Below are 60,948 nucleotides of genomic sequence, written 5' to 3'. Positions count from 1 at the left end.
CCGCGACATTCTTGGATGTCAAAATGCCCCTCGCTTTCTTCTGTTATACCAGAATGCAGGTACATTCTCATAGGAGTCTTTCTCTATCGTAAGATGCATGTAGTTGTACGAAACTCTATGGGAAGATGCTCTCATTAGTAAATAGCCGTGAAAGTACGCTCTAAAAAAAAAAAAAAACGCGGGACATCATTGTTTAGTTTCAAAACTGGCGCCATTCTTAAAAAGTTCACACCGGACGCGGAAGTGACGTTCGGTGGTTGCACAGGCGAGCGGCGGCAGATCGCGCGTGACGAAAGAAGACGACGTCACAGCGCAGGGATGCTCGGGCCGCCGGCGTTCGATTTGGGTTGACTTAGCGAACACGGCCGACGTATGTGTAATTTTCCAGCGATTATTACTTTGTACTTTTATCGCTCTCCCCTGTGCTTGCGCGGATCTGTCGCTGTCTGAATGAAGCTGCGGCACTGACAAGTACGTCGTGATCCCTTGCGCCCGGTTGCGAGTGCTCGTTTTAGTGACCGTGCCGTGCCTGCTTTCGGGAAAGTGAGACGCCACAGGAGACGGCCCGTTCTCCGAGTACGAGCGTGTACCCGCTCTGATTACAGCGCGTGATCTTGCGCATTCGCTTGTTTCCTCTTCGCTATGTGCGTCGGCTGACGCAAATGCCGGCTCACGAAAGTCTCGGTCGTTAGAGAGCGATCGTCTGCTCAACGTCACTCGTCGCTGTGTGCTGTGTTTCGGTTTGGGAATCCCTCCCGTTCGCGCATCGGCTCCACTGGCCAACTGCAGATATAATCACAGTGTCAGAAGAGAAAACCTTACGTTGGTGCAACAGCGGCTAGGAAGAAAAGATGGTTGATTCTTCGGCGGGTATTCGAAAGTGTGCGTGTCTCTTAGCAACAAGCGCCATATGTGCCGCTGCCGATTGTCGTCTGCGTGACTAATGTGGAGGGATTTTGTGTGCTTGCGTGTTTGTTGCCCCTCTGAGGTTGGTCTTGCTGTCGTGTTTGCCTTGCAGACATCAGTCCGGCACCAGGCATGGCCTTCCTGCGGGGATTTCTCGAAAACTTGAGGTCCAATCGCATGGAGCCAGAGCCCCACAAGGTACGAGAGTCTGAGCTATAGCGGCAATCTTATTGCTTGTCGTTCAACAAGGTCCACCTGTATCACTGACCTGTCTCCTTTTGGGCGAAAGCATGCCCCATGGGTGGAAGTCCTGAAAACTGTGGGGTTCGTACTTTCGTAAAAACGCACGTTCTAAGCACGTTACATCTTGGTCACACTGGTTGCAAACTGTACCCGATTTGATTAGCGAACTCCTACGCAAAAACAAGATGTATTTTCGCGATACTTTTGGTGTTGGTGAGCGTTGTGGCGTGTAAGTAAAAAAAAAAAAAGAAAAGAAAAACGTGTTTTGGGCTGCGTCAGTGCGTCCCAGTGTAGTTGATCTAAAAATTTTAACCTCTGTTCCCATTTTCTTTCCTACTACTTATTCTTTTCACACTCGAAGACGGCCATTGCTGCTAAGTGCTAATTCAATGTGCTCCACACAGCTTCTTGCTGTGGAATTTTGTTCTCAAATAATGGTGAATTTGGGGCCTGTTGTAAAAAGATGCATAGACATCATGAAATGTAGTGTATGTGCTAAATCTACGAGTATTGACAAATGCGCATTTTTACAGTGTCGAGTGCCAAGTTTCACTTTTTCACCTTATCTGGAATTCTGTGTTGAAGGGTTGAGAGTACAATGTGGTTTCTACTGAACCAGCCCTTAGCAATAACCACATGCAGCGATTTTTGCAAGCAACGCGACGAGCGATGCGACTGGGATCCGCAATCGCTCGCCGAGGCAGCCACATGAAAGCGATCGCGTGAGCGACGCGACGAGCGATCCCAATTTTGCCGCACATCGCCCAATACGATTATCGAAGTACTCATGGCCACAAGGTTTTTTTTACGTGTGCATTTGTCACAAAAACTGGAAATAAACGTATTTCAGTGAGCAGAGGATCGTTCTTTTCTAAGATACATTGTGCTGCCACTCACCCCTTCCCCTCATTCTTTCCTGAAGCCGGAAGTTGCGCCCCTTACCGCTCTCCTATTGGCTAGTCACTGAGGCCACTTCCAGGAGGTGAGCGACTTGTTCTGGCGACCCAGAACCGAGCGATTCGATTAGTGATTTGTTCCACGGCGAAAAGTAGTTCGTCGTGTCGCTCCCCAAATCGCTTGCAAAATCGCTCCATGTGGTTAGCGCTTTGGTAATGCTCAGCCATTGGAGTTACACAGCAGAGTTTAAAGTGAGTCCTGTATTTTTGGGTGTGGCTGTTGCAATCAGTGGGCATACGACGCAGACCTCACGAAACTTGGGCAACATTACCTGAGCCACTTTAATGCTCCTTTTCTTGAGCAGGCCGATCGCTTGTTTGTTCAAAAACTTATCACAAAGTGTGTGAATTCTGTGGTCTGATTTGTTTAAAATCAGCACTGGCAGCCGCACTCACCTGGATATCTTTCAAAAACACCTTGGAACAAAAGGTACTAAAGTGTTCCGCTGTTCTCCCGTCAATTTGGAATCGCGCATTTCATTGTGTTGTAAACAGATGGCGCAGCTGTTGCAGCGTGTGCGTTTGCTGGTCGCTGCAGTCGAGCCTGACATAGATGGTAATTGTTTTTGCGTAATTTTAAATTCACCTGGTAAGTTTGTCTGGCAATGTCGATGACGTACCCTGGCTACAGGAGCGTTTGAAATGGGATAAGATTTCCAGTGACATTTGAAATTTCGAACGCCATTTCACTCAAAGGTTGTTCAGATGTCATTTCAAACACCCATGCACCCGGGGTATCAAGCAGATCATAAAATTCAGCCTTCATGCGCAATATTGGCACAAACCGCTGAGCTTTTTGGATCAAATAGATTTGGAGTGGATTAAATAGATTTAAATCAAACAGCACTGCGACGCCCGGCTTGTTACTGGAGTCACGTCGAAAGCCGGCAAAGTGACAGCGTAAAGCAACGGCTGCCCCGTCTTGCCCTATTGTTCTGTTCAGGTGCTGGAAGTGAAACCGGACGAGTATGCCCTCTGCAACATCCTGGCCCGAGAGGACTCCCTGGTCCTGTACCAGTACCCGGCCTGCAAACCCATCACCGAAGATGCGCCCTCCTACGACGTGGTGCTGCACAAGGACGTCACCCGATCGCCCCACGCGGCCTTCAGGTGATGACTGCGTGGCCTGTCCGTGTGGCTCGGTTCACCGATCTTTTTTTTAATGCCGGCACTTGAATTCACCTATGAATGCATGCTCAGTGGGGTAATCACCCTTCTGCACTGGTTACGTTCGAAATCCTTCCATTCAGATGACCAATTCCGCTATCACGATGGAACGTACGCTGTAAAAAGACGTGGAGAAAAAAAAGTAGCAGAAACCCCCTAGTAACCAGAGCTTGGAATGGGGCTAGTCTATTTTTGAATCGAAACATTGCTGGCGCTAAGCAGCACGAAGGATGAAGGATTACACTTCACACGTTTGTGTAATCCTTCATCCTTAGTGCTGCTTAGCGCCAGCAATGTTTCGACCCCCTAGTAAGAGTTGTCAAATAGATCCGGGCCCCTTAAAGCTGGCTTCACTACTATACAAGAATGCATTGCTGGAAACACCTTTCTTAGCGGCGATATAAGCAGCCTGATATGAGAGTACGAAGGCCCTGGGGTCTATTATTAAATTCCTCCATAATACCCCATGTATCCCTAGGGAGGGCTATACCCCAAGGCTCGTTAAAGTCAGCTTCAGCATTATACTTATATGCTTTGCTGGGAAGACTTTCGCTAGATAAGGTTGTTGATGGTGAAGCGATATATTTACGAAGAGAAGGAATCTACTTACAATTCGGCCATGACAGCTCGAGCTGAGTCCGTGCCACCCACTGCTTCATCATCGTCGATGTGGGTTCCCTCCCTAGAGAAAATGGTAGCTGGTCCCAGCTGGTTTATGGTTAAATTCCCAGCTGGAACCAGCTGGTCCCAGCTGGGAATATAACCAAAAACCAGCTGGGTCCAGCTACATTTTGTCCAGTTCTGCTTCTCGTAACAGTATAAGTACCTAGTAAGGCTTGAAGATTTGAAGGCCCGAGGGCCTTTTGTTAATAAAATTTTTATGTGGGGTGAAAGTACGATACAGCAAGCATTACAGATGGACAGACAGGTTTCTTTGTAGTTCTTAGAGTCCACATAGAAAAGCTTACACAATTTTTTTATTATTTTGGAGTCTGTGTACAGTGGACTGTTTGGCTCCCCAGTGAAGTTACACAGATGTTATTTGTCCTGGTGTGTTTCACCTATGGGTTATTAATGTGGTCCTGTAGAGTTCTTTCAGTTCCTGATAGGGCAATATGACGTGTAGAGGTTAGCTGGGCCTTGTAAGTATTTGACAGCAGCGTTCCAGAAACTTAATTTTGTTCCCGATCTCAATGTAGTATGTTTTATCAGGTAATTTGACAAGAGAACTTAAAATAAGTTAGTATTTCTTGTGTTAAGTGCACAAGCATGTTATAGTCGAGTATGGATTAAGTAGCATTAATGCCTGTTTGAACGCTTTGGGGATGACATGGTGCCAAACAAATGTGCCGATTTGTGGCTTCCGCCATGGAGAAGAAGTGGCTGGAACCCGCCGCGGTGGCTCAGTGGCTAAGGCGTTGTGCTGCTGAGCACGAGGTCGCGGGTGCGATTCCCGGCCGCGGCGGCCACTTTTCTGATGGAGGCGAAAAGCAAAAACGCCCGCATGTACAAGCCTTCGGCGCACGTTAAAGATATCCAGGTGGTCAAAATTAATCCGGAGCCCTCCGCTACGGCGCACCTCATCGCCTGTGTTGCATCGGCGCGTTAAACCCTGCAATCAATCAAAAAAGTGGCTGGAGTGCTTGCGGTGCGCTCTGCAGAGGGCTCCGGCTTACTGGTGACTGCTGCAGCACTGGGTTAGGCCAGTGATTACCCACAACCCGCTTTCCACTAATCTGCCTGAAATTTGGCTAACTCCTTAGCTACGATGAAGGCATTGCCGTGGAGCCACATGACATGTGGCCACATGGCTGCGGGGGGGTGGGGGTGGGTGGGTGAATGGGGGGGGGGTTGGAGCAGTCAGTGAGAATTAGGTCGGTGGGAATTCAGTGCTATTTTTCTGCTACAGACAATGTCAATGGTGGCTTTTCCACTGAATGGGTCCTTTAATGCTTTCCTTCTGCCACAGCCTCCTGCGGACCAAGGACCAGGTGGCGGGTGAGCTGTGCTTCATGCTGCTCAAGGACAAGCTTCCTCTGCTGCTGGAGTGTGTGCCGGACCTGCTCACCAAGGAGCTGGTGCAGGAGGTGGTGCTGCTGCTCCGCTCCAACCCCACCTGGACTCTGGCACACCTGGCCGCACATCTTGGCCTCGTCGACTGCTTCAAAAACGCCCGAGTGGCCGCGTGAGTAGCTGTGCCGCTCGCTGCCCACTTCCCTCTCTTGAGTGCGTTTCGTGGTTCCGCGAGGTTTTGTGTGGTTGTCCATCCCTTTTCAGCACTTGAGACCCTATAGTTTAGGACACCTTAGCAGCTTCCAGCAATTTCCTCTAAGGCCTTTTTTTTTTTTTAATGGATGACTGCACCCCAACCCACGTCACTAAGTGATGCCTGAAAGTAGGAAGTGTCAAGAGATAAAAAGAACAAAGAACGGCATGGGGAACAGTTCAGCACCTTGTGGCACACCTGGTAAAAGAACGCCATGGGGCACAGTTCAGCACCTTGCGGCACACCTCATAAAAAGAACGCCATGGGGAACAGTTCAGCACCTTGCGGCACACCTCATAAAAAGAACGCCATGCGGAACAGTTCAGCACCTTGCGGCACACCTCTTCCCCCTGCAGGCAAATTCCTGAGCCTGCCCAAGACACCCTGGCCACCCCCCTGCACATTGCGGTGCGTGCGCAGAAACTCAACTCGGTCCAGGCCCTGATGGCCATGGACGCGCCGCTGCACTTGACGGACCACAATGGCGACACCATTTACCACGCGGCTGCCGTCACCACGAAGGAGCTTATCAAGGTACCGTACCACCTTGGCACACAAGACTGCCTCCTCTTGGTTACGTAAGGAGGAACACATTACAGCTAAGTGTGCCTGGGCCAGAAGGGAAACTAAAGTCCCTATTCCCCACATCATTGGATAAAAGCAAGTGGTAAGGTGCCATGGGATGTGTGTTGCTTCACAATGATTTTGTTGCACAGATTCATGTTGTGCTTTGGTGGAACATGGCCATCATCTTCACTTGCACATTGCAGCTGTGGATGTGTGTTTCTTTCTGTTCACTGAAAAGCTTCAAGCTTTCATGCACATCCTTTCAGCCCTGACAGCACTGTCTGCTCCACTGCCCTTCCACCTGCGCGCAAATAATGGTGGTGCGTGGGCATTCCCACCTGCAGTTGTTTTAGTTGCGTGCATTTGTTAAACAGGCTTTCTTGTCTGCGTTCCAGTAACGTGAAACTACTACAGGTGGTCCTGAAAACTCACGACTTGCAGAGTGCAGCCATATTCTTTGCACCTCTGTCTCTCCACTCGACAAACTGGCGTGAATGTGCCAAGATATTGATTGCTACTGTGTGCTCACAGATCTTGTGACAGACGACACAGGACATGCTCTTTTTATTCTTCCCTTTTCTCTTCCCCTTAACGGACAGGCCCTGGGGTCCCGGCCGGCCCCCGTTGCGGTCATCAACCAGGTCAACAATGACGGCTACACGCCCCTGCAGCTGGCCTGCCTGACAGACAAGCCTGAGTGCGTGCGCGAGCTACTCAAGGAGGGCGCCGACGTCAACTCCGCCTCTGTTAACCTGGCCGACCGAAACAACAGCACCTGGTAAGCTTTGAGGACCGAAAATTTGCCAAGAAATCAATTTTCTGTATTAATTTTATTTGAAGTCTACAAGTCCCAAAGAATGTACCTGCAAAGTATCATAGCTGTATCATGAGTATTCACGAAGCTATCGCCCTTTGAAGTCGCCTAAATGGCCATTTTTGCCTATGTTTGTAAACTTCGTGCCCTGTTTTCTCGGAACCAATTTTTTTCCCCCATGGTCAGCTGTCGGGTTCAATATCTTGGGATGTACTGGTTCGATTTGCATCATTTTTGGTGCATTTGAAAGCTCATGAACTGAACAGTGCAATAAAACCGTATAAGTATAGGATTTCTTTTTGCTGGCACAAGATTTTGTGCAGTTAGCTTTACAAAATCATTGGTAATTGATGACCTGACATTAATGAAGCTTACTGCGTTTGCAGAACCAATGATAAAATTACTACTGTGGTATAGTTGCGCTCCCGGGTCCTTCTAGAGCACAGAGGGATAAACGCTATTGGAGCATTTCATAGGTAGATAATGAAAAAATTGCCTGAAATAGAGTGGAATAATTTGTTGCACACTTTAAGCCTACACCCCATAGACGAAAACTGACTGCATATTGTGCTCAGGATGTTGAAATACACTCAATGTGCAAATCTCAAGCACATAGGTTGAAAAATGACAAAAATGTCGTCAAGACCAGTGTTCCCTTTTAAACAGTGCCTTCCTCCTCTTTTCACGTCCATTAGAGTGTGCCGTATTTATACTGTTCTAAAACAGGGCAAAGTTCAGTTTAAAAAATTAAAAAAATAATATGATGCCGATTCTACTGCGCAGATGTGAAAGACGTGACACCATGTACCTGGCAGGAGGCATTTTATATTTGACGAGCGCAGCTGTGGCAGCAAAAATCCTTTCAGCTATAATTCATAAACTAGCTTATCCAGCTCCTGCTGGCATTACAACTGCTGTGGGGGACATTGAAAGTGTTTGCTATTACAAGTTCTTTGACTTTCGTAACTTCTGGCGTGACGGACAGTTGGTTCATTTGTTGCTCATCTATGAATTTCGCCTGGGAGTCTTGGAGTTCTTGAATATGTCTGTGCTTGTGGCTGGTGAAGGCTTGGATGAAAATATGGCTCCGCTTTGTTTACACCAATCGCACACTCATGTCTCTAGGATATCTAGTGGGCAAAATGCCACTTGCGTTTCACTTGCTCCCGGCAAGTAAAATTGCCTTGAGCTTGAAAGATGCTTCACCTCTTTAAAGCCATACTGTCTGAAATTAAATGCTAATTGCAGCAACAGGAATATGTGCAGCAACTGGCTAATGCCAATTTGTTGGGCATACATTAGTTAGCTTAGCTGTTGCTTGATGGTGTATTTACTCATTTGATGTTGATGGATTGTTTTGGATTGGATTGAGTTCAAGCTTAAGAGGAGTTAGTATCCGTGACGATGGTGGTAGCCGCTTCGAAGCTGATTTCGCTCTTGAGCCCAGTTGCAATGCACACACAGATTTGAAGGTAGTTTTGGTAAAAAAAAAGGTGCACCTTAAAATCGTGCAAATACGTTGAATTGCTAAAAGCTAATCGATGCCGGAGTATGCCGAGAAATACCCACAGTTGGGAGAGTGTGCGTTACGTCTGGCAGTTAATTCCTCCTTTTAGATTTTTTTTTTTCTCTCCTAAAACGTTTTGCCGCACTGGTCGATTTGTGGACTGCCCAAGAATCGGCACCATAACCGATATCGGGCTTCAGCCAGCCACGTTTTAATTTTTAAGCGGTATGCTGGTGCATTGAGTCTTATGAGAGGAAAACCAGTGGTCACAAAAAAACCCATTATGTCCGATCTGGCACTGTAAGCGGTTATGGTATAAATGGTTTACACCGTATTTCATTATACTTAGGGAACGCCCTGTTTTTCCTGGGCGCATGGATGTTTAAAATTTCCGGTACACATTGAGTACAGTCTAACCCACGATATTGAAGTGCCTATGAATTTGATAACCAGGTTAGGCAAGAAAAAGGCAGTCTTCGAACTGTTTAATTAATGGTCCTTACGAAGCATTTAGCAAGTTGAAGCGTAAATGTAGGGCCACGAAAACCAGGCAGTGCATGCGCTGAGCAATGCATTGCTGTTCCCACAGCCTTGGCCGCGACCACGTGGAGCAGAACGTGCACAACTTCCAGATCGAGGACATGAAGCACGGTGGCACCCCCCTCCACTGGGCCAAGACCACACAAGTAGGCCGACATTTTACCTCTCGCGAAAGCACGACCCCCTCACGCGGGCACACTCGTCGTTACGTGAGAACTTGAGCTGTGCGCAGTTTGGCGTACGGGGAAGAACAAAAGAAAAATTAAAGCCGCTCCACTCAATGTGAAAGCTGTCGGAAGTTCAGAGCAGGGGTTCACCATAATGGGCTGTAGCGCCATTATCCACTCACTGCTACAGTCAATCCCGGATATATCGAAGTCTAAGGGGATCGCAAAATAGTTCGATATATCGATAATTCGATATATTTTTTTTTTTTTTTGCATAGGATTTCCAAGGGGATGTTTGGACTGTTCGATATATGCAATAGTTCGATATATCTGAGTTCGATATATGCGGGATCGACTGTATATCACCCAATGCAATTCAAATTTTCGCCTTTGCAGTGCTCACGCCAAGGAGGTTAAAGAAAATTGCTCACGCGCCCCCTGCCTGAAACTGCGTCAGCGGGAGTTCTGTTCTTTTTTTACTTGCTTTTCCTCCCGCATGTGCCGACATTGCTCTGCCACTTTTTTTTTTTCGCTTACTATCGCAAAAACCAACCCAACGAGCGTTCCTAACTAAATGAACGTGGGCGCTGCCGGTTAATTGCGTATATTTTGCTTCAAATGTACCTGTAGTTTTCTTTGCGCTAAACAACGAGGAGATGTATGCCAAGCGCTACATAAACCGCTTGGCTTTTGAAGCCTCTGGGTTACGCCCTACGATGGGTACGCCAGGCTCTACTTGGGTCTGTTATCTCTCTGCGCCGCCTGATTCCGGCAGTCGGTTGACATTGAGCGTTACAGCGAGCTGCGACGACAAGGCGAGCCCCTAAAGTGGTCTGCATTTAAAAAACTCAGCCCCTGTGTTCAGAGCTGTCCACCGGGCTCATGCACCATAGCCCAGCTGTAACATCGAGTGTCATATCAGACTTCGAATCCGAACTTAGCGAGTATTGCTGCATTGAAGTTTCATAGTGCAAAATGAGTTCCTCATTTGATTCGTAGTCCACTGGTTGTTTTCCCACCATTTGATTTAAATTTGGCTTGAAATTTAGTGTCCACATCTTTGCACTGCTGCCATTTTTTGTTCTTCTGGTAAGTATCTCTTTCAGAGTTGCATCATGATGTTTTATGGTCAAAATTTGATGCCTTTGATTCTACTTGCTGTGTAAACTGTACGAAAGCAGCAAAGATGATAAGAGAGGCTATTTTATATCAGAACAATGCAAAAAATGACAGAGGGCAGAAAAAGGTCATATTGTATGAAAACGTTCCGAAGGATGGGAAAAATTAATGTAAAAGTTAGGGTTGATTGGTACTCCATTGAACAAAAAGCTTATCAGCATGGAAAAAAAAACAGCGGACGAAGGGAGGCGAGACATGGACAGGCACTACTTCCAACTGAGGTGTATTGGGGAAAAAACACATTTAATTAGTTACAAAAGAGTGGGCCTGCGCGAACGAGCCTGGAAACGGCAGGCTCTGCACTTACTGGAAAGCCACCTACCGACTGGCGAAAACAAACTGCACAATGAAAGCGATCGGGTAATCTAGCAAGACACGGCCGCGGAGAACAAGTAATCTCTTATTTCTTTTGTGACAGGCTGAGGGACGACATGCTGATGCACGTTTCGCCAAGGCATGCCATTTTTGGGGCCTCAACACTTTCTCTGGTCAGTTGATTACGGCTCCTAAAAATGAGTGTGCATGTATTGTAAATGAAAGCATGATGCTCAAGCATCTAGTGTTGCTGATCAGTCTCTCTCTTTGTGCATTGTTTCATCTTCCATGCTATTACTGTATAAACCGGAATATAGGTCGACCCCCTACCTTCAGAAGGGAAAAGTTGACAAAAAAAATAATTCGGCGCGGAAGCGCACACACGTCTATATTTTCGACGTCCGTCCGTCACTGCCACTCACTATGCCTGCCGAAGTCACTCGTCTGAGCTGTCAGAGTCGTCCAAGGATGACTGCTTCTCACTGTCATCTTCAGTGCCGTCGAGTGCGTTGCTGATGGAGCACTTCCTAAACGCTCGTGCAACCATGTTGTCGGGCAGCGACTGCCCAGAGAAGGACGCCCAGCTTGACACGGTTGCGAGGGATGGTCTCCACAGCCGGCCCGTAGGTGCCTTTTCGTTGTCCCTGACTATCCACTCATTGTACAGTTCGCGGAGTTGGGCCGCGGATGGCCTCCGCTGTAACCGTCAGCGATCGTGAGCGAAGTTCCCTGACGAAGTCCGCCACTTTGTTCTCCAACTCGGGGTGCACCGCTTGACGTCCACGGGACGATCTGTTCGGGGGGGTTGCTAGCACACAGCTTAGCTTTCTGGCTCAGCCAGTACTGCACACTTTTCTCCGAAACGCCAAACTGGCGTTGCACCGTCATACAGTCGAATCCCGCTACAACGAAATTGACGGGACGGGCGAAAAATTTCGTTGAAGTGAAAATTCGTTGAGGCGAAATGCGCCACAACACACCACGGAAAGGCCCGAAAATCAGCCCCGTATGTTTCCGCATCATTGGCAGCAAAACAAAAAAAATGTTTAGAAAAAGGAGTGACGCGCAGTAACGTCATGTTTATTCGGATAACAAACATACCAATGGTTATCTGTGTTCACTGCACGCAAAGAACGCGTTATGGAGGGGGGTGAAGAAATGCAGGTGCAAAACGTATTGCTGCACAACAAAGTGTGCCCACCGAGCTGATTACTTGCAGATAGCTGCTAGGGCGTCGGAAGGCCCCCTCTCGCTTGTGGCAGGAGCAGTGCCGTTATCTTATCCTCTGACAGGGCACGGCAGCTACTGACCTTGGCAGGCAAGACGCGCGCGCTTGCATTAAACATGACCGCGCGCTCGCGACTGATAGGATGACTTGGCTTCAAGACCAAACACGCAAACATGATTTGTGCTCTTGGCTATGAAGAATGGTAGAAGGAAAACGGCAAGGACAGCTGCTCACGAGTCACAACGCATACATGACGCCGCCGCGCCAGCAGTGGAGCACATTCGTGCAATTTCAATTGGATACAGATTGGCTGTAGCTCCGGCTTGGCGAACCGGGCCTGTGCCTCATTTAAAGACGGCCAGCCACATCGTTATCACCATCAAACAATGGCGTCCGCCTATGAGTTTTTTTTTTTTTTTTGGTGACGGTGTGGGCGCACCGCGCATGTTTTCGGTGAAACTAAGCGTCCTGAATGTTTAAAAAGTTACAGATAGCTGGCGCTATGCTTATTTTATTGTAAAATAATTGTTCAAACCCAGCCCAATTCATCGAAAATTTCGTTGAAGCGAAAGCAAGCCAGACAAATGGTTCGTTGTGGCGAGGACTTTGTTGCATTGACTTCTATGGCTAGCTGACGGGGAATTGGAAATATTTCGTTGAAACGGAAATTTCGTTGAAGCGGACTTCGTTGTAGCGGGATTAGACTGTATTCCCATTCTGATCGGTCACTCAATCGCCTTCAGCTTAAACGCAGCGGTGAACTGGCGTCGACTTCTGCCACTCATCTCGGAGCAGACACGTACAGAAATGCACGCACGCACACACACAAGACGAGTAAAAGACGAAAAACTGGAGAAAAGTGAAAAACAAATAAAGGCCTGATAGTGCGAGAGAGCAGTCCGACACAAAGGGCGATGGTGACGGACTACGCTTGCACATATTGTTGCCAGACAACAATTTACATTCTGCCAATGACCGCTATATAAGACGAAGGGTGACTTTTGTGCGGATTTTTTTGGAAGAAAACTCGACCTATATACCGGTTTTACGGTAGCTTTTTGTTTGATAGGAACAAGCTGCGATGCACCAAAGCAGTGCAAAACAGACAGAGGATCAGCTCCCTCTTGTTCTTGGTCCTTGTTGTGGTGCTTTCTTCCGTACAACGCATTTGCGAGCCAACTGGCTTCCTCGTGGTGGTGCCACCGCAGTGCCTGGACACGATGATCGAGCTGGGCTGTGACCTGGACGCCAAGAACTTCCAGGGCAACACGGCGCTGCACATCATGGTGGCCCGCTGCCGTCTGGCCTGCGTCATCAGCCTGCTCAGCCACGGGGCCAACGTCAACGCCGTGGGCAGCGACGGGGACACCCCGCTGCACGTTGCAGTTCGGGTGCGTGTCCCCACACCCCTCTCTCCCACAAGCCGCCGAAAGTCTTGAGCTGCTAGAAGTCTCTCTCTCTCTCTCTCTCTCTCTCTCTCTCTCTCTCTCTCTCTCTCTCTCTCTCTCTCTCTCTCTCTCTCTCTCTCTCTCTCTCTCGCTCACTCTCTCTGTCTCTCTCCATGTCTGTCTCCCTCTCCCCCATCTCCCCTCTCTTTCTCTCTCACTCGCTATCCCCTTCTCTCTCTCCATCTCTAACTATCTCCCATTCTCTCTCTCTCTCCCTCTCCCTTTCTCTCTCTCCCTCCCTCTCTCTGTCTCTCTCCATGTCTGTCTCCCTCTCCCCCATCTCCCCTCTCTTTCTCTCTCACTTGCTATCCCCTTCTCTCTCTCCATCTCTAACTATCTCCCGTTCTCTCTCTCTCTCTCTCTCTCTCTCTCTCTCTCTCTCCCTTTCTCTCTCTCCCTCCCTCTCTCTGTCTCTCTCCATGTCTGTCTCCCTCTCCCCCATCTCCCCTCTCTTTCTCTCTCACTCGCTATCCCCTTCTCTCTCTCCATCTCTAACTATCTCCCGTTCTCTCTGTCTCTCTCTCTCTCTTCTGTCTCTCTCTCTCTCTCTCTCTCCGTTACCTTGTTGTATGTACTGTTAAAGCTCTAAAAACGAGTTGGTAAAGCTGTATTGCTAAATTTTTCATGTAGCTGAAATGTGTTGCGAGAACTGCATTCTGTCCTTTTTTTTTTTTTTTTTTTTTCACTGCACGTGTTTATGACCTTGCCAACCCCAGGGGCAATGAATGTTGCTAAGCCGCAAGAGTCGCTGAACTGCAAGACAGCCATGTTGCTCACGGCTGCCACAAATGTCAAATGGCCTTGACTACTTGGTCTTGACTAAACGGCTACTTGACAAAACAACTGTCCTTTTAGCTGAACCCAAAAGGGCCTCGCTAGACAGTACATGAAAAAATACTAGAATCTATTTCTCTTTGTTGCTGTTTTTGTTTTTTTTTCTAAGCAACAAATGTTATCGTGGGCCATAAAGTATGCTAAATGTTAAAAAATATACTAGTTGTATGAGTAATGCTAAAATATATACTAGAAGGAAATTTGGTGCTAGTGTATCGGCAAGCCGCGCTTCAGTGAGCATGCCATCATGTACCAGGTGGGAATGTTCCTCTGCTACTTGGCATGGCTTACCAACCGGCTCTAAAGTTGTCTGTGGCTGATAAAAAGCAACGATATTATTGGAAATGATTATTTATAAAGTTGTCTTATCAATACAAAAGCAGAGCTCTGAAAAATTTATTTATCAAGAACTTTTTAGTGGCTTCATGCAAGATTAATGAGAAAAGAAATGTTACTTTTTTGTTGACTTTGGCTTCGGGACTGAAAAGAAGCCATGTGGCAAGCCAAGCCAAGTAGGAAAGGAACGCTTCCAGCTGTGGTGGCAACATCCACGATGGCACGCAATTGCAGCAACAGACGTCCCTCTAGTATATAATATACCCGTGCCACGCGTACACGAAGAACGACATTGTGTTTAAGGCCTTCAGATACTGAATGACATTATTTGGGCGGGCCGTGCTACATGCGAAAACGCAAAGGCATTAAATGTGTTAGGCGTGATAGTGATAATGACCAGAAAAAAAAAAAGCACTCATATTTTAGAAGTTTTTAACGAGAGAAAAATGTCTTACATGGGTTAAACATGTTTTTTGTGAAAGAAAACATTATCAGAAATAGTGTTTTGTAAACAATGGTGTGAGCCCTTTCTAAAAGTGGCTTCAGCAACTGCCGTCGCCTGCCAGTGGTAGCCAAATCCAAAAAATTCAGAACCACGAGTAACATAATGTTTTGCCTTTGCCGCTGTTTTAATGAACCTTGTCTTCTTCAGAACTTCGCCACTAAGAGTGCACAAAAAACCATCTTATTTCGGAGTTCAGCTAGGTTTCCACGTCAACACTCTGGTGCTGAGAGTTTCATTGGTTCCATTTCGTGCCCATTGCGTTCGAGAGTAGGCAGATTTAAGGCGTTCGTGAAGGCAAATGAGTTGTGCGGAACTCCATAAACCAAAAATGACATTAGAGCGAATAGCACTAGATTTTTGCGTGTAGCAGCGAATTAATGGCATTAAAACTTCAGGCATTAAGCACTTAATGTCATTTTTCGTGTACGTGTGGCAGGGGTATTAGTGCGAAGCTGTATGCTTTTGGGCAACTTTATAAAGTGGTATGTAGATGCGTTACACCTTAGAAACTGAGGGAAATGCAGATCGCCCTCGTCGCAGACACTCCGTGCCAACGAAGTAGGCGCGATGCAACACCTGTTCTTGTCTCTCTCGCCATAGGTCGCGGTCCCCAATCAAGAAAACTGGTCTCTATTTCTCGAGCAGGTGAGTCATTGCAAAGTGCACGGTCGCTTACTGAGATGTGGCACGGACACTTTCACTAATGCAGTGCGAAAAAAAATGTAGCACCAATGCACGAGCGCTGTCACTTATGCAACGCAACACATAGATCCAGTCACGTCTTTCATTTCTGGTGAAGTCCAAATGGGCGCGTTGGTTTTTGGTTAGGTCGTCAAAGGGAACAAGAAGAATCGACAAAAGGCCGAGCCTCCTAAGGTGAGGTTTGAGGCCTTGACGTAAGTAAATGCCCTCTCTCTTCTCTTCAACTGCTGTTTGGTCGTGCGTGGCCTTGTGGTGTAAGTGCTAACAGAGGGGTGTTTAGGCGGACGGTCGGAAGAGAACTCCCGTCAGCCCAGAAATGGCATCTTTTTTTCCCATTCTACACATTACAAAAGCCAGTGGGGGTCTAAGCCCTCTCGCACAAATTTGTGAGCTTTCTACGAAATTTTCGGTTTCTAAGTGCCTGAGGCATGCAAAGGTAAGAGTGTGAAATGGCTGGTTTAGTTTTCAGAAATTTACTCTGGCTGCGATGAAAGCCCTTATAGTGCAAATACTGTTGTGCATACCAGCTTTAATGATTTTTGTTAGTGCAGCGCAGTGCTGTATTCGGTCTGCCACTGTTACCGGGCTTGTTGCTGATGTCAGGTTTTGCACGGTGGGTTGAAAACACTCCGCATCTCAGAATGTGAGTGTGTGTGGGGCAGGTTGTCAAGCTCTGCCGACATGCTGCGTGTGCATTAAAAACAGAAATCGACCTGTGTATGCACTGCACGTGGCCTTAGCACTGCCTCCTTGTGGCCTGTTTGCGTGCACCGAACTTTGATTTGCACCGGAGCTGTTGTAGGTTGAGCCTTTTCGTCCGTCTGCTGTAGGTCATGTGTCACACAGGGGTAGGAGCAGGTTCCCAGACCTGCTGGCAGACTCTCTGGGTAGGACTGGGAACCACCTTGCTGGCGGTTCCCAGACCCACCGATAGAGGGCGCACAGGGGCGGGTTCCTCTCCTTTCCACTAGGGGAGGGAGAGGGAGTGTCCCGCCTGTGCGAGAACTGTAGAGTTTGCACGCCGACAGTGCTGCTGTTCCTGGGCAGCCGCCCGTAGACCTTCAAGATAACATTAGAGCACCACATTTCCACTTTTTCAGCAGATTTCACACGGTGGATTTGAGATTTTTCTTCTTTTTTTTTTTTTTTCTGAACACTGCTATCGTCACTTGATCTGTGTACGTGAACATACTGCACTCAAGGTCCAGCAGTCAATGTTGAAGCCGCGCCACTGCTTCGGCATGTAGAGTTGCTTTTACGCTCACGTTTGTGGCAGACTGCACGCAGGCCATCAGTATCACCTGCCTGATTGCACTGTACACACCAAGCAATTTTGTCCATCTTTCCTCTTAATCTTGCTCGGGGGTCAAAGGTCAGGGCAGACACTGCCCTCTTACCCCACATCTGTGGACAGTCTGTGCAAGCCTTATACTGTGACCAGTTCTGGGCATGCTGCTTTGCACAGTCTCACTGTGCACAGAGGTCAACGTGTTGGCAATCCAACTTTGTCTTGCCTGCAGGTCAGAGGTCAGGGTGGGCAAGGCACCTACCTTGCACCCCTTCTCTGTGAGCAGACCATTACTTTTGTGGCTGATTGTAGGCAGTCCTCTCCCGCCATTCCTGCTATGTTTTTGTATTTGCACAAGGATGCGGGTTCAATTCCTGGCTGCGGCGGCCGCTTTTCTGGTGGAGGCGTGTGTTCAAGATTTCGGCGCACATTAAAGATCCCCAGGTGGTCAAAATTAATCTGGAGCCCTTCACTACGGCGCGCCTCATCGCCTGTGCAGCATCAAAGCGTTAAACCTCATAATCAATAAATTTTGTATTTGCAGGGTGATATATCAGTGGCCCACACGTTTTTTTTGTGCTTGTTCTGGACATACCCCTTAGGTTGATGCCGTAGTGGGTTCTTGTATGGTGTGAAACTTCCCCTTTGACCTATTCCGGACGTGCTCCTTAGAAGGTGGTGTTCCCCCTCTCCCCCGTGGTGTTGTGCTTTGCAGAGCGACGTGTCGCTGATCCACGCGCTGATCATCTTTGGGGCGGACGTGAACCAGCCGAACCAGAAGGGGGAGACGGCCCGCCACCTGGCGGCCGTCTCCAAGCTGAGCAAGAAGGACCTGGTGCTGTACACGCTGCACGCGGTGGGCGCCCAGCGCTGCCCCCAGGAGCGCAACTGCGCCGACGGCTGCAGCCCCCAGGGGACCTTCGACGGGGCGCCGCCCGACAAGCCCGACTTCATTCGCGCGCCCCACCGTGAGTGTGGGGCACTGAGGGAAGAAGCAGCGGTGACTAGCACGTGGTGGAAGGGGTGGTGGGTGGGGGCAGGTGGCCCAGGGGACACTTTCATCTTCGAGTTTTATACTAATAGTATATACCAGAGGGAAATCCGTCACTAGTGTATATGCGAGCCACACATCAGCAAGCTTTACTTGGCGTGGCTCACAAACAGGCTGGAAAGTTGCCTGTGGCTGCAAAAAAAAAAAAAAAAAAACAATCTCTATTGTAAAAGGTTTTTGTAGCGTGAGCTACACTGGCCGAGGTTGAGCAGTTTCGCGTGGCTCCTGAAGAGCTGTGCTGTGCATGCGCGAGGAGCAGTGACGTCACACGACGCATAGAACGGTGCTTGCTGCCCGGCGTCTCTCACACACCCCACGCGCCCAGCGTCTTCGCCTACCTCCGTTCTAGCCTGGTCCACCTGATCATGTGAGGGGTGGCCAAGTGTGGAATTGATGGCTCGTGCGTCGCAGCAACACCGGCTTAGCTTTGGGGCGATTGGCAACGCTGCGCTGGAGCCGCTTGATAAATAACATGTGTCACATAATGTGTCTACCATGTGTGTGTCATTGCAGCAGCAGCAGTAAGCATGATAATCAGGCTAACCCTAGACAACCAGGCAAGCTAAGAATAACCAGCTGAACTGTAGCTCACGCTACGTATATCCTGGCACAGCCGAGCTGAGCCACTGCTAATTTTTTTGCAAGTGTTTTGTGAAGAGAAAAGTGAAGCTCCAAATGATGGATTTGGCATGCCATTTCAGAAGCTTCAAGCAATACGAACTAGAAAAATTGCCTTGTTTTTGTTAATTTTGGCTTCAGCAGCAAAAAGAAGCTTACGTGGCAAGCCCAGCCATGTAGACTAGGTGCTATGGCGGTGCCCACGGCAGTATGTGATTGCAGGGAGAGATTTCTCTCTAGAGTACATTACAGTATGAAACTCTGACTTGCATGCTGCCAGGGGCTCCAGAAACCCCCCTACTTTTTTAAAAAGAAGGGGCTCAGCCCCCCATGTGTTGGCACGATTGGACAAATCGTGGCTCTAAAGAAAAAAAAAAAAAAAAAAGAACTGGAGAGGCTCAAAGTGTAACGCTCAATATGACTGAGTCACTTTGTGAGAACATATGACCCAGCTGCAACATGTAATTGTTACTTGTTACTTAATTCCCAATTTTAATTGGTTTTTTCTTTCTTGTATTATTTTACTTACACGTTAATATCACTAGACATTTTCTGTCCCTGTAAAGGCCCGTTCACACTGCGATGGCAGCGATGGGAATTCTGTCACTTTGTCGCGCGGTGACAAAAATTAGTCCCACCCGTTCGCCAAAAATGATCGTCGCGCGAAAAAGCGACGGAATTCTCGTTGCTTTCGCTCGCTTTCGTCGCAAGTGTGAACAGGCCTTAAAGGGACCCAGAAAAGCTTTGTGAAGGTGGCAATCAAATGCATTCAGGAGGTAGAACACATAACGGGGGATTTTTGAGCCAAGTGTGAGCCTCATACTTTGTACGGATAATTTGTAAACAATTTTTGAAGGTCACCTTTCTCAGCCGATGAGCGCGCCGCCGCAGCGAGCCGACCGCGGCTGATGCAACGCCGACCGCGGCTGACGCAACGCCGACCGCGGCTGACGCAACGCCGATCGCGGCTGACACAACGGCGAGGCGCCCCCCTGATTTGGCCGATCGTCTTCGCTGGCAACGTCACTGCCATTGGCTTCCGGTTGCTCTTCCTCCTTCCTGCGCGATCCCGAGGCAAAGGCGGGTCTGCAGCGATTGACGCGTGCCTAGGCGCAGGAATGTAGCTAGCAGAGAACGGAAGTCGAGCGTCGCGATGTCACATGGCTATTCCCAGTGTTTCCAGCTGCTTTGAAAGAAGCAGAGAGGGAGGAGGAATCGATCGGCAAGGGGGGAGAGGTGCACTTACCGTATTTTCCGGTCTATAAGTCGCACCTTTGTATAAGTCGCACCCCCCTCAAAATGACAGTTTTTCCAAAAAAAACATGTATAAGTCACACCGTTGTATAAGATGCACCGGTATTTAAGACGCACTTGTTAATTAGGTAAACTCATAGTGAATCAGATCGTTAGAAAGTGCGGCGAAAGTACATGGTTGCGGCGGCTGCCGCCTATTAACGCATCCTCCTGTAAACAGGGCTAGACACGGGCATATAACATCCAAAGTCTGGACATAACTAACTTCTCAAAAATGGTTTATGGATACACACAGATGGCATGTACTTACGGACGGCATTTAGGCAAAACCATCAATGTCTTCTTCCTCAGACTCGCTAAGAAATAATTCAGTATCTTCAGTGGGAGTTCCACCGGTGCATCACTGTTGTCCTCCAACTCTCTAATGCCTTCTTCGCCAACATCGTTACCACTCGCGGACCGGATACTCCGGCCTTTATCAACCTGGCTACAACTATTTTTGTAGAAATGGAGTACCAAAAGTCGGAGACCCATTTGGCCACCTCTCCAAACGTCGCGCGTCTCTTGTGTGCTGTCGTAAATCAGCGCAATAAAGGTGTCATGGCGGACGGAAGTGACGCGACGGGTAGCGGCACGAAAATCAAAACTTATCTCCAAGCTGTCATTTTAAAAATTAGCAGCACGTTTACCTCCTTCAGAGTAACTGTCTGTAATAATTCATGAGCTGCATTTTGTTTTTGCAACCCAGTTTGATGTTACTTTGAATTTATTCTGAACTGTAGTTACTGCGCATGGCCTAAAGTGGCGCGTGGTTGTCGCAGGCCATTATCATTCTTTTTGACTAGAAAAAGCTGCAAATTCTTTGGTGCAATGTCCCGAAGCGACATATGGGCTATGAGAAATGCCGTACCGGTGGACTTGGGATTGATTTACACCATAGAGCTGTGTCTCAACGTGCGCTGGCCACGCGCGGCCACCGCGAACCAGATTTATTCCATACATAAGTCGCACAATTATTTATGCTTTGTGTGAATGCCCCCCTACTGTAATGCCCTCGGGCGAATGTAGGTACTTAAATAAATAAAAAAATAAATAAATAAGACGCACCAGCGAAAATTTCAGAAAAAAACCGCGACTTATACACCAGAAAATACGGTAATTGCTTCTGGCGCAGCTAATACTGAATGTAGATCAATAATTCCAACGGCATTGCATCGCTATATTGGTACTACGCGACAATAAAAACCTTTTGTATCTTTTACAAAAGGCTTTTCTGGGTCCCTTTAAGAGGAAGTGAACAATTTCCTTCCCATAACTTTATTCACCTCTCATGAGGTCAATTGTATTGCACTTGAAGGCGCTTGCAAGTGCAGTTCGAGTGCAATGCAGATGGTTCGATACCTCTTTCCTAACAAAACAAATAGCTTTGATTATTACATTGTGTAGGATGTTTAGAGTGAATAGAAAGCCCTTGCTTAATTAAGGGCGGACACTGGTCTTGAGGACCAAAAATTTGCCAAAAAATCAATTTTCTGTATTAATTTTATTTGCAGTCTATAGATCCCAAAGAATGTACATGCAAACTATTATAGCTGTACCATTAGTATTTACAAAGCTGTCGCCATTTGAAGTTGGCTAAATGGCCATTTTTCCCTGCGTTTCCAAACTTCGTGCCTTGTTGTCTCAGAACCAATTTTTTTCCCGTGTGTGGTCAACTGTTGAGTACAATATCTCGGGATGTACTGGTCAGATTTGTATAATTTTTGCTGCATTTGAAAGAGTGCAATAAAACCATAAAAATATAGAATTTATTTATGCTAGGACAATTTTTTATGCATTTCATTTTACGTAAGCATTGATAATTGATGACCTGACATTTAATAAGCCTACAGCAATTGCAGAAACGATAAAATTACTGCTGTAGTAAAGTTGCACTCCCTGGTCTTCCTAGAGCACAAAGAAACAAAAAGTATTCAATTTTTTCGTAAGTAGATAATAAAAAAAATTGCCCAAATTGGAATGACATAACATGTTGCACAACTCTGCACTTACACCACATAGACGAAAACTGACTACACATTTGTTCTCAGCATGTTAAAGTACACTTAATGTGCAAATCTCAAGCACATTGGTTCAAAAATAACAAGAATGTCTTCAAGACCAGTGTCCCCCCTTAAAATAGTGTTTGATACAAAATTTGGTTGGAAAAGCCAGGACGGACCTCTGTGGAAGAACTATTCATTTAAAACGGCAAAGCAAAAAAAAAAAAAAAAAAAAAGCACTCTTGTTTGCGAGATTCTTATCCCCTGTGGGTACAAGCTCGGCATTTCCTGTGTGCACTCAGCACCGTCTACTGCTTCGCTTGGAACACTACTTTTATTCTTTTATGCGACAGCTAAAAGAGCTCTGCTGCTCTGCTTCAGTACTTGGGTATTTTAGGACAAGTGCTCTGGGTTAAGACCGAGCAATGCCGATATTTTTCCCCCAAGACCCATGTTTATTAAAGGGGCCCTGAAAGGCATTTTGAGCACACTAAATGAACTAGCGCAATCGCTAGATTGGGTCGCCAACGTCACCTGTTCCAAGTATTACTCTTTTACGCGCAGCGGAAAGCTCACACTTTTGTTGCAAAGTTTGTCGCTTTTTTCTCACCCTTTCCTTCGTGTTTTTGGACGCCGCCATCTTCACATGTCTACATCATCGATTCCCAGATGTTCGTCATGAGCTAGACATCCTGATATTGGGCGGCTTTTTCACGCACTTCCGGCAAAGAGATGAGTCGTCTGCTCAGCGTCGGCTCGCCGGCTGATCTGCCAGCGGAGTGCCGGAGTGCTTTGACATGTTACGACAAACGAAACAAGTGTAAACAAACGCTTAACCGTTTGTATTGAATGCAACACGGCCATAACACGACGTGGATTTTATCTTACGTGAGTACGTACCATAAAGAAAGTCCCGTGGCACTTCTTTGGTGCAATCGCAGAGAACGCCCTGAGCCGAATGCCCGGGTTTGACGCGTACATTTTATTGAACTTCAAAACAATCCAGAGATGCGTTTGGAACGAACGCAACGTCACAACATGCGTTGCAAGTCTGAACCGCGATTGACAGACGATGAGTTGCCTCCTCCTGCCCGTCGTAAATACGGCACTCACCTCACACCCGGTTTGCGGGGACGAGCAGCAAGTCACAACTCTGGCGCGCAAGCGAGAAGGCTTTTAGCCAGGCACACTGCACATACCAAATGTGAGGTTGAGTGGTACGTCGTTCGAGAAAGATAATCCAGACCATGGGAAGCACTATCCACCCGCAGAAGTACAATGTCGCATTTCATCGCGAAACGAACGCGTCCACAACACACAGGAGGCGATGCACACACACACACACAGCTTCGGTCGCTGCATTGGCTTAAGCGCTAACCACATGGAGCGATTTTGTAAGCGACTTGGGGAGCGACGCGACAAGCGACGAACTACTTTTCGCCGCGGACCAAGTCGCTCATCGAATCGCTCGTTTCTGGGCCGCCAGAAACAGTCGCTCGCCTCCCGGAAGTGGCCTCGGCGACTAGCCAATAGGAGAGCCCCTACGTAAGCACGCAACCTCCGGTTTTGGAAGAGAACGGGGAGGAGATTTGGCGCGCGCGCAAAGTCCGCGCAGACGTCGGCGTTTCCGATGCAGCGGCAAAGGAAGCTTTGCATGGCAAAGCTTGTGTACATGCTGAAGCAGAAGCAAGAAGGCTCCCGCACTCACTGGATGAGATCCGTGTGGCAAAAACGACGTCAAGAAAGCGAATTCTTCACGGCGTTCATGTTGGAGCCGAGAGACGAGGCGCAGAAGGAAAAGCGCGCGCTATCGCTAACCCAAACCAGTTTTAGAGATGCATTGAAGTGCGAAAAGCAAGGTAGAAAGGCGTAATACTTTTTGGTCATGTTTTTATGACAAATGAACAAAAAAATGTTTGTAAACAATCAGCGTACCAAGCGCGTTACTATGCGCAGTGCGGTAACATTGAAATCGCCGTCCCCAGTCGCTCGAGCCGTCGCTGTCATGTGGTTGCCTCGGCGAGCGACTTGGGATCAGCGACTGCCGATCCTAGTCGCGTCGCTCGTCGCGTCGCCGAAAAATCGCTCCATGTGGTTAGCGCTTTAGCTGCAAGCTTCGTTCGGACAATCAGCGATGCTACGACGATACAGAGCTGCGTGAGGACGACGTGCTAACCACTTCACGTATTTAAAAACACAGGGGCAAAGAACTAGGTTCATCGGAAGCAAAAAATCTTTCCTCCATTATAGCGCCTGAAATATACTGGCTAGTGTGCCGAGGGCGGGCTCCAGGCGGGCGCCAGGAGCGATGTACGCGGCCGTCTGCCGCTTGGGGCGCTGCCGTGCGGGAGTGTGCGCGTTCATCCGGCCCGAGCAGATCGCGCGGTTACCTCCGAGCTGCGTAGCAGACGGCAGCGGCAGAACTTTCCATTCCCGCTTGCGACGAAAGCGAGCGAAAGCGACGGGAATTCTGTCACGCAACCAAAATTTGTCCCGACCATTCGACAAAAACGATCGTCGCGTGACAAAGCGACGGAATTCCTGCTGCTCTCACTCGCTTTCGTCGCAAGTGCGAACGGGCCTTTATGCGCAATCTCCGCCCCACATAAAACAAGCTCTTGCTTGTCGCCTGAGCATACGGTTGATATCTGACTATGTGCTTGCCAGTGTATTTAAACGATGTCACTAGGTTTGAAACGTACGCGCTCGGCGTGCAGCTTTGTAAACGCAAGCGGTTTCACATACGCACGCTATTTTGCTGCTAATAGAGTTTTAGTACAGCGTTTGTGGCCTTTGCATACGCTAAACGCTAAATTTTTGCGTCCCGCTACGTGACACCGCGATGGGAGTTTTAGTAGAGCGTCTCATCAGTTTTGCGTAGCGACACACTAATGCATACGGCGCCATCTGTCAAATGTTTTCCGAAATGTCTCGCCGGCTGATCTGCTAGCGGAGTGCCAAACAAGTGCAAACAAACGCTTTCCCGTCAGTGTTGAATGCAACACATGGGTGCAGCTTGTCAGAACACGGGTTCTCACTGATCGAGTGCAGCGTTGGTTTGCTCTTCGCCTTCACGTTCATCGCCGCTGATAAAGCGATCCGATCCGGCGCGTTTTGTGCACGGGTTCTGTGTCGGTTGAAAATGTCTTTTTTCACATGCCGCCGGTAGTAGGAATTACAACCACCGCAAAATAACACCCGGCACCAGCGGGGCCACATCTGAGACCGCGCTTTTTGGATAAACAGTGCGCGGTGCACCAAAGGGAACGAGCGCACGATTCTCCCCACGCGGCTGCGAGTTCGCCGCCGATACCAACTGCAGCCCTGCAGCTACGTACGCCGCGAAAGGGCAAGGCCAGGCCGCACACGTGCGGCCAGGTCATTCGTTCGCTTTTCCAGCCTGTGTCCATGGTGTCTACAGAGATGAAAAAGCCGAAAGAGCTGGCCCGTAGCAGACGGCAGTCTGTGGGAGCGCAATAGCGGAAGTACGTCACCGCTGAGGAGCGGAGCATCATGGGAGGGGAGGCCAACAGCAAAGAAACAGTTGAAAGGAGGAGGAAATACGGCGCGACGATAATTCGCGTTTTTTGATTTACGATTTCTCAGCTAATACTCATCGCTTTAACAAAATTCTTGCAGGAGGAGATTGCTAATACATTGCTTTATTTGGTTACATGTACATCCATGCATTGGCGGAAGGCATTTCAGGACCCCTTTAACAGCGATGCTGTTTAGCAAGTCGTAATTTTTTGTGCCCGCAGTTAAAAAAAAGAAATTGCAGAGAAGTGCGCACGTGAGCTCGGGCCTCGCGGCGACCGCCCGGCATTTAACAAAACCAGGGAAATGCCTAGCGCTCATGTGTGCGTGCCTCGCGACGACCACCCAGTGTCCGCGGCGCACATTGGTCTAGCCAAGCATACACACTTAGGAAGATTGGCCAAGATTGGCGATAAAAACTCCAGCGTTCACTGTAATTGCGGCAACAGTTGCTCGGGACGAGAAAGACTCCAGCGTTCGCCGTAATCGTGGCAACAGTTGCTCGGAACGAGAGAGACCCGTCATAGCATACGCTCCTCCAAGGTGATGTCCAATGCTCATCACTTCAAAAAAAAGACAAAGAAAGAAATGAAGGAAGCTGACACTTCAGCAACAATGATTGAGTAAAGGTCGTTGCGGCAGCGAAGAAGCAAATCAGCTGCAATCGCGGACTTAAACCTCCGTGATGGTCACGATGGTTGTGTACAGCTTTGCTACCTTCATGACTTACGTGTTAGTGTGAGCTTCCTTCATTTCTTTGTAGTGCAAAATGTACTCCTAGCTCAATTCTATTATGTTTTCATAGATAAGGGTGGTTCAAGGTCAACTTAGAAGTAAGGCGCAGCATATCAACACATTTAATTAACATCGTGTATGCGGCCCTGTACTTATCTTGGAATGGAATATTGCCTCTTGTATCTACAAACGCTAAATTGTTATCATCGTCCTTGTCGTCATCAGATGTCTTGAGCCACCCCACTGCAAAAACGCTTCCGGAGCCTCTGCATGCCACCCAGTTTTGTAATGGGTGTGTACAATCATTTATTAATGATACGCTTGTTCCCCCCCCCCCCTTCCCCTTTATCCCCCTGACACAGTGTACGATGAGCTGATGGGTGCGACGATCGTGCGCGAGGCAGTGCAGCGGCGTTTGGCGGACCGGCGGGAGGGCCGTCAGCACCCGGTGAGCCGAGTGCTGTGCCTGGACGGAGGGGGCATCCGGGGCCTGGTCATCATCCAGATGCTGGTGGCCCTGGAGGCGGTCGTCGGCCAGCCCATCCTCAACTGCTTCGACTGGGTCGCAGGCACCAGCACGGGAGGCGTCCTGGCCCTGCTGCTTGCGCGTGGTGCGTGGTCGACCGCTGACTGGGGCACCCTCCTCTTCCCTATCATTCGATTTCCTCCTCATCCTCCCATTTTCTTCATCCCTTTTCTCCTCCTCATCATCTATTTTCCCTTCTCTTCCTCAGCACCATCCCCTTCTCCTGTGTTCTACTGTGAAGCTCTTAATGCCACTTTAGGTCGCAGGCTTCCGCCGCAGTGTAGACAAAAACGAGAAGAAATCGTGTCGTGCTTACAGATGGAAGGTACCCTTCTGGCGCAAGAGTGTGTGATTGCGCATTTTGCTTTAGTTTTAAGTGCAGAGCACTTTAGGGGCTCACCTTGTCGCCGTAGCTCACTCACTGGACCCAAATAGAACCCCACGACGTACCGTTGTTGCGGCCTCCTACAGAGGCTTTGAAAAACAAGCAGTTTATAGAGCCATAAGCGTTCTAAACTTGTGAACCGCTGGCGCTTGTCATACATCTCCCCGTTGTCTAGCGCAAAGAAAACTGCAGGTACATTTGATAAAACATATACAGTTGAACCCCTTTATAAGAGACACGTACCGGGGAGCAGTTTCTGTCCCTTATATCAGATGTCTCTTATAAGCAGGGTACCATTTTTTCACTTACTAATCAGACCCTAGTTCAATGTGGGCACCGTATGACTAAAATAAGCTCAAAAGAACGCTACAGCATGTTGCAAAAGATCTATTCTAAATTATGTTCGTCCCCCAGAATTTATGAAACAGTTCTGAATGTCTGTTTGCTTCATGACTGTATTTACACTGTATTTTACAACCGATTCTGCAAGCTTTTTTTTCTTTCCTCGTTTGTGGAAGGTGAATCGTACATGTTGAGTTCACAAGCCTGATGAATAGGCAGAGCGCACAGCTTCTTCCGCTGTGGGCTCAGGCTATTCATTATGCTTGCAGGAGTCAACATCTGCGATGCTTCTTGATTGGGAGCTATGCGAGTGGGAGAACCCGCATGTGCAATCGCACTCCATCCAATAGATTGCAGTAAGCTTCAACCACTTCTGTAAGTTGCATTTCCATTGGCAGGGCTTCTCATCGTCATTTCACAGCTGACTGAACCACTGTGTGTTTGCTGAAGTTATAATAAATAGTGACTGCAGGCGTCTGTCATTCACCTGTGCTTCCAGGATGGAAGCAACTGCAATTAGTGACTGGTGGCAGTGCGTCTGAAGTTAAAATGTCTGTTACAAGCGAGATTATTGATTAAAGTTCAAGGATGACTTGTCCCTTATAACCAATCTTCTACATCCGATGTCTGTTATAAAAGAGGTCGATTTAATGGGAAAGATAGGGCAGCCAACCATGTGGGTCAATAGTGTCTCTTATACCCATTTGTCTCTTACATCAGTGTCTCTTATAACGAGGTTCAGCTGTACGTAACTAATTGGCAGCACTTGTGTTCATTTAGTTGGGAACGCTCATTGGGTTGGTTTTTACGATAGTAAGCGGAAAAAAGTGGCAGTGCAACGCTGGCACGTGCAGGAGGAAAAGCAAGCACAAAAGGAACAGAACTCCCACTGGTGCAGTTTCAGGCAGGGGGTGCGGTGCGCGAGCACTGCGAAGGCGGGAAATTTAAAATGCGTTGGAGAAACCTCTGTTGAATTCATCAGTAGAGGAACAAGACAGGGTGGCGAAGAGAGGGATGGGTGGTACGATTGAGCGGATAATGGCGCCACAGCCCATTATGGCGAATCACTGCTGCACTTCCAACAGCTTTCACATTGAGTGGAACGGCTTTATTTTTTTCCGTTTTCTTTTAGGACTGAGAAATGTGCACAAAACGCGGATGTGGGGTCAACCGGTGTCCGTCCAAACCATCTTTTGCGTGCAGGCAAGACCCCCCGTGAGTGCCTGCAGCTGTACTTCAGCCTGAAGGACAAGGTGTTCATGGGCACACGGCCGCACGACGCCGACTCGCTCGAGAAGTTCCTCCGGCGCGAGCTGGGCGAGGACACCGTCATGACCGACATCAAGCACCCCAAGTGAGCTTGGCGTCCTGAGACTTGAGCGGCCTCGCCCTTGTGCGTGTCGTTGTCGCTCAGCCTGTTGTTGCGCGCACACCATCTACAGACTGATGATCACGGGCGTGCTGGCCGACCGGCACCCGGCGGCGCTGCACCTGTTCCGCAACTACGACTCGCCCAAGAAGATCCTCGGCATCGTGGAGGAGGAGTCAGAGTTCCCCTCGTGCACTCCACCGCAGGGTGCGTAGGGCGCTGGGAAGTAGTTCCTGTCACTTGTGATGGAAAGTCAGTCCGGCAGCTGTTTTATCTTTATCTTTATCTTAAAGGAGCCATGAGGACAAAATACAAGTTTGTTTTATTCGAAAGATTTCGTGTTTTATAGTGCCTGCAGCGCTTGTCCGGCAGCAAATGATGCCGTATTCACTGAGAAATTTATCAATTTATGTTAAAATGTTGATTTTCCCGCCAAATCGTGCGTTTTAGCGACGTCAGCAATGAAGTCATAAGCACCCATATACAAACGAGCTTCCACTGCGTGATTCGGCTGCAGCGTGGCTTGCCATCAGTCTTCCCAGATGGCGCTACCATACTCATGCGTGGACCGTTGCTTGCCATCGCTTTGTTGTTGACTGTATTGGCACCTGGCTTGTTTTTGTTATTGTATGAAGCAATCATTTCGTGAAACATGGAATATCCTCGACAAACAGAGTTACGTAAGACATCGTCGCTTACGCAAATCAGCCAGTGCACGTAAGACGACTAGAAAGCGGCGGGCTGCTGTGCAGCTAAAACAAGCATAGTGCGCGCAGTACCGACAACAGTACACATCGGTACTTCTATGTTTATGTGTGCTTTCGTTACTTCCACTGTTCTTACTGCTATAAAAAGGATGTGCCCTAAATTTAAGCGCAAATAGCTCGTTCGGCAAGCTTATAAGCTCTGCCTAATTTGCGTTTGCTTTCACCGGCCTCCGCCAATCGCAGAGCTGGCTGGTATGACATCATAGGTTCTGTTGCGGGAAATTAGCTAGTGGGTCGCATGGCCATTCCCTTTTTTCCTAATTGTGTAGCTTAATTGAGCAGTTTACGTTACAGGTGGTGTCAGTATGATTCTAATGAGGCAATCTTTTGCGTGAACCAAGCTTGTGTTTTCTCTTCATGGCTTCTTTAAGCCTGATTATGTCCACTGCAGGACGAAGGCCTCTCCCAAAGATCTCCAGCCATGCCTATCAAGTGCCTGAAGGCCAATAGTGTGATTGTATAATCATTACGAGGTTTTTTAGCAAATGTACTCAACCAGGGTTGACAAATCTTTGTCTGGTGAGGAAATGCTGTTTGTGTCCCAGGGAGCCTCACCCAGCATGGTTGAACCTATCTAGTACAGCCTCTCGTGGTATCCGGCGGCGTTATATAGCGGACCAGGCAGCATTTCGAACCTGGTACTACGCTCTAGAGGCGTAGCGTGGAAGCTGCTTAGAGTGCACAAGGAGAGCAGCTTTCGCTTTCTTCTGCCCCGAGGCACTTTCGGGGCACAAGATGCGACAAGATGTGGTAGCTGTTTACAGGCATCAACTTGTAAGAGCTACGGTCTGTGTCTGTAAGCCTAAATTTAGCCTGACCTCCCCAGTCAAGTCGTCTGTGATGTAAGCAGGACGAGTTTCTTGTGTATTCCTTGGTCCTGTTTGGTCTTGTTAGACTGAGTTGGTGAACTTCAACTCATGCTCCCTTTAGCTGTTGAGTGACACACACCAAATCAAACCAAAGTGACTATTTGCCTGAGGTCGTAAGAGTTGTGGGCAGTTCTTTAGAGGGGAAGCCCTACTCTGCCATGTCTTGCAAGGTCATTCATCGTGTCGCAATGACCTTGAGCTGCCAGAGCGCAAGCGAGACTGGACTTTTATGAAATTCTGTGTGCATAGTCTTTGCAGCACCAAGTCAAACTGACCTTTCGCTTGTGATGACTAGGTTTACAAGTGTTAAGCCTCGGCCATATTTATCTGGCATGGCTGGCTTACTTGAAGCAACAAACTCTGGTGTTGTGGCAGAGAGTTTCAGTGCTGGACGGCATGTTTCCGTGCAGAGCAATTGGTGTGGCGCGCAGCTCGGGCGTCGGGGGCCGCGCCCACTTACTTCCGTCCGTTTGGGCGCTTCCTGGACGGCGGGCTCATATCCAACAACCCGACCCTGGACGCCATGACCGAGATCTGCGAGTACAACGAAGCCCTCAAGGCCACGGTGGGTTTGTTTGCTCGCTCCCTTTCTCACTCCATGTTACTTTCGTCCTCGGCTGCACAGCATTTCTTTTCCTTTTTTTTTTCTTTGTGCCACCGTATAGATGGTATTCACATAAAAGTTTACCAGGCGATTTCTTCTCTTGGAAACGCTGAAAACCACCGTGGCAGTGCCCGCTGTGTCTGCGCATGCGTCCGCATCTCGCAGAAAGCAAAAACAGGTGCCGGCGTCCATCATCTGCGCCATTACCACCTGATTCTTAGCCGTAATGTCAACAGATATAAGTAATCGCAATGACATTGTGTTGTGGTGCTCTACTTGCCTTCGAGAACTTTCAATCACCACCGGAGAATGAAGCCGCGGTTGTAAAAGAAGGCGGCACAACACATGAAATGCCTACGCTGTGGAGCAGTTGCCTGCGAACACGGATATCGACACAAGTGCGCCCGCACCTTGCGCGTGGTAGAGTTGTTCAGTACAAAAACCAGCTAGTGCTTCCGGACAAATTGTAAACGTTCACGGCCTCTCCTGTTGAGATGAAACGGTGGCATAGCAGTGAGTGTATTGTTGGCTGGGAAACTAGCGACATCAATCGGCAAGCGGTCGAAGGGAAAGGTGCTCACCGAGAGCTGAGCAATCTGTTGCTGATACCAAAACACGGCAGCTGGCAATCAGCTGATCTGTGCCGACGACTTCACTCACCTCTTGCGACAGGTAGGCTGTAGGATGCTGCGCGAAACGGTACTCGACGTTGAGGTAATGATTTGAGCTGAGTGGGACACAGTATTGCTGCCGCTTCAGCCCGCACAAATGCTTCCACACAGCAGCGCTACTGTGGTGCTCACTTGATTAACTTGGGGTTGAATTGCAGCACAAGGTTGTCACACCAATGAACAAAACAGCCACTCCCTTTGCGTGACCAATGTTAACGCAGCGCACCCTATGTCATGGAATTGAACATGCATTGTACAAGAAAAACACAGACTGCGTCGTGGGCAGCTCGGTAGACACGGAGGAGTTGCAGCCACTTGCACTGTGCGTGGCTCATGCATACGACATCCCTTTAGCAATGGCAATGATGGGAATGGTGATGTGGCTATGCCCTTTGTAGTGTTCCGCCGCTGTGTGGAAATGCTGATTGTGTCAGGCCCACGGATACAAGAGAAAGCGCGGCAGTTGGTGACGATTCTCAACGTCCCTAGCTTTGAACGGTCCTCTGGTTGGCGTCACTGTTTTCGCCAGCGAAATGCCGTCACCTGGCAGACTGTGTTGGGCAAAGAAAACCTGGTGGAAGCAGCAGCAGCAGCCACATGGCGCAAAGAGAATTTTCTGGAAATGGTGGAGTCGTACCGGGTGGATGATGTTTTCAACGCTGATGAGACGGCCTGCTTCTACTGACTTTTGCCTGACAAGACAATGCACTTCAAGGAGGAAGTGCATTGTCAAGGAAGTCAAATCATTGTCAAATGCACTTCAAGGAAGAGTGCAAAGGTGGAAAGAAGTCAAAAGTTGGTCATGGTGCCCTACTGCTACAATGCAACTGGCACTGATAAGCTTCCGTCTCTCATCATTGGCAGGTTTCAGAAGCCGCCCTGCACGCCCTACCTGTGAAGGTAGGATGTTGTAGGCTTCCATTCCCAACCTCGGTGGCCACTTTTCTGGTGGAGGCGAAAAGCAAAAACTCCTGTGTGTACAAGATTTCGGCGCACATTAGATCCCCGGGTGGTCAAAATTAATTCGGAGCCCTCCGCTACGGCGTGCCTCATCGCCTGCGTTGCGTCGGCACGTTGAACCCTCAATCAACAATCAAGGATGTTGTAGGCATTTGAATATAGTTGGTTGTCTTAAATTTTGCGATTTTCACTACAACGGCCGTTCAGAGTAACGAGCTATTTCCCACCAATTCCTGAAGTCTGCTATACCGCGATTTCACTGTACAACCTATAGCCTGTATTCAATAGCGAGGCACGCATGCAGGCAACCATGTGAATGCGCCGTTACTGGTTACGTTGGGCCCCGCAGGATGGCGGTACTTGTCCTTGCTAAGCGCATGATATGGGTTGGACATTCCAAGCTCTAGCCCGCCATACGCAAGGTAGTGCCTCGACTCCAATGTGAGTGCGATTGATAACAACTCTGTTGGCACCACCATTGAGAATCGGGTTGAAACGGAGCAGACGACGCACGCTGGTGTTATTTTTTTTCTTTGGCGTGTGGGCGCAGTGGCACATGCCGCGCCAGGTCCGCGGCGCTTCGGCCATTTCGGTGGCCATTTCAGTGTTGCCAAGCAAAGAAATTGACAGCTAAACTTTTCAAGGAATACCACCTATATGACACCCTATCAGTTGTCGTTATATTCATATTCTGTGTTATCTGTTATCTCCAGAGAATAACTAACCTTGCATTTTTTCATTGCCCCTCCATTGGAAATTGGGATTGTGGTAGGAGGACGGACTGGCCTTGCAGGTGAGGCTTTGTTGTATGTGGCGCCACCTGTTGGTAGTGGTGTGCACTACAGCCATTATGCTTTAGCGCAGAGACTAGGCTTTGGAACTGAAACCCGACACGAGGCCACAACACCCTGTGACTGAAAATGTGAAGCCATGAAGAAGCCACGTTCTGGGAGCAGTCTTCCACTAGATAATGTCAAAAGGGAAAACTGTCTGTAGTGCTCTCCTGCAATACAGATACTTCTCCGAGCATGTTGTGTCTAGCAGGGAAAAACAGAATCATGAAGCAAGAACCAGACAGGACGGGAAACACTGCCTTTACAGTGACCAGATAACATTACAAGCACTTGACCTAATCTGTTTAGAAGAAGAAATTGCGCGGCCGCCGTGATCAGCATTTCACTGCGCAGCTCCGGAATGAATCGCAGCCACCGTCATTTTGTCCATCAGGTGCTGCTACCCTCTCCCACGCCATTGTCGCAGCTATGAAGCTTTGTAGTCCGCATTGGTTTTCATTGTGACACTATCCGGTCGCTCGCCTGTGCCTGCTGCAATGGGCTGTTTAGCCTCTTGTATACAGTAGCCGACTGTTTTTTCATACTCCGAAAATTCGGACTTGCTGAGGAATTGTCAGTTATCCCATAGGAGTAATGACTCGCGGATTTCGCGAACTGCTCTTTTATTACACTATTTTTCGTTCCCCTCCATGTCCGAAAAATCGGTCACCTATTGTATATTCTTACCTATATTCTTTACCTTACCTAACCTAACCTAACCCAACCCAACCTACCCTAACCTAGCCCAACCAACCAAACCCAACCCAACCCAACCTAACCTAACCTAACCTACCCTCCCGCAACACAACCTACCCTAACCCAATCTAACCTAACATAACCTAACCTAACGTAATTTAATGTAACATATTCTTGCTCTGTGCACATAATTCACCGTGGAAACAGCCAAATTCACTTGTTGCACGTCATTTTTTCTGTTTCCAAGTCAGTAGCCACCTGATGTCTGTGCTTGTACACTTTTGACAGAACGTGCCTTTGACAGAATGTGCATGTGTGCTGACAGTCCTGTTGTTGGGCGAGTTCTCTTTTCCTCACTGTCCTGCCATCTTGCTTGCAGGGCCAGTTGGAGAAGGTGCAGCCCCTGGGGGTGGTCGTGTCCGTAGGTACGGGCAAAGTGCCGGTCGTGCCGGTCACGGTCATCGACATGCTCCACACGGGGGGCACGGGATTTCTAGGGGCCGCCAAGATGGCCTTTGGTGCCAAGGCTCTCGGCCAGCTCATCATTGACCAGGTGGGCTTTCCAGTTTCGTGCGTTCCCGTACCTGGCTATAGTACACAATCTGCATAGCTAGACAGGGTAGAAAGCTAAAAGCAGAGCTGAACACCTTCTTCTTCGTCATTGGTGCATTGGGCAGCCATTTGAATCTGCTTCGGCACATCGTACAGATGGGAATATAAACCACAGTGTTCACCATTTAGTTGCTTAGCAGTGCCCAGGTTTTGAGGAAGAAGCTTTTTTTGCTTTGTTTATTTTACAGCAAATTATGGCACTAAGCCCCAATATGGCTGTTTCAACTTTCTGAAGGGCTTTCAAGTGTTATTTGAACTTATTTCCCAGGAAAGATGCGAAGCAGTCTAAAAGTGGGTACATTTCTTAAGCTATTAAGCTAAGCTTAAAGAGGCCATGAAGACAAAATACAAGTTCATTTTATTCGAAAGATTTCGTGTTTTATAGTGCCCCCAGCACTTGTCCGGATGCAAACGATGCTTTATTCACTGAGAAATTAATCAATTTAAGTTAAAATTTTGATTTTCTCGCTAAATCGTGTGTTTTCGTGGTCTGCAATGTTATCACAGGAACTGACCGCTTTGCAGCCGATTACGCACGGCTGGGCTAGAGCGGCGGCGTTCATGCGTTTGTTTGTGTTACTGAACCTAGATGGCGCCACCATACCGTGGGAAGCTGTTATCTGCTTTTGGTTTGAGTTTGACCGTATTTAAACCTGGCTTGATTTTGTTCTGGGAAAAAATTACCATTTCGTGAAACGTAGTGCTTGCTTGACAAATATGGTCACGTAAGACACCGCTGCTTGCGTCAGCCGGCCAGTGTCGCCCCACAGTGCTGTGCAGCTAAACCAAGCATAGTGCGCGCAGTACCAACAGCAGTACGCATCAGTACTTCTATGTTTACGTGTGCTTTCATAACTTCCACTGTTTGTCCCACCATTCTTACTGCTGTAAAATGAATGTGCATTACGTTCAAGCACAAATAGCTCGTTTGGCAAGCTTATAAGCCCTGCCTAACTTGCGTTAGCTTTTGCTGGCCTGAGCCAATCGCAGAGCTGGCTGGTATGACATCATAGGTTCTGTTGCGGGAAATGAGTTAGTGGGTCGCATGGCCATTTCCTTTTTCCCTAATTATGTAGCTTATTTGAGCGAAGTGTGCGTTAATAGTAGTGTCAGTATGATTCTAACGAGGCAATCTTTTGAATAAACCAAATTTGTGTTTTGTCTGCATGGCCCCTTTAAGAACACTTTCAAGCTTTTTTTGCGGCTCGAGCAGTCTGTATTAGGCGGAACGAGTTTTGTTATTTGGTCGAAATGGTCGCAGGCACAGCTCATCCGAGGTATTCCATCTAATAACTGCGTCCTAAGCAAAGCTGTTCGTTCGCCGCCCCCACAGGCCACTCAGGCCAACGGCCGGCTCGTCGACCGCGCCCAGGCCTGGTGCCAGACCATCAATGTGCCCTATTTCCGCCTCAACGCCCCCCTCTCGGCGGACGTGTGCCTCAACGAGACCGACAACAAGCTGCTCGTGCGCGTGCTCTGGGAGACGCTCGTCTACATGCGCAACAGCCGCGCCGAGCTCGACGAGCTTGCTGAACTTCTCCGGCCCTTGGGCGACGCACCCCAGCCATCAGCCGAAGGGCATTGGCCGACGAGCGAAGCATCCCGCCCCATGAGTGAAGTGTCTCGGCCAGCGAGCGAAATGTCTTCGCCGTAAGGCGAAGCGCGCCACCCGCTCGCAGCCGAAAACATCGCCGCCGCTGCACCCTGCCGTCGTAGACCCTGCCAATCTCGCGTCTACGCACTGACCAGGGTTAGGACCTCACGAGTATCACATTTTTTCTTAAAAACCAAGCGAGTTTTTTTTTTTTTTTTTTATGGTTCCACGGGTGAAAAAATTGAGTGGCACGCGTTGCCCCTCTTTTTTGGTGCTTGTTTTTTCCCGCACAGGAACCACCTCGCCACATTTTCTCTTTTTTTTTTCTTTGAGACTCTGAGGGACACGGCGAGAAAGCGGACTCTTGTAGGCACTCGCACGCTCGACCGTTTTTTTCACCCGACAAGAATCCCCGTGGAGACACGTGTGCGCCGTCGATGTGGAGGTGCGGGACTGTATACTCGGCCGTGCTCGTAAAGCAAATTCCGGGAAAGGCAGCGGTCTTGTGCCTTGTGAATCCCGCTTTTCTTTTTTCGCTCGCCCGAAATGAGGCGGCCCGTTGCTCTTTTGATAGCCCTGCGCTGGGGGGAAATCATTGCCCCCCCCCCCCCGATTCAAATTGTCCTATGTATCATGTTCGCTTGTTAGATATTTAATTATAGAAGACATTATTCTATTGTGATTGATTCGCCCAGTGTTGTTATTATTTAATGGCTTGTTTTTGCATTGAATTCCCGGTGGGGCACAGGGTAAGAAATGTTACGTAGAGAGAATGTCCGAAGGACAGCTTTGTGCATTTAGTTCGCAAATAGTGCAGTATTGTTTATTGTGGAAATGGTTCAATGGTAGATTCTTGCAGAATCCCGCTGGGCATTGTGCTCAAATGTTTCGTGTACGAGATCTGAGTGTAATTTAACAACACTTTCACATCATAGTAAAGTAAGCAGCCAAGAATCTGATGGGTGTATACGCCGACTGTTTTTTACCGGTGAAAGCAAGTTGCGCATAGCTTGCGCTCTATAATATGCATTTTGTATTCTTCCTAATAAGAGCTGTACCAAGATTTAAGTTGAAATGTACTCTCTAACTGACCTTATGAATCAAATTTGAGATTGAAATATTCCACTATTAATACCGTGAAGGTGGCATGAGATTTTATGCTGCATTTTCTTGCCTATTTTTATGTTCATGTAGTTTGATAGATTTTGTTGCGCGTACTTAATTAAATGCATTTATTTTCCCCCCCAAAGCTTAGCCAACGAACACCTCAGCATTATGCGACCAGTCGCAGGAATTATGAGCACCTGCTTGAGAGTAAGATTATCTGCGGACCTTCTGTGATGATTGCAGGGTCAAAAATTACAAAAATTGAGGCGATATTAATGATCAGCAACTGTTTGCAATTCAAAAGCGCCACTGAAACAAAACCAGTGGCCCGAATTCAAAGAATATCAAATTTAATATTTCGAGTTTTCTAAAAATTTAAAATTAGCGTAATTTTTTCCCTGCTTCAAATTTTGTGTTAGCTGGATTTGGGTACTGCTTGTTTGAAGCTTTGTGTTTAGTTGCATTTAGCTATATATAGTAGCAAGGCTTGTTTCTTTCGACACGTCCAACTTCTGTGAAAGCAGTTATTTAATTGCTGTTGAATTTTGGGGCGACTTTTCTTGAAACCATCTATGGTAATGTGCTTTTACTGCGAACATTCGGGACAGAGTGGCTATACCAAGCAGTTGGAAGTGATGTTTTGCTGACAGTTACGCTAAACAACTACCAAAGCTGACTGGCCATGTTTCTGTCTTTTTGGAAGAGTATGTCACTTGAACATGTGTTGACATATAAGGGTCAATGCTTCACTTCCCTTCTAGGGGCATTGCTTGTATGTGCACTAGGTTTGAAAAGCAGGGTGGGGAAAGTCAGCGGCTGCAGATATCGTGAAAAGATATCAGTGTGAAGGTTTTAGGACGATTCTAGCGAGCGGCTAGTTGAAAAATTTTGACTATTTACACCTTTAAACATTGGGGCTCAACTTCCCTTTCAAGCCGGTGACATAGTTGAACATAACAGGGTGGTGTTACTTTTTTGTACGTGGGAAACTAACGAGCACTACGTATTTGCACCCGGTGAACTTCCTCTGTCAAGTTAGTGCGAGTTCCAGTGGTTACGACAAGACCGCCACGGTTTACTCGACAAGTCTTTCCCCAACGTTCATCCATCCCAGGACTTTCGCGGGACTAACGACCGTCCAAACGTGTAAGCCCGGCAGTATTTCGGGAATCGTCGCAGAGCCAGATAGTTGTGCACTATGCTAACGCGTTGCTATCCGAGGTAGAGATTCTTTTTTTGTACGAAGAGGCATTACGAGTGGTTTTACAGGGCTATTAGTCAATGGCCTTTGCAGTTTTTCGAGTGATTTCTAAGTTTCCTTGTGCGTGTGATCTGTAAAGCACTCATGTCTGCACGATATGGGTCAGCGTAGTTTATGGCGGGACCATATGTGACATATGCTGCTTGCCAAAGCAAGAAAACTGTGTTCACGAAAGACCAGGCACGCATTTCGCAAGCTCATTGCTGAACCTGCTCCACGGAGGACAAGCACAGTTTTGATCCCAACTCACAGCCCACTCACTTAAACTAGTCTTAGCTGCTGGTTTATGCTGAACCCGTATTGCTTTACATTTGTACAGATTCTGCTGTCTCGCATAGTCCACAGGCGTTTTAAAACGATGCCCAGTAATCTGTAGTGCGGGTTATGAGAGACATAACCAGTCGAGTTGCTTTTAACTAACAACCCCGCCAAGTAAGAGGTCACCTGCTTCTGCAGACTTCTACGCGTACTCTATTACTTGTACCTGTGTTACTGCAGATAGATTCCACTGCGTCTGCTTGCCTCGGAAAGATGTCTGTCAATGTAAGGAATGTCCCGCAGTGTAGAGCAGCTTGTGTTTTCTTTCGATACCTGTACGATTTGCTCTGCGTACAATCTCAGTGCCTCTACGCAAACTCTTTCACGACCACGGTGTGTGTGTGGTAGGTATGTGCAAGAACGGGTGCGTACACATCCCCGCAAGTCGTTTCTCGACTACGATGTACTCTTCAGCTCCCCTGCTATTGTGATCTTCTTGCATTCCACGATCGCGCTCGCTTGCCCGATGCCTTGTTCTTGTCAGATTGTTTCTTTTATTTGGAGTGTGTTTTACAGCATGAATGGATCTGTTGGACGAAATGAGCAGAGCATTGTGTGACACTACCTAGTTGTTTTGCGAATCGGCCACAAGCTTTGCCTATGGAAGTGCAGAGGAATGCTGCAGTTGCTAGAATGAGGACGAAAGCTTGGGCGCGTTCTAGTTTGTGTTCTTTCTCAACTGTGGCCAACTCAGCTGGGCTGCCGAGATGGACTCAAGTGTATTTTAACATCCGCGATGTTGAAATCTACATATTTTAGTCTTTCTGAATGTTTCCACATTTTTTTTTTTTTTCCACGTCAGCAGATTCGCATCCAACAATTTTTTCTGTCGGGAGACAGCTGGTGACTGCGATAACTTTTTATCCAACTTTACTTTTTTCGGTGTTCTCCATGCAGTAAAGAACCAACTAGTTCCCACGCAAATTCTGATTTTGAAAGTTCTTGCTTGTGAAATTGTGGAGCATCTCCGTTGCGTGTACTAAACTGCACAGCATACTGTGGTTCAAACGCACCACTGAAGTGTTTCAGAAGAGGGCATCAGTTACAAATGATCCACATATCTGCTCTGAGTACGCTTGGGTGCTAAAAATGCAGTTTAGGACAGCCGTTCAAATAGGTTTTTTGTTGAGTTTTTTTAGAAGCAAGCGTGATGCGAGTAACTGCAGTTACAGCGAAGGCATATTAAAACATGGCCCTCCATCGAATCTCTGCACTGTCCAATAAAATATGTTGCTGGAAAATTTACGGCTAGAGAGGTTGTGCAGGCCACAAATTGCGTCCTGTTTCAGTTTTACACAGGCATCTATGTTGGGAAAGCATAAAATAAGGGCTGGAATCGCCACATGAATTGAGGCGTACCTGTTCAATACTGCTAACCTACCCCAAATGGTCAGGTTTTCAGTTCATATTTTTAGACGACAACTAAGCCCAATTAATTAGCATCGAATTTTGCCATAATAAACAAACATCCTTGGTCGTAGTTACTTGGCACATTTTATTTACATCAAATACACATGCGTTCGCTCAAGTACTGTGTCAACAGCACTTGCTGACTCTTTAGCATGTCAGCTGTAAGCATTTCCATGCCACAAGTATTAAAAATATACTGCAGCTCGAATTTCGCTTATAGTTCAGATCTCGGCGAAACTTTACAAATGTCACACAGCCCTTTGGAAATGTGCGAACTAACATGAGCTTCAATGCATCACAAGAAGTGTGTCCAAACAAGAGCTCTGCAGCAAGTCACATCAATCAACTACACACACTTTCGGTTGCTGTCGTCTTACGTGCACTCATTTACGCATTTTACTGTGCTGTATATGTCTGAAAAAACTGCTAGTATGCACCTAAGACTACTTTGAAAGCCTTTCTGTATACTTTAGAACGCCTTAGAAGAAAAGTCTATTTTATTACAAACTGTGTCATCTGTATGCTGTTGTGTTCAGTGTTGTGCACTCTTTTTTTTTGTTTTGTTTTTACATGTTGTTTACCGGTTTTAGCTGTGATTTCTGTTATGGCTGCCATGGCCGTTTAGTTTCGCCTCGATTCTCAGGTTGTCTTCGCTTTGATGGTCTGCAGGTTCTTAGCCAATAAAAAACAAAAACTGAGTGCTTTCACTTTATACACAGGGTGTTTTGGCTGTTTTTCTCACTTCTGCAACGGTTTTTTTGTTTATTTCCCACTTCAGTCTGGAAGGATTGCTAGGTTGATCAGGTGGCGCATTGTTGGTCTTCCATGGGGGCAGTTCTGTTGATAAAAGATGAGGCAAGGTAGACACAGACACAGTTAAACAAGTTCAAAAATACATGAAATAACTGGTTTTTAGCACAAGTAACGTACCATATTTTCGTGTGTATAACCAGCCCCCGCATATAATCCGCACCCCCACTTTCAGCCCGCCAGAAAAGAAAAAAATCCTTGCGTATTGCCCGCCCATTTGATACTGGAAAGGCTGCGCCAAATCTACTGTTCAAGCAACGCATCACATAGTACGTAAACAGAAAAAGCGTACATTTAGCAAGTAGGACGCACTGACTGCAAGACAAACGTCACAATTCACTCGGTGTCACTGCTCTCGCTAGAGCTGTAACTTGAGCCGCAGTCCTCACTGTTGAACACAAGGTCATCTGGTTCTATCCATGGTTTTTTCTTCTTTGTCCTTTTATGTTTTGCACAATCGCTACCATGGAAGGCTTAGTCAGTTCGCGGCATAATGCGCATAGCCTTCACGTGAAGCTGCACTAAAGGAAAAACCCCGCGTATTATCCGCACCCCTGCTTTGCCACTGAAATTTTCGCATTTTTGATGTGGGTTATACGTGTGAAAATACGGTACATACAATACCATTCTAACAGCATCCAAAGATGCACACAAGCTTCACGCCGCCTCATTTTCAAGTACAAGTATTTTAACTTTTTCAAAATGGTATCTCTAATTAAAGCAATGGTTCCCTAAAGGTGCTCCCCTTTTAACAACGTTCAAGAAATTTTCCCCCCATCTTTTTATCGTGAAATTGTTTTAAATTGGTCTTGACAATTTCTCGGCTCACACTACATCACCTTAACTTGTATTTTCTAGCCCAGCATGTTTTGAGTGAAAGAATACAATGTATAAATTGCTTACTAAAGCAAGTAATGAGCAACAACTGTCGGTTTTTGGAGTCCTTTTTTTTTTTACAAGTAGCAAAAAAGGTTTACACGAATGAGGTGAAAGTTACTCCAATTGTCTTTTCATACATTCTGGGTGAGGGTGTTAGCTAGAACGTGAATACACTCACCCAAGGGTGATGCAGCTCGCCAAGATGGCTGACCACCTGCAAGGACAAGACAACACAACATTTTCGTTGTCAAATTGTTAAATTATTTAACTCGTTAAAACCCCATTAGGTCCGAATATTTCTATTCATTTCCAATCTAACGAAAGATTACCTTTTCTGATGTTAAAAGAAAGCCCAAATTTGGATTATAAAACCAATATTTTAAATTTTTTCAAGCCTCCATTGCACGGCAGTTATTTTAACCTGACTATAAACTCGGCATTGGTTAAGGCCTGTAGTAACACTACTAACAGTCTTCCTTGCTGTCCAATCTTGCATATTTGGTTGCTACGTTGTGTCAAGGGACTTTTGTCCATCAAAAGGGTGCCTATTCGCTAAACATTTTCATGCAGCAACAAGCCTGGCAGGTTTTAAACGCAGATCAGTTCGAGGTAGCTTGTTTTCTGCAGTCAAGCAAATAAAACAACTCGTCAGTAAAAAAATTAGAAATTGCACTGATCACTGTTCAAAAACTGCTTCGAGCAATGCTAAAAATTAGGTGCTTAACCAAAAAATAAAAAATGCGAGCATGTATCAGTGCTTTCTCAAACATCTGGCCAACAAAAATCAAGTGTTAGCATAAATAGATATATCCTTGTAATTTCACACTTTACAAACGTACGCCAGTAAGAAACTTGAAAGGCACAGGTCAGATTTTTCTTTTTTTTTTTTTGCTTTTTAGAAGCCATTACAACAGGAACCTCTTTGGATCACACCTTGTAGCAGTGATTGGCTCAAGTACAAATTTCAAAGCAGTGACCACAGTGCCAAACATACTGCCTGCACTGTGTTACCCCAAGTTGCCCACCTTTTTCATGGTGGACGGTGCCAAAGCTGTGCCCACCATCACAGACTTGCGGCAGGCACGCGAAGCAAACATCTGTCGCACCTTTGAAGGTCGGCAGATGGTGTGCTGGGACAGAGAAGGGAGGAGGAAGCACTCAGGCACACACACACCACAAGGCTGCACTCAAAAACGAGTACGTAAGAAAGGACTGCAATTGGCACATTTTAAGTCGCACTTACCGGGTTGTCACTCAACATGAAGATCAACTCATCAACATCTGTAAAGGAAGAGATGGAAATATTGGGGGGAATGTCAATCTTTGTGAGCTATAAGGCCTTGCAATGCCAGAACAACGAATTGTGAAGGCCAGGTAAGTTGCTGGAGTAACAACGTACACTTCGAAGTGGGACCAAAACAGGTATTAACAGTTGGAACTAGGTCTTAGTCTGACCGGGAATAAAGTCTTTTAACACGAAAGTGTTTATTCCCGGATACACGAAGATTTCGCTGACGCCATATCCGTCACGGAACAACGAAGCAAGCAGCCTGTAAAGGGTACACCCCTGCACACAGGGTCTTCTTGCGGGGAAGCAACCTTTAGTACTACAGAGTACGTTATACTTAAGGTTGTTCATTTTCGGGTTTTATATTTTAATAGGAAAGTGGTTTATGCCGGGATACACCAAGATTTCACTGACGTCATATCCGTCATGGAAATGACGCCAGTACACCTTTGCCGAAGCGACCCGCAAGCAGGACGTCGCTCGCCAAGCACACCCACAAGACAGCTGCTGACCCGCAAGTCATGCTCAGCTGCAGATTTCGCTGCATGTTTCACTTTCATGTTTTACTGATTCCTATGACAGAGGAATCAACCACAGTTTATTTCTTTCTCTTCTCTCTAGTTGGAACTTGTAAGAGGCCTCTGCCCTGTAGTCGGCATCCAAGGATATTTTCCGCGGCACTGACAGGAAAGGTAGGGAACCAATTTTGTGATCCAACCTATAGTTAATTAAAGTGTACACACTCTTTTTCTCTCACTGGCCCACTCTTAAGTAAGAGCACCCCATTTTTTCCCACTGGTGTAACACTGGAGCATCTTTTCTGCACTGAACTCAAGCTACGGTTTGAAACACTCTACACTTAAAGATTTCTTTATATGTAAGGTGCAGTCCCCTTTTCAAGTGGTCATTTATGACTTCCACTATGCCGTCATCTTGTACTTGCAAGATGCTGTACACTATGGACCTGTGTAGATATATTGGGTATTCTGCATCACTTTGACGGCATGGAAGGAACCGAATTTCAATCTACATAGCGAGAGCCCCAAATCTAAACTGGAAGTTCCCATTTCGTACTTAAGACTGGAGTCCACGCATACAATTCAGCATAATTTGTCTCCTAACACTTAGCTGTGGAGAACACCCAGCACTTCAAAAGTGGCACGCACTTCTTCAAGCCAACCTTTTCCGAAGGGAAAAAATAATAATAAAACAGCGAAACTTGCCTTCCTTCCCAAACTGCCAACTGCCACTGACAGGAACGCTCACTAATCGGACGCGCCGGCCCGGTGGTTGGGACTCGTCCAGTTCAAAGCCGAAGCCGTTCTTCTCAAATATGTCGCGGTTTTCAGTCAGCACCATCTCGTTGACAGCGGTGAGCTCGAGCGTCTGGGGCCTAAAATTATTCAGGGACGATTAACGCTTGCACAAGCCATTATTTCGCACTATTCCCAAGTAGCGTGAACAGCAATGAATAGCAATCATGAATAGCAATGCACTTTTCAGAACTTGCAGCTAAGGCAGCTATCCCCTCTATGATGATCTTAACATTACGTAGGCACATTGCTCAGAAGGATGCAAAGGGCCGTCGATTTTTTTTCCTGCCACGGAATTCGACACTTCTGCTTTCAAAGATAAATCGGTTCGCACGAATTTACCTCATCCTTAGCACTAATCACACTAGTCATCCCTAACCTGTAGAGAACTCACTCCTCACACTAGGAGTGAATTGTCACTCCCCAAGGACGACACATCCATGACTCATGTTCCGAGGGAGGCAGAAATTAGAGGAAGACTCACGCAAGCAGCCGCTGGGTCTCCATGACCACGTCTCGCTGGAGGGTCTCGAAGTTGTACTTTTCGTCCGCGGCGTGCTGGTCCACTATGAACAGGTCTTCGCCCAGTTGCGCCACAATGAAGCCCAGGTTGAACTGCGTGTCACAGCACAAAATTGTCCGAAAAGAAGAAGAGTAGCCTGCAAAAGACACCTATGAATGCCAATACGATATACCATGACACCTAACAGCTTTAGGAAGAAAGAAAAAACACTGCTAAGTGGGAATTTCTACACAAATAAGTAATCCCCCTCTCTGCTGTACTCTGTGCGCCTTTAAAGTCAGCTTCACTGCAATACGGAAATGTGCTGCTCGAACGACAGATTCAAGGATCATTGTACAAGGACCACCGCAGACATCAAAAAAAAAAAAAAAAAAAGAGCCTTCTGTTACAAATACTTCAACGAATTCCAAGAACAGTTTTAAAGCAAGTAAGAGAGGCAATGTGAACTTTGAATAACTTGGGAGTGAATATACCCTCCCTGTGCATTCGTTTCTGAATTCACCACCGATAGCTACTGCATGGCCTTACAAGCACAATAAGTTTTGATTCAACTACAAGCCAGTTCAACCGTTTATGACATCGACACACAAAAGAATTTGTGATGGACTAAGAATGCCTTTTTACTTACCTGGCCCACTATTTTCATCTCTGCAAACATGTCCTTGCTGGAAAGAAACATTGAGATCTTCGATTACACTTTCATCAGCACAGCACATATCATGACAAAACGTAAAGCAAATTTAGCAGACGCAGTTTTAACACAGATGATTGTCAACCATTAGAATTCCCTCTTTTAGCAAAGAACTTCGAGACTGGGTACACACCACCCTGTCATGCTGAAAAAGTTGGGAGGCATAGCGATTACACAATTCGAAAGGCTATGTGCAATCAACCTCACGTCCAAAATGTGCTCAGTAATTGCTTGTAACGCTCAACAATTGTGCAGATGTATACTGTAAATCGTTAACGAACCTAATCTGCCTGCTCAGCTCAGTTTCAGCTGCCGCATTGTCGCCAGGAGTGATGGTCGCTCGGAAACCCCGACACAGCTTTTCCGAGGGAGTTTTTTCCTCTGAAAGGAGATCGTGCAACGGCAGCTTATGGTTTACAATATTTTGAAGATCAACTTCTGACTGATTTAGTCAACAAAAAATAGAGAGCATTATTCATTTCATGAACAATAGATTTCACCACGTTACTTTGCCATCATTTTGTGACCACACACCAGCTAAAGAATATTAGCACTATCCTTTAAAATTCAATATTGCTGAGTAAACAATCACCTTATTTATGTAAAGGACTGTACATTTACATAAATTTACTGTTTACTCAGGCAAACAAATTACATAAACAGTCATCTTGTTTACTTAATAATTCTTAATTAATCTGACTGCACTTAGACGATTAGATTCGTCATCACATAAATAGAAGGCTTAGCATAAACAGCTGGACGCCGCAAGCAAAGCAATGTAAATGCTTCACATACAATTAAACCACAATCACAACAAATCAGTTCAGCTAGCAAGAGCGAAGGATATGACATCAATATCAAAAGAACACCCACCATCACCCTCACGATGCAAGTCTTTCAGACGTCTTGCAAGGCTCTCACAGCTGAAAGTGAGCACCTGCGTTCGCCTGTAACCTTCCACGCGTTCGTCGACTTCCTCTGGCTGTGATGCCATTTCGATGCCCGTTTCACTAAAGCTCTCCTCGTTCAAGTCACTCCGATGTTTCTCGTTGACGACACTTTCCACCACTTCCCCACCAGCCTCCCCACACGTGCTGGACTCAAGTTCCTCAGGTTCACCTGCACCCTCAACGAAAGTTTCTTCAGGTTCAGCTTGTTCCATAGCTTCTGAACTCGACCCATATCGGAACCTGTCTAAGGAACGAATTCCAATAGGCTGCATCTTCCCGCCACCGTTACAACTGGGCTTGTTAAGCCGCAAACTTCCAGATGCACCACCGCCAGTCTTCGAATTGCTTCGAACGTGTTGCGCAGAGATAGATGCACGAACAGCCGCACTTGAAGCACCACCAAAAGTCGTTAGTTTGGAGCCAGTTCCTGGAAGTCCATTTTCCCGCTCTATTTTTGAACTTTCGTCGACCATAATCACGTCCTGTCCAGTAGAAGTGTCGTGTGAAGAGACCCTCTCGTCTTGTGGACACGGGGCAGAATCAGATTGGCTGATGCGACTGGTGATGTCGTCCGAGTCCTTGGTTTGACCGAGTGTTACACTAGTGCTGTTCTGGGACGCACTCTGAGAGCCACTGGGGCTGTCGGACGCCATTTCCGCGTCAAAGCACGCGTTGGAACACTCCGATTCGGCTGTGCTGGATGCTTGGGAGCATCCAGAGATGGTCGACTGGGAACAGCTCGGTGAAGAGTCGCACACAGAAGAGGGGGTGCTCTTGTTTTCAACACGGCGAACTGAAAAAAAAGAAAAAGAAAAAAAGAAGAAAAAAGTCGTTGCGGGAAAGAATTCACTTACGAAAACTCAGTGCATTAATCGAGACTTGTAGAGAAACAATTGGGGCAGCACTTCCAAACTGTTGTATGCTGAATGATTTTGTTCAGATGAGAAAGGGGAACAGCAGGTAGGTAGTGACACACTGTCATTCAGGCAGCAAACATGTGACTAGAAAGGTATACTGAATTCCCTACATGAGTTTCCAATTGAAAAGTTATTTAAAGAGGCTGTGTTTCCCTCACTTGGCAAGTTTTGTAATTGTGCTGGAGGTTCCTACCTGCTGACATTGTGCTGCAGATAATGCAAGTGGTACTCATGCAATGTTTAAACTTAAAAACTCACCATAGTCCCCACTGAAACAAAAAAAAGGGAAAAAAGCAAAGATTTCTGCACAGGGCAGGAAAAGTCAAGCCTTAGCCTAAGAATTGTGGCTGTAAGTTTTCAGGTTAAGAAATTCTACCGCAAGCTTTCTTTTGCCTCACACTGCAAAAACAGCGTCACAAAATCACTGCATAGGACAAAAAACTGTGTGAGTTGGTTAAAATGCATGACAAAAAACGGCACAAAAAATACAATAGACCTATACAGGCATAAAAGAAAAGAAAGCACTGTATTCTACATGCATGACCTATACGTATTCAAGGAACATTCCAAAGACCTATAAAGGCCTATGAGAACAGTTTTCACTCTGTCTGTCATTTCGTCATATAGTATAGGCAGCTGCGTTTCTTGTGCTGTTTTTAAAATCGCAAATGCAAGGGGATCGACTCACACTTGAAGCCTTGCAAGACGACAGAACGCCTCGAGGGTGGCGTATCTCCGAGTGAAGACGAACTTCTTTTCGCTGGAGTGCCCGAGCTGTCCACACTCTGAACAGATGTAAAAAACAGAAATTTAAATCTTTATATGCACGGGCACCTTTTATCCTGACTGCGCTAATATTGGAAGTCGCCTAACTGGGTGTCTCAACAATGCCTGATGGCACTAACTATACTCTCGGGTTCATTCAGCAGAACAAAGACTTTTACTGCAGCCTAAATCCATACATAAAGCAGCCAGCAGCAAGCGCGAATTTTAAAGAAAATTAGTTTATAATAAACACCAGCACATATGATCAACTCTGCAGTTACCCAACTCCAAGCACCTTTTTCTTCTACATTCTCCAAGCCCAAATAGTAGGCATGTGCTTAAATGAAAGCACATTAGCATTCAAATGTTGACACTGAAAGCTAGAAACATCCAGCTGAGCTACTTGTAACGCCAAAAATTTGTTCATTGGCTTATCTGACACAGTGTATACATGATTTCGGCAGCCGTTCTGTACAAAGATAGCTAGCCAGCCACTAGATGCATTCCTGACGCGTTCTTTATGAGCTGAAACAAGCAGGAGCTTTGGTACTCTGGAACTGAGGCATTTTGGCTATCTAACTTATCTAATTTGCCTACAGTACGTGCTTCCCTGCACAGCACCCACACACTCACCCTGTTACTAGATGGTGATGACTGCTGTAGACGGGGGCTCAGAAACGAAAGAATGGGACCTGGACGGTTGAACAAGGAAAAGAAAACAAAACACGCTCAAGGAAGAATAACTGCTTAGACGGAGCATGTTTAAAAGGCCTATTTTGCCATGCAGGTTTCTAATAGGCAACAATGAAAAGACTAACAGGTTATTAAACGCTCAAAAAGTGCCTTTAAAGTTGTTGGTTACGTTGTTCCGTGAGATAAGAACACACTACCAGCATTTTTTTCAATTACCGTATTTGCATGATTTTAACGCGCCCCCGACTGTAACGTGCAGTCTAGTTTACTTGGGGATATTCGATAATATGATTTGCTGTCGATTCTACTGTGCAGATGTAAAAACATGAGATCACTTAAGTCATGTACCTGGCAGAATACACTTTATTTTAGAAGACATTTAGTTAAGACAAAATTTACTCATATGATGGCGGATTGTTCTGGATTAGATTGAGTTGGATTTCGCCATGAAGCTGACTTCGTTTTTGAGTCCGATTGCAACGCGCACACAAACTTTAGACCCACATTTAGTAAAAAGAGGTGCGCGTTAGAATCGTGCAAATATGGTATCCGTGCAAAATGTTGCCGCTGTCGGTCACCAAAATTTTGGCGTGTGCTGAAGATTACGACCGCTTTTTTCGGCCCTGTCGTCATTACACTGATGTCCTCTTACTGTCCGAGTCACAGCTAGGCAGCTGTGCAAGATGATGATGATGAATATGATGGCAGGGGGTCATCATGCGACAGTGAGTAGTTAAAGGCAACATCATGGACAGAGCTATAGCAAGCAAAATCACTCACTCTGGGACTGTGACAGGGAAGGTGATGATGAGAAATCCCGCCTCTCGTATGTGGCTGCAATCGGTTGAAACATGGCCAGGAGAGATGACTGGAAATGCGCAAAAAAGAAGTCGTTCAAACGAATGCAGAGCTAGCAGAGGCCACTTGCATGTATACGGTGCAGTCGAGGTATTCTTCACAAGGCACTACACACTCATTTTAACGAGGACGTACTAAAGAGATGAAGAAGTACTCACTTTGACGATGGCTAGGAGGTACTTTTCATGATGAACGAAGACGGAGCGCTTGTCTGGCGTCACGTTCACATCCACACTTTCTGCATAGATGAACAACAGATGAGCGAAATACCTGGTGCAAAATAGGAAGCAAAAGTGGTTACTTTGGCGTGCTTTGGAAAACAAAATGGACAGTAACGATGTGTCTACTCAACTCCTGCCTAACAAATATTATATTAGTGCGGGAATCTTTGAAGTTTTTCAGTATTTCTGGCATTTTTTTTTTGTTAAAAAAACATCTTAAAGGCTGGAATAAAACTTAGTGAGTCGCCAAGAGCTGGTTCTTTCAAATTTAACAGGGTTGTAATTTGTTTCTATGGTACGTTAATAACATGACCAGGTGAGGCACCAACACAGAAATGCATTAAAGTTCAACATAATAGCCAATTAAATCTGACTTATAAATCATGACTAATGGACAACAGAGCCTGACAGTAGCAATGCAAGTGTGATTTGAAAGAATAAACTAAAAACGCGCGACTCACGTCTTTCAAGGTGGATGTTGAGGAATAAGAAGGGGTACTGATCCCGGTTGAACACGTGGTAGACGCTGTTCACCAGCTTGGTCAGCTGCAAAAATGGAAAATAATTAATTAAATTATTACAAGCACGAGTAAATGATGACAACAGTAACGATGCAGCCCTAGTGAATTCATAACAGGCTTGCCAAAAATTATCACATGACTTATTTCATGCGATCCGGGATCCGCCAGTAGTGGCTCATTTCTAAGGCCGCAATCTAATGCTTCAATGAATAGAGTGATTTACAGTATAAACCACTTCCTCACAGTTGGGAACGCACAATACTATTTTGTTTTGCAGTGCACCGAGCCACAGATATAAAGATGTTTTTTTTTGTTGTTTCATTTACGTTATTTATATTATCTCAAATGCTGTTTTCTGATGTTTGGCGCAATGTGTTTTCTACTACTTCTTCAAAGCATCTGGCTTTCTGATGGATCATGTCATCACAGCCTGCTGGCTAGCTCTGATGCCAGCTCATAGAGGGGCTAGATTTAATAAGCACCAACTTAATTAGGTAGGCTGCACTTATCTTCGAATGTATTTGCCAAGTAGTGTTGCAATGAGTGTTAATTATAGCCTACAGCAGTTGTTCTTGTAGTAGACTGTCAAAAACCTTTTTGGCTTCGATTTTCCTTTGCCAGAAGGATTGACATGTGACAGACACTAATAGGGCAGACACAAAATCAGCTTAACATTGAAAAATAAACAAGAGAGAGAGAGAGAGAGAGAGAGAGAGAGAGAGAGAGAGAGAAAGAGAGAGAGAGAGAGAGAGAGAGAGAGAGAGAGAGAGAGAGAGAGAGAGAGAGAGAGAGAGAGAGAGAGAGAGAGAGAGAGAGAGAGAGAGAGAGAGAGAGAGAAAACTGGGGTGGGGGGTGGGGGCACTCACTCTAAGCATTTCACAGGGGCGGGAATTGATGAAGATGAACTGCCTGTCCGTAGAGCTTCGGCCCGATCCGTGCGCACATGACGAGACGTAACCTTCTATTCTGCATAAGAAAGTAGGCAATTGTCTCATTGTCTTACAACCAAAGAACTCAGCTGCAGTTATCAACATTTAAAAAACTGATTTATCTGGTAGGTAAAAAATTACAAAAAGAAAGGTTTGGAACCAATTCTGAGGGTAGAGCTGCTCACCTTATGCTGGGTGGCTCAGCCGAACACCTGGACAATGAAAACTCTTCCAGGACTTCCTCCGTTGGAGCACACTGTTGGATTTCTAGGAGCTTTGTGACCTGAAAAATTGGAAGGAACAACGAACACACATAATGGGTTGTTTCTGCTTTCACTAGAACAGAGTAAAAGGAAGTAAGGAAAGAAAAAGGCAGAGGATCACAGAAAGCATACGCATAATTTCAGGAGGCCAAAATAAGATGCCACTAAAAAAACATAATTGTTGAAAACTTTAGCTAGAGTCAACTTTTGGGCAAGATGGTATGGCATGGGATGTATTAGTGGCACTAAAGAAGACCATAAAAAATAATGGCTTGACCCTGATTATTTTACTCAATACAAATGATTAAAGTGGTTTACATTTGTATGGGGTCACACAACTTTTGCATTATACCACAGGAGAAACAACAGACGTCCTTTGATGTTCATCTCCAAATTGACAGGTGGCCAAAAACCATACCTGTGTTCACAGCCACATTATACATCACATCCAATGGGCACTTCAGGCCAGTGCATGCCTACATTTGCAGCCATTGGGAATTTTGATGCCATTTTACTGCTACAGGCAGTGGCAACGCCGACGCCAGCTTTTTTGCTCAATGGGCCATTTATTGCTTTCGCATAAAATTTTGCTAATAAGCATGCACTTAATATTTCTGTCTGCCATCCACAAAGGCTTTGTGGATGGCATATTACTCATTACTTTGCCATCAGAATTAAGACACAAAATGGTTTAAAGGAAATCCTTGAACTCTATTAATCCTATTAATTGCTGATAAAAATGGCGTTGAGTAATGAACAAGACGAACCATCGACACAGGCGTTGCCACACTATCACAAGTGCCTTATAACGTAAATTCTGGCTTAGTGAATCATGTAAAAACTGCTTAGTCAGGGTTAGTGTTTGTGAAGTTAGGCCGCGCGGATAAAACTGGCCGTCCCACAACACAAACCATTGCTGGAACAGGAAAGCATTGTTCAACTTTTCTAAAACTCAGCTATAACTCAGTGGGTACCACTCAAATTTAAGTATGACTACAAAAACAGGCTATTTTTTTTTCCACATTAATTTCTGTCTTCTCAGACTGTCACAAATCTACGTACTCACCTCTTTGGCACCGTAGACAGTCGCCACACGCTCGCGAACTGTCTGCGACCCTTGGCTGTTCAGTACGACCTGCTTGCGCCTGCGAGTGTGACAGTGATGAAACCACGTCTGTACATCCACCCTCTATCCAGCTTCAAAATGGCAGCACCAAAGTTAGCACAAGAAGGTGATTTACCTTACTAACTTGGCCCCCCCCCGAACATTTTTTTCATTATAGCCGGAAAAAATTATGCAAGAGGAGAATCCTTGGAGATTAGGTGCCTGGGAGGATGTTTCATAATAAGAGGAAACAAATCACAAGCCATTTCATTCTGCGAAAACGGATGACTAGCGAAGCTTATCAGCACATGACATAGTACGTAGAGGTGATGACGCAGAATTTAGGTGAACTGGTACAGGCAAATTTTGCTTCTCTTGAGCGTAGATGGCAGTCATTCATAAAAGAAAGTGACATATATACTCACGTACCGTATTTTCGTGTGTATAACCTGTCCCTGCATATAATCCGCACCCCCACTTTCAGCCCGCCGGAAAAGGAGAAGAAATCTTCGCATATTGCCTACACATTTGATGCAGGAAAGGCTGCACCAAAGCTACTGCTCAAGCAACACATCACGGACTATGCAGACAGAAAAAGTGTAAAATTCAGTTGTTAGAGTGCGCTCGTCTTTGTTTTTTCTTCCTTGTCCTTTTATGTTTTGCGCAATCGCTGCCATGGAAGGCTTAGTCAGTGTTACTGCGTAGGAGCTTCACGGCACGACACACATTGCCATGAAGCTGTACTATAGGGCAAATCCTGCGTATTATCCGAACCCCTACTTTGCCACTGAAATTTTTGCATTTTTGGTGCGGGTTATACATGCGAAAATACGGTACACTTTTATATGGACTCTGCTGATTTTGAAGATAATGCCTACTGATGACTGAAAGTGCATATCCAAGTGATGAGACGTTAAAGCTTGATGTCTAAGTCATGTCTTGATCCTGACAATGATGCCTATTATTAACTCATCGACTATTACCTAAGGATGCATATCTAAGTGATGAGAGCTATAAGCTTGGGGACCAAATCATGTTTTGAACACCGTGAAACTTTGGTGGTGACTGCACACGCACCAGGACGTTCGTTTCCTGATGTCGCACGCTTCAAAGGCACATGGAGGCACGGGAGTTTTCGTTTGCAGATATCAAAAATACATGAAACCGTAGCCATATTTTATACTTCTCTTAAAATGTCCAACCCTACTCTCTCTAAAGAGCTGCATACCACGTCGCTTTAGCTGCATGCCAGCTAAAAAGAGGATCACTTGGAGGATTACTAAAAGGGTTCAACTTAAATTGAGGATGACTCAGCAAGTAAAGGAACGGAAGATGATAGGTGTAACGTTAAGGGACCAGAAGAGAGCGGAGTGGGTCATGGAACAACCATGTGGTAAGGACATATTAGTAGAAATAGAGAGGAAGAAATGGGCGTGGGCAGGGCATGTAATGCGTAGGCGAGATAACTGTTGGTCATTAAAGGAGTACTGACACGAAATTTTTATGTTACGTTTTTTTCGCTGCTATGCGTGCCTACCAGCCCACTAATCATAGAATGACAGATTAGACGGTCGAGCGCAGCGTAAACATTCATTTACGGCGTCGTTTATTCGTGCCAGTTTCGGTTTCGACAAAAAAACGCCGAGCGGCCGCCATGACAGCATGTATGACATGGCGTCACCATTCTTGCTGTATCGCTGCCTCCCTGGAAGCGCGCGCGAGCGAGCGCACGCGCGCGCCCATACCGGCCGAGGTCTTCGCCGTCCCCACAGGCCCGGGCAGCATGACGTCAGTCCCAAAACCATGACGTGTACACACGCCCGAGCAGCGCGCGCCAACCACAGCCAGTGCGTCGGCTTCGTCACGGGAGCCCCGACGTCGGCAGTTCGGGGCACGTAGCAGATGATGTCACGTCAGCCCGCTCTGGGCTTTCTCGTGCGGGCGAAGATTAAAATGGATTTTAAATATGTTTCGCTGAACGGTTGCTGTTGAAACTTGCTGGGAGATATCTCCTGATAAAAAGGAAGCGTTTTACATAGTTATCTCAGCTTTGAAATTTCGTGTCAGTACTCCTTTAAGGGTAACAGAGTGGATCCCTAGAGAAGGCAAAATGTGGCAGAAGGTGGCAGAAAGTTTATATAGCAGATGAGATCAAGAAGTTTGCAGGTACAAATTGGTCCCAGTTAGCACAGGACCGGCATAATTGGAGATCTACAGGAGAGACCTTTGCCCTGCAGTGGGCGTAGACAGGCTGATGATAATGATGATGATAAACAGATGAGGTATTAGTAAGTCCATTTTGGCCGACTTAACGATCCTCATTCCACAAGTGTGCTGCTTGATTGATGGAGAGATGTGTCCGATTACCAAAAGCAGCTCTCACCCCCCTTCGGTGAAGTTGGTGCAGGAAATGTTGACGCCCGTTGCAACCAGGCAGTAGCCCGTCAGGAGGGTGACCATCTTGCCAAACTCTCGCTTGAGGTTGGCCAAGAATTCTCGGTGCCGAACGGGTAGCGTGGTGAAGAGGTTGTGCAGGCTCACCGTTGTGCCGCGCTGAGAGTTTGGGGAAATTAACAGAATTTATCCGGAAATTAACAGAATTTACTGAAACACCCAATTGCTTGACAGTGCATTACTCTGCCGGGATGGGACTGTAGCGGGAACAAACGTGATGTGGAGAAAAAATATGACTAAATGTGAAGCAGAAAAACCTTGTAGGTATAAAAACAGGAAGAAAAAAATGCAGTATAATAAAGCATTATGTGTGGTCCAAACTGCAAGATTAGCTGCAAACAATTGAAAAGTCAATATAGCCAGATAGGTTTCATTTTCCTCACAAATTGAGTGCGTGAGTATCACAACTGACACGACCTAATGTAGCAACTAGCTGAATGCACAAATTGTAGGCAAGAAACCACTCTGGACAAAAACCACTTGCCCACAGACTGAGTAGAGAAATGGTTTTTCTAAAAGTTTTTTTATAAAATAGTACAAAGTTTTTTTTATAGAACAGTACTGTAAAATACCGAGAAAGCGCTCACCCCCTCGACATGGCGATAGTTCATGAAATTTTTGGGGAGGGGGCCCCTGTTCAGAGCTGCCCCGAGATTCAAAATGGCAGCGCAAAATTGTTCACCTCCCTCCCCTCACAAAAAGGAAAAAATAATGCAGTGCATTGTCGAATGCAACTGTGAAGCCCCTCTTGGCGCAACCAGTGTTAGCAATATGCAGTGTTTTCACCAGCCACCTTGTTGTTCCTTTTCGCTGGTTAATCCATTCTAACATCATCTGGTCATTACTGGTCATCATCTGGTCATTCCTTTAAATATTTAACTGGTGTATTCATGGCGTGTTCGGAGGGCATTCCTGGTGGAACCAAAGGCCTCCAAGAAATCTTCTGCTCTTTTGTGGCTTTCATTAGTAGCATGGACCAGTGTAACGCCAAAGTGCTGTTTCCATCACTTGATGTACTTGCTCAACGCAACAAAATTTCCAAGCTGCAAGCGGTGCGCAACTTTAGCGGCTTCTTGAGACAGAAGCCTGTTACACACAACACGCCCTGCACTTTACTCTCATTCGAAAAACTCAAGAAGAGCGTTATCCACTTCTACGCTGAACTCTGTTGTTCAACTTTTGCCAAAGCTTGGCATTGTCAAAGTTCTGCTGCAGCAAGCTCTCATACTTTTTGTCCCACTCGCTTATCCTCTTTCTATCTATAACGTAGAGACAAAATGTCGTGCGCACGTTTCTTTTTTTCTGGCGCGGCGACGCCATTCCAGGACTTCCATGTCACAAACCACTGTGGTTACAAAGTCACGAGCACATTCTGCACTATCACACGACAAAAAAAAAATGGTGAGCGTGCGCGGAATTTCTCGGATTGAATTTTCAATTAGTCTAGAGTGCAGTCAAAAGTTCGTGGGTGGTTTCGGTTTCAGTGGCTTGGGTCGTCAGAGAGTGTGTGGAGGGGGGCGCTTGATCGGTAATTTACGATATGCCCAGCTCAAGCAAAAAATTTTGCATGCAAGTAAATTGAGGCCTATCCTTTTCATCAGCAATGACAAAAAACGGCAATGATGATGTGCCTTCGCATATTTTTATACTTTTCGTGTGAACAAATACAGTCAACAACCGGTTATTCGGACCCTTAAGGGACCGCGAAAATGCCCGAAAAATCAGGCAGTCCAAAAAAGCAAATGGTCCCCCAAAAACCTTAATGTCCTGGTGCCGGGAATTAGTACAAATAATCAACCATGTCCGAAAAATTAGGCATTTGAAAAATCGGTCGTCAACTGTAAATATACTTGCCTCCCTTGCACAAGGTGATCTCGATGTGATGACACCATGGTGGTCAAACTTCAGCAGTGTTCCCTGAGATGCGTCCTTGTGACATGTCGATATGGTGACATCGCTGGAACAGCAACTTGAAATGTAAAACTTGCAAAGCTGTTTATCTTATCAGAGATTGCAGATTACGGGAACTAAGGATGCACATACTAAGATTGTTCATGTCCATCAGTTCTAAGGCAGGCTACAGCAGCTATCTCTACATTGTTTCTTTCATTCATCTGACTAGGTTACACTACATTTAAACATTCACAAGTTGATAACAGTAACGGCAGTGGAAGTCCACTATTGCGGTAGGGTACACCATTTGCAACATTAAATGACTGCTTTACGGTATGCTTACATCCAAGGTAACATCCAATCACAATTTTTAAAGATCCCGTTTACTGCATACAGTTTGCACCTCTTGACAGAGTTGTATTTTTATGTCTCGGGTGAGCTAGCTAATACCTTCATGGCCCACATCTTTCATTAAAGATGCTTGTACTGCATGTGTCAATAATATGAACCCTGGTAGCTTTCGTATTGACAAACTTTATTTTGTCAGTCCTTTTGAAACTCTGCTACAACCAACTCCGCAGAGGAAGAGCTGATATATTTTGTTCCCTTTACCTAGAAATGCGCTTCTATAATGTGCATCAAAATAAAGATGGATTAATTGTGGGGTTTTTATGCACCGATGCTACGCAGGCGATGAGGCACACCGTAGTGGAGGGTTCCAGGTTAATTTTGACCACCTGGGGATCTTTAACGTGCGCCGAAAGTTTGAACACACGAACGTTTTTGCTTTTCGCCTCCATTAGAAGAATACACAGTTGATCCGTAGACTTCATGGTACAATGGTTATCCGTGGGAAGTCCAGACGTGCAGTTAGCAAGAAGTCAGTTGCAGGAACACAGTTTTGAGCTTTTTGTTTTTTCTTTGTTCAACATCTATGGTTAGTGTCACCCACCCACTTCCAACCTTGCCCGCGCATTACCTATTATAGAATGTGGCCTTTGTTCTCTGCAAATGTGTGAACAGCAACTTTCCACCATGTCCGACTCCTTCAATGGTGTATTATTATAATTTAACGCTCACCATAGGGCGCAAAGGGAGCTCAGTGCCTCCCCTCGAAAACCAAACGTTGCCACACCTTCAAGGTCGGAGAACTCGCGAAGCTTTGACGTGTGGTACTTCAGAGCTGTAACAAAGAACAAAAGAACATGCCTCAGTAACAAAAACCAACAGCTGATGCGCTGGTTTTATCAGATAGATCACCGCCAAAGTGGCAACAATTAAACAACAACCACGCGCTGCCAGAAATTAAAGCGAGTACGTCAGATTTTCAAACTCCAAGAAAAAAAAAAAAAAAAACAGAAGGAGAGGAGAGAGTAAACCACAGAGACAGTGAATACAAAGAGTTGCTTTGGAATCATATTCACTTGTTTTACACGCGCGATCATCTCTTGTCTATTTTCTATTTATTTCACAATAAAAGGAATCAGGGGGGTAATACACAGGATTTGTTTTATTTATTTACCTTAGGCTATGCAGTGACTTGTAAAAAACATGAACAGGCGGATGCTGTTCTGATGGCTGAAATTTCACTTTAGTTTAGTGACAAATACTCATTTAAGCACTGTCATCGATCTAGGTGTTAAAAGCGCCATAAAATCGGATTTGAGCAGTATTTGCCACACTAAGACGTTTCTTTTTCTAAACGTAATGCAACATCCTGTAAACGCACGCACAGAGGTTCCGAACTTCAATATCAACCACTTAGTACACAATGACTGATGATGACCTGCAAAACTTCACATATAAAACGTCGAAGTAAGGAAACAAAACATTTTCTCCGAAGCGCTGCGCTCTCTGCCGTACGACGACGCGCCCAGGACTGCGTCGTACAACGGAGAGGTCGGTGCGCGATTCCTTGAGCAATGCCACTCACTGAGCCCTGCGAAATTGGGTTCGTCGACACCTTCACCGTCGTCGACAACTTCAACAAGCTTGCTGCCGAAGTCCTTCAGCTTCACACCTGCAAGGTAACAATGATGGCTTAAAAATCATTTAAAGTCTTATTCCCGTACCCTAAAGGTCTTCCGACACTGTTTTAAATATGGGGAAACGGTGGAAAACGTACTGATGTTTTTAGCTCCAGCGTCGATGCTGTTTTCGACCAGCTCTTTGACTGCGATCGCCAAGTTGAGAACGACTTGCCCGGAGCATATTCGATGGACGGTGCCCCGGTCGATCGCTTTGATCTCTTTGCTCATCGTTTTCGCATAGCTTCTACAATGCGAAAAGGGTTTGACAGTGACTGAATGCGGCGCTGAGCAAGCTTAAAGGGCTCAAACACGCGCACAAATGTAGGCGCCAAATTAAAGGTCTCCGCTCATAGCTTCTTAGCGTTTCTAGTTGCGGAGCTTTCCTACGAGCTACCCTTGTTGGGTATTATGACATGCCTTCTGAACGACGCGCCACCTTTTAAGATGCAAAGCTTTACAATGATTTATTGAGTAAAAATGTAAATAGATGTTGCCACAGTTTTGGCAACAGAGTTAGCTCACCTTAATTTTTGTTTGTTTTGCTAAAGTTATTTCTAGAGTAAACGGTTAACATCCAAAGACATGCCAAAGACGGGGCTGCATGCTTTGTGGCAACAGCTGTCGCTGCATACAGTAACTTTTTAAAACCTGGTTCGCTGTACTACAAGTGTACCCACTATGTATTTTACTATCTGTAGAAGCTCTGTATGCATGGAGGACTGACAGATAGATTGGATGTTTGTTTCTGTACGTTCCTGCTTCCTCCATGGTTCCTGCTCATACCACGGCCGCTGGATGAAAGGCGCACTGACGTGCGGCCTGCCGCGTGCCTCCAAAGCGGCGTGAGTGCGCCTAGAGCCAAATACTGCCGCAGCGGCGCCACCGTTCCGGGACTGGTTGCGGTGAGCGCGGCCCGCGGGACGCCGGCTTTCGGGCCGCTTATTTCGAAGTGTGGGCTTATCATCGGCGTTCCACGCTCCACATAAGACATTTACCAGCACTAATGTTACGCCTGTTAAAAGACAAACACGATTAGCGGCGGCCGAGCTTAATTTGGTCAAGATGGAAGTTAAATTCCGTTCGTAGTACCAGCATTACGCGTTGATAGTGTGCCTTCCGTCTCGCATTGCGGTGTCGTTGTGCCTTACATCACTCGGCATGCTCTTTGTGACCTCACGCCCGACGGAGATTTACGTTTTGTCTGCAAGCTGCGACTGCAGAGAATATATTAAATTTCCGGACAAACAGAAACAATGTCTCTGTGACGGCGCTTGTTATTTATGAGTGCCAACATTTCTCAATGTTTGAGACATAAC

The 60,948-nt window shown here is 46.5% G+C and overlaps 2 protein-coding genes across 5 annotated transcripts; one reads left to right on the top strand and one right to left on the bottom strand.

Moving 5' to 3' along the window:
• Window positions 1-275: 275 nt before the first annotated feature.
• On the top strand, window positions 276-41,243 carry Ipla2-via (calcium-independent phospholipase A2 VIA). 4 transcript variants are annotated; one of them, XM_077670299.1, is made up of 16 exons: window positions 276-370; window positions 1,019-1,104; window positions 3,049-3,215; window positions 5,242-5,457; window positions 5,895-6,072; window positions 6,705-6,883; window positions 9,016-9,112; window positions 13,064-13,246; window positions 15,579-15,623; window positions 17,684-17,936; window positions 26,568-26,816; window positions 28,662-28,812; window positions 28,901-29,034; window positions 30,874-31,028; window positions 34,607-34,780; window positions 36,173-41,243. In XM_077670299.1, the coding sequence occupies exons 2-16, from the start codon at window positions 1,039-1,041 to the stop codon at window positions 36,491-36,493; spliced, it is 2,568 nt and encodes an 855-aa protein (XP_077526425.1). In that variant the 5' UTR covers window positions 276-370; window positions 1,019-1,038; the 3' UTR covers window positions 36,494-41,243. The 4 variants fall into 4 exon arrangements, with proteins under 4 accessions (XP_077526425.1, XP_077526424.1, XP_077526422.1 ...); XM_077670298.1 differs by having other exon boundaries at window positions 313-471; XM_077670296.1 differs by lacking the exon at window positions 276-370 and adding an exon at window positions 539-882.
• Window positions 41,225-60,015, bottom strand: Pms2 (mismatch repair endonuclease PMS2). The gene is made up of 22 exons (XM_077670295.1): window positions 59,728-60,015; window positions 59,536-59,622; window positions 58,683-58,785; window positions 57,564-57,666; window positions 55,639-55,808; window positions 53,217-53,295; window positions 52,073-52,170; window positions 51,825-51,924; window positions 50,899-50,983; window positions 50,375-50,454; window positions 50,139-50,226; window positions 49,299-49,357; window positions 48,589-48,685; window positions 46,907-47,776; window positions 46,315-46,414; window positions 45,971-46,007; window positions 45,304-45,434; window positions 44,730-44,899; window positions 43,462-43,499; window positions 43,244-43,348; window positions 42,397-42,432; window positions 41,225-41,366 (listed from the first exon to the last, which is right to left on the bottom strand). The coding sequence occupies exons 1-22, from the start codon at window positions 59,858-59,860 to the stop codon at window positions 41,304-41,306; spliced, it is 2,832 nt and encodes a 943-aa protein (XP_077526421.1). The 5' UTR covers window positions 59,861-60,015; the 3' UTR covers window positions 41,225-41,303.
• Window positions 60,016-60,948: the final 933 nt, after the last annotated feature.

Source organism: Haemaphysalis longicornis, unplaced genomic scaffold, assembly GCF_048455015.1.
Source record: "Haemaphysalis longicornis isolate Haplotype H1 unplaced genomic scaffold, Haemaphysalis longicornis Haplotype H1 scaffold_5, whole genome shotgun sequence".
Classification (NCBI taxonomy): domain Eukaryota; kingdom Metazoa; phylum Arthropoda; class Arachnida; order Ixodida; family Ixodidae; genus Haemaphysalis; species Haemaphysalis longicornis.
This window is presented reverse-complemented; position numbering and strand designations above follow the sequence as displayed.

Coding starts and splice junctions, on each gene's coding strand:
- Ipla2-via (XM_077670296.1), top strand. CDS start 852: ATGGTTGATTCTTCGGCGGGTATTCGAAAGT. Junction 883..1,018: donor TTCGGCGGGTATTCGAAAGT/GTGCGTGTCTCT, acceptor TTTGCCTTGCAG/ACATCAGTCCGGCACCAGGC. Junction 3,216..5,241: donor TCGCCCCACGCGGCCTTCAG/GTGATGACTGCG, acceptor CTTCTGCCACAG/CCTCCTGCGGACCAAGGACC.
- Pms2 (XM_077670295.1), bottom strand. CDS start 59,860: ATGAGCAAAGAGATCAAAGCGATCGACCGGGGCACCGTCCATCGAATA. Junction 58,786..59,535: donor ACCCAATTTCGCAGGGCTCA/GTGAGTGGCATT, acceptor TCTTTGTTACAG/CTCTGAAGTACCACACGTCA. Junction 48,686..49,298: donor CATCACCATCTAGTAACAGG/GTGAGTGTGTGG, acceptor ACATCTGTTCAG/AGTGTGGACAGCTCGGGCAC.